Here is a 70,752-nt window from a genome sequence, read left to right on the forward strand (position 1 = left end):
TAACACAGCGGAGCCAAACCGGAAGCCCTGTCCAGTCTCTTCTTAAAAACTTCCAGTGTTGGGGCACCCACAACTTCTAGTGGCAGGTGGTTCCACTGGTTAATTGTTTTCCTCGTTAGGAAATTTCTCCTTATTTCTAGATTGGATCTCTCCTTGATTAGATTCCATTCCGTTGCTTTTTGTCCGGCCTTCAAGGTGCTTTGGAGAATATGGACAATTCCATCCCCAAAGATTCTCAAAAAAAATATTAATCTGATTTGGAAAAAGGGCTTCCACGTTTAATTCAAATTTGGGAAAAACTTTGTTCAAATGTTTGCAAAACTGATCGTTGTTTAATTTGTAAGAAGTGGGATTTTATTGAGGGACTACCAGCCTGGAGTTGTAGCAATGAAACAGTACAGGTTCTTTGACTTTAAACCATTCCTTTAGAATAGAATAGAATAGAATAGAATAGAATAGAATAGAATAGAATAGAATAGAATAGAATAGAATAGAATAGAATAGAATAGAATTTTATTGGCCAAGTGTGATTGGACACACAAGGAATTTGTCTTGGTGCTTATGCTCTCAGTGTACATAAATGTACTTCCATTGAGGACCTGTATACTGCACGAATCAAGAAGAGGGCCGTGAAAATATTTGCAGATCCCTCGCATCCTGGACATAAACTGTTTCAACTCCTACCCTCAAAACGACGCTATAGAGCACTGCACACCAGAACAACTAGACACAAGAACAGTTTTTTCCCGAAGGCCATCACTCTGCTAAACAAATAATTCCATCAACACTGTCAGACTATTTACTGAATCTGCAGTAATTAATTTAATTTAATTAATTTAATTAATCGTTTCATAGTTCCCATCACCAATCTCTTTCCACTTATGACTGTATGACTATAACTTGTTGCTGGCAATCCTTATGATTTATATTGATATATTATCATCAATTGTGTTGTAAATGTTGTACCTTGATGAACGTATCTTTTCTTTTATGTACACTGAGAGCATATGCACCAAGACAAATTCCTTGTGTGTCCAATCACACTTGGCCAATAAAATTCTATTCTAAAAGAAAAAATACGTTCATCAAGGTACAACATTTACAACACAATTGATGGTCAATATATCAATATAAATCATAAGGATTGCCAGCAACAAGTTATAGTCATACAGTCATAAGTGGAAAGAGATGGGTGATGGGAACGATGAGAAGATTAATAGTAGTGCAAGTTACAAGGGCTTGGAAAAAAATGAGCTATGACCACTTTTCACGCTTAACGACCGTCACAGCGTCTCTGTGGTCACGTGATCAAAATTCGGATGCTTGGCAACTGACTCATAGTTACGACGGTTGCAGTGTTCAGGTGCGCGTGTTATGCGACCTTATAAGCAAAGTCAATGGGGAAGGCAGATTGGCTTAATGACCATGTTTACGTGGTGATTCACTTGACAACAGTGGCAAGAATGGTCGTAAAATGGGACAAAGCTCACTGAACAAACTGTCTTGCTTAGCAACGGAGATGCTGGGCTCAATTGAGACCCACCGTGCATACAATGTTTATTACAGTTTGCTTTCAATATATCCACACGCCAAATTGAATTGTAAGGAACCACTCTTGATATAAATTCCGCATCTGTTCAAATTATTTTCTTGCAAAAGGCTGACGTCTCTTTCTTTAAGAATTAGGCAGGTGATATTATTACTTTCCCCATCATTTCAAATATCATTTTCTCCAATTGTTGCCAAAACTTTTTAACCTTATCACATTTATACCACATATGTTCATAAGTCCCCAATTCCATCTCACATCTCCAACTATATTATTGTTGGTAATTAAGGAAATAGAATTAACAAAATATGAAAAAGAACTGATTAGAATTATGATTATAATAGGTAGAATTATAATAGCTAGATATTGGAAATTAGATGTGATTTTTAGAATAGAAGAGTGGAATTCTGAAATGTGGAAATTAGCCTTAAATGATAAACTGACATGTGATATTAAAATTAGAAGTGGTGTGTATAAAGAAGATATTTTCTGGAAGATTTGGAAACCGTTTGTGGACTATGCGCTTGGAAAATTGGACGCTTCAGTACCTGTACCTCGAGAACGTGGATTTTGGCAATCATGAGGATATATCCGAAGACCCAAATCTTCCTTTTATGTATAGCACAAGGGTGTAATAATGTATTTTTTTTGTTTGTTTGTTGAAAAAAAAAAAAAATTAAAAAAAAAAAAAGAATTAGGCAGGTGAAAGTTTAGTAGCCTTGATGTGCCTAGGTCCTAATTCTATTTCTTAAAATGCAGCTTTTTTAAAAAAAAAAAATTTCAGCAAAATCTCTCTTCCATCGTGCGTAGGAGTCAAACCTTCCCATTTCTTCCATCTTAAATATTTATTCCTACGAAATTGCAAGTACCAAAAAAAAATGCGTCCGTTCAATCAGAGAGATAATAAGATGTATAGACAACAATTTTATTTCTGAATAAAACAAAAATGAACTATTCGGTACTTTTTGTTCAGGATGGTCAAAATAATTTTACTGGTATCTCCAAACAGATTGGACAGCTCAAAAAGATTTATATATATATTTACATACATGCAGCAGACTGACACCCACTATGAAGATGTAGCACGACCACAAAGCCAAACAACAGCTATGCAGCTCACCAGCTCAAATCCCCCTGCAACACAGACTAAACTGAGCACAACCAAGCCCCCACCAACACAGGACACACCCCCATCCAATCAGAGCACAAAAAACCCCCCATCCAATCAGAGCACAGCCAAGCTCCCACCCAATCAGTTCAAACCCCCACTAGCAGTTAAAAAGAAGAAACAGCTGCGATCACACATTGCTCCCAGAAGCACGAAGCTGAAGCCTGAAGATGACGAATGAGACTTCGTCGAAACGTCGCCAAGACACTTCCAATTTTACACGGGAGAAAACCCGAACAACCAAAGACCTATATACAAACACCCGTGAAAACCTCAGAAAACAAATATATATATATATATATATATTTAGATAGATATAGATATAGATATATATTTGTTTTCTGAGGTTTTCACGATTTCTCGTCTTTGTTGTTCAGATTCTCCGTGTAAAATTGAAGTGTCTTGGCGACGTTCGACGAAGTCTCATTCGTCATCTTCAGGCTTCAGCTTCGTGCTTCTGGGAGCAATGTGTGATTGCAGCTGTTTGTTCCTTTTTCTTGTTCTCTGTCTTGGATTTTATATATACACATACAGACACATATATACACACATACATAAATATAAATATAGGTATAGGTATATATGTATGTATGTATGTATGTATGTATTATTCAGAACAAAGTTAAAATACAAAATTGAAAAAAAAATCCAAGAAGATAAAAAAGAAGATAAAAAAGAAAAGAGCCAAAGCATTAAAAATACACTACTTATTTTTTGATTAAGAGGAAAAAACATTAGTCTGAACCGAGCCAGCCAGGAGTCGAACCTAGAATCTTCTGATCCGTAGTCAGACGCGTTATCCATTGCGCCACTGGCCCTCAGACATACCAACAGCTTTGTAGTATCTCTTTTATATAGGGGGAGCCCTCGGTTTTAGCAATGGTATATTTTTTGGTGGCACCCTGATGCATCTTGGGAACTCTAGTTCTAATTGAGCGGCGGGGGGGGAGGGAGAAATCTGGCGAGCAATGCACTGTGGTCTATGTAGTCCTCAAAAGCGGAAAGCTAAATTCCCTCAGGGAAAAGGCGGGTCTGTCTGTTCTCTTTCTAAAGGCATGACGGGAAATATCTTCCCCACTCCCCGCCCTTAGGTTCCCTCCTCAAGTGAGGAAGCCACGCCCCTCAGCCGCCTCAGCGTGTTTTCCGATTGGCTTCTCTCGGGGCACGCTGGCTCCACCCCTACAAAGTTCCCGGGAAAGGCGTCTCGCGATTGGCGGTTCGGTCCGAGGAAAGGGGTGGGGGGGGGAGAGGGCGTGGCTAATCGGCTCTCGGCTCCCTTGTGCGCGGCGTGCCATGGCGGCTTCTACAGCGGCGGCGATGGCGGCGGCGGCGGCGGCCTCGTCCGCGGTGGGGCCGGGGACAGCCGGCGTGTCTCGGGTCTCCTGCGGGAGGGACCTGAGCTGCGTCCCAGAAGTGGCGGGCACCTTGGGGGCGGTTGCTAGACAAGGGTGAGGATAACCACGTGGTCCGCCAGAGACCTTTGACCTGCGCCCTTCGGGCCAGGATGACCTCTGACCTCTACCGTTGCTGACCTGGGACGGGGGGGTTGGCGGAAAGGCCTCGGGGCCGGCGTGAAGGGCCGTTAACCCCGCCCCTGGGGTGACCTCTGACCCCAGACAGAGCCCGAGACGTATGGGGACTGCGGCTCCCATCATGGCCAGAAAGCAATGGCATGATGGGAGTTGTAGTCCACCTGGAAGTGAGGCTAATACCTTTTTTAAAAAAAAATATTTTTAAAGGTGGCAAAATGTTCAACTGAGGTATTCTAATAGAATCAAGAGGGTGGTTGTGTGTGTATCTTGTCTCACAAATATTCCCCTCAGAGTGCTCCCTCCCTCTGAAACTGGCGGGAAGCATTGAGTGGGATGGAGACTGGGCACTTTTGGTAATCCCGTGATTAGAAACGTGTGAAGGTGCAGTGGGGAGGTTTTCGTGGAGGTCGCCAGGAAGGCCGAAATGTATTTAGTTTTTGAAAATATATATATATATATTCTATTTATTTACTTAGGTATCAAATTTCTACGCTGCTCGTCTGACCCATGACAGTTGCCCTGGGAAGGCAAAAATGAGATTCAGAAGAAGCTTCCTAAATTCATCCATCCATCCATCCATCCATCCATCTATCATCTGATACACTATCTACCTATCTGCCTTCTGTCTGTCTTCTATCTGTCTGCCTGTCATCCATCCATCTCTCTCTCTCTCTCTCTCTCTCTCTCTCTCTCATCTTCGTTCTGTCTGCCTGCCATCCATCCATCTCTCTCTATCTATCATCTGATACATTATCTATCTGTCTATCTATCTCTACCTACCATATCTATCTGCCTTCTGTCTGTCTTCTATCTGTCTGCCTGTCATCCATCCATCTCTCTCTCTCTCTCTCCTATCTGCCTGCCTGCCATCCATCCATCTATCTCTCTCTATCATCTGATACACTATCTATCTGTCTGTCTATCTCTACCTACCATATCTATCTGCCTTCTATCTGTCTGCCTGTCATCCATCCATCTCTCTCTCTCTCTCATCTTCGTTCTGTCTGCCTGCCATCCATCCATCTCTCTCTCTATCATCTGATACATTATCTATCTGTCTATCTCTACCTACCATATCTATCTGCCTTCTGTCTGTCTTCTATCTGTCTGCCTGTCATCCATCCATCTCTCTCTCTCTCTCTCATCTTCTATCTACCTGCCTGCCATCCATCCATCTATCTCTCTCTATCATCTGATACACTATCTATCTATCTATCTATCTATCTCTACCTACCATATCTATCTGCCTTCTGTCTGCCTTTTTCAACTCCTACCCTCAAAACAACGCTATAGAGCACTACATACCACAACAACTAGACACAAGAACAGTTTTTTCCCCGAAGGCCATCACTCTGCTAAACAAATAATTCCCTCAACACTGTCAAACTATTTACTAAATCTGCACTACTATTAATCTTCTCATCGTTCCCATCACCCATCTCCTTCCAATTATGACTGTATGACTGTAACTTTGTTGCTGGCAATCCTTATGATTTATATTGATATTCTGACCATCATTTGTGTTGTAAATGTTGTACCTTGATGAAGGTATCTTTTCTTTTATGTACACTGAGAGCATATGCACCAAGACAAATTCCTTGTGTGTCCAATCATACTTGGCCAATAAAAAATTCTATTCTATTCTATTCTTTTATCTGTCTGCCTATCATCCATCCATCCAGCTATCTATTTATCTATCTCTATCTCTACCTACCATATGTCTGCCTTCAGCCTGCCTATCATCCATCTCCCCATCCATCTATTTATCTATCTATCATCTGATAGACTATCTATCTATCTATTTCTACCTACCATATCTCTGCCTTCTGTCTGCTTCTTGTCTATCATCCATCCATCCATAATCTAACTCTCATCTTTCTTTTTCTATTTTCCATCATCCTCTATCATTTATCCTCTCTCTGTCTCATCTTTCTTTTTCTGTTTTCCATCATCCTCTTATCATTTACCATCTGTCTGTCTGTCTGTCTACCTACCTACCTATCTCTACCTACCATATCTACCTTCTGTCTACCTTCTATCTGTCTGCCTATCATCCATCCATCCATCTGTCTGTCTATCAATCATCTATATCATCTTTCTTTTTCTATCTTCCATCATCCTCTATCATTTATCATTTGTCTATCTGTCTACCTACCTATCTTTACCTACCATATTTATCTGCCTTCTGTCTACCTTCTATCTGTCTGCCTATCATCCATCCATCCATTCATCCGTCTATCAATCATCTATATCATCTTTTTCTAGTTATCATCCTCTTATCATTTATCATCTCTCTCTCTTTCCCTCTCCCTCTCTCTCTCTCTCTCTCTCCATCCATCTCTTTGTATCTATATCTATATCCATCATCATTTATCAATTATTTTCATCCATCCATCCATCCATCCATTATCCATTTACAGTGGTACCTTGGTACTTGGAAGCGCGATCAGTATAAAAAATGATGAGTATCGAACAGTTCTTTCCCATAAGAAATGGTGTGGTGAGCCTAAAGGTATCTGATACCGACAAGTTCTAGTTTGTTCCTTGAGTACAAAACAAATTATGAGTCCTGGAACTACATTTTTGTATCAGAAGGCATTGGGTGCAAAATTCGATGAGTTTTCAAAGCAGTTGAGTACCAAAGTACCATCCATCCATCCAATCATCTGTGTAATTTAAATAGATTTTCCAGGGAGTCATTTTCTCCTATAATTAACAGAATAACAGTATTGAGGGGGACCTTGGAGATCTAGTCCAACCCGCTGCTCAAGCAGAAGAGTCTATATACCATTCCAGACAATTGGCTGTCTTAAAAACCTCTTTAAAATGATGGTGCACCCATAGTTTCTGGTGGCAAACCATGTCATTGATTAATTGTTCACACTGTTGGGAAATTTCTCTTTAGGTCTACGTTGGACCTATCCTTGATTAATTTCCATCCATTACTTCTTGTTCTGCCCTCAGGTGCTTTGGAGAACAGGTTGACCCCCTCTTCTTTGTGGCAGCCCCTCAAATATTGGAACAATACTGCTATGATGTCTCCCTTCGCTCTTCTGACCCTTAGACTAGTCATTCTGTTCTCAGAGAGTGATTCTGTGTTAGAGAAAAGGAGACCGTGGTTCCTCCTTTGATCTCCCAGTGACTTCCACACACCAATTAATGATGTCTGTTTATTTTGATTATCTTTTATTTAGGGAATTTATTTATTTAGGGAATTTATATTGCCGCCTATGCTTCCATGGCGATTCAAGGCGGCTTACAGTATAAAACCCCTCCTAAAAACAATAAAACTAATCATAGTAATATAGAATGGAATGGAATGGAATGGAATGGAATAGAATTTTATTGGCCAAGTGTGATTGGACACACAAGGAATTTGTCTTGGTGCATATGCTCTCAGTGTACATAAAAGAAAAGATACCTTCATCAAGGTACAACACTTACAGTACAACACTTAATGATAGTCATAGGCTACAAATAAGCAATCAGGAAACAATATCAATATAAATTGTAAGGATTACCAGCAACAAAGTTACAGTCATAAAGTCATAAGTGGGAGGAGATGGGTGATGGGAATGATGAGAAGATTAATAGTGCAGACTTAGTAAATAGTTTGACAGTGTTGAGGGAATTATTTGTTTAGCAGAGTGATGGCGTTCTGGAAAAAACTCTTCTTGTGTTTAGTTGTTCTGGTGTGCAGTGCTCTATAGTGTTGTTTTGAGCGTAGGAGTTGAAACAATTTATGGCCAGGATGTGAGGGGTCTGTAAATATTTTCACTGCCCTCTTTTTGACTCGTGCAGTACCGGTCCTCCGTGGAAGGCAGGTTGGTAGCCATTATTTTTTCTGCAGTTCTAATGATCCTCTGAAGTCTGTGTCTGTCTTGTTGGGTTGCAGAACCAAACCAGACAGTTCTAGAGATGCAGATGACAGACTCAATAATAATATAATAAACTAATATACTAAAACCACCACCACCTGCCCCGGCGACACAAGCCATTTAATGCAGCGGTCACCAACTGGTGATCTGTAGACCACCGGTGATCCGCGAGAAAATTTGCATTTTTTTATATTGCACTAAATCAGGGGTCCTCAAAACTATGGCCCCTGGGCTGGATACGTGCAATGAACGTTTGTGTTGCTGCAGAGAGTCTCCCCCTTCTGGGTCTTTTTGTGTGGGTCGGAGGGGGACAGAAAACCCGACTTGGGGTCTGCTTCAGCCTCCTGGTGTGAGGCTTTGGGCGAAGGCTGGAGGGACGAGCCGCTGGTGGCGAAGAGCCGGAGGGCCCCGTTCCATGCAGTGGGACTGCATCATGAGTTGGAATTGGCTGACCATCTCAGCCCACTGAGCCTTGAACTCAGCCGGTACCTGGCCTTGAACTCCCGCAGGTCTTCCGTCTACTTGGAAAGCCTATGCTCCTAGTCCTCAGTGAGGTGCTTCTGCTGTGCCTCCTTCTCGGCCAGATCCAATTTGAACTGAGCCAGCTGTTTGGCCAATTCTTTCTCAGGGTGGCTGCTTAGCTCCAGCAACTGCTTCCTGTTGGGGCCCTAAGGAGCCCGGGCGGGCAGGCAGGCGGGCGAGGAGTGGCTGGGAGGGGAGGGGCGAGTAGAGCCCATCCACGTGCCCCTCGATGTGAGTGACATCGAATTGGCCACACCCACCCAGTCACATGACTACCTAGTCCGCCCACACAGCTGGTCATTAGGCAGATCATATTAGCGGTCCGCAGGATTTGAAATTATGAATATAGTGGTCCCTGAGGTCTGAAAGGTTGGGGATCCCTGATTTAATGGGCTGCACTCTCGCCTTGGTTGCTTGCTCTTTTCTATCTTTGCTCGCTCTCTCCTTCCTTCCCCCCTCCTTCCCTTCTTTCCTTCCTCTTTCCTATCTTCTCATCTCCTTCTCTCCTTCTTTTCTATCTTCTTTCTTCTTTGATCTTCCTTCCATGCTCCCTCTGTTTCTTTATCTTCTTTCCTTCTCTCCCTCCTTCCTTCTTTCATTCCTACCTTCCCTCCTTCCTTTCTATCTTGTTTTCTTTTTTCTCTTTTTTCCTTCCTTCCTTCCTTCCTTCCCCTTTTCTACCTTCTTTCCTCCTTTGCCTTGCTTGCTTGCTCTTTTCTCTTTCCTCTCTTTCCTCTCTTTCTCCTCCCTCCCTTCTTTCCTTCCTCTTTTCTATCTTCTTATCTCCTGCTCCCTTCTTTCTTTCTTTTCTGTCTTCTTTCTTCTTTGATCTTCCTTCCATCCTCCCTCCCTCTGCCCCTTTCTCTATCTTCTTTCCTTCTCCCCTCCCTCCCTTCTGGAGGTTTGTTTGCTTGTTCTAACCCTGAACCAAATTCCATTTTTTGGGGATTCCTGCTGGGCAGGGAGGCCAGTAGTATTTGTCTCCCACATTTTCTCAAAAGTAATTTATCAGCAGGGGTCTGGGTTCACAAAGTCAGTTGCTGCGGATTCCGCTCCAGAAATGTAGTCAATAGGTCTAGTGTTGTGACATTTCAGTTTCGTAGCTTGGATTCTTTTCTCCTTCTGATCCTCCCCTGGGCGGCACATTTCTTTAATCCGTCTGGCAGCCCCCCCCCCCCAGTTCTTTGAGTACAATCTTCCAAACATGTACAGGAAGCGTTTGCAGGTGGGTGGGGTAGCTATATCCCTCTCGATTCAGCAAAAGCCACATCTGAGGGCCCCTTAAAAGACCGATGTTAAACATTTGTGAACTACAGTCCGTAAATCTTTATCTGAGGCATTTTGGCGGCCTTGGCAGAAAAGTAAATAATTCCAGGCCGATAAACATTTGTCTGGAGGCAGTTTTTAGGGTCTAAACAGCTACCCTAAAAAAAGAAAAATACTGTAATAATCTCAAAAAAAAAACAACCAAAAAACCAATGCTTTGAAGATAAGCCTCATTGCCCCTGTAAAGACATTTTTTTTAAACCCAAAAACCTGTTTTTGTGTGAGCTGTGAAGAATTACCTATATTTCATTCAGAGATACCTTAAAAAAGAATTTACCGGTAAAGGCACATTGGCTGTTGCTTTGATTGGAATTGATGTCAAGCCATCTGTCCCTTAACACAAAACACGCAGAGTGTTCTCTTGCAGTTCTGATCAGCAGAATTAAAACGGCATGGTGCAAATAGTTAAACCATTAAAAAGGAGAAAGGGCAGCCGTGAAATTCTTCACGTAATCCATTGTGGGGGGAAATTAACATTTCATAGCTCAGCAGATCAAATAGCCCGCAGTAGAAGAAATGACCTTAAGCAGCAGGGGGGGGGGGGGGAACGATTGGTAAGGCCGCGCTTGGAATATGGCATCCAGTTTTGGTCACCACGATGTAAAAAAAAAAAGATGTGGAAACTCTAGAAGATTGCAGAGAAGAGCAACAAAGAGGATGAGGGGGCTGGAAGATAAAACATATGAAGACCGGTTGCAGGAACTGGGTATGTCTAGTTTAATGAAAAGAAGGACTAGGGGAGACATGATAGCAATCTTCCAATATCCAATATGAAGAAGGAATCGGGCTATTCTCCAAAGCACCTGAGGGCAGGACAAGAAGCAATGGGTAGAAACTAACCAAGGAGAGAAGCAACCTAGAACTAAGGAGAAATTTCCTGACAGAACAATTAATCAATGACATGGTTTGCCACCAGAAACTATGGGTGCACCATCATTTTTAAGAGGTTTTTAAGACAGCCAATTGTCTGGAATTGTTATATAGACTCTTCTGCTTGAACAGCAGGTTGGACTAGAAGATCTCCAAGGTCCCTCTCAACACTGTTATTCTGTTCATTATAGGAGAAAATGACTCCCTGGCAAAGGGCCGTGGTGGCTCAGGCTGTAAGATAGCCTGTTATTAAAACACAGCAGCCTGCAATTACTGCAGGCTCTAATCCCACCAGGCCCGAGGTTGACTCAGCCTTCCATCCTTTATAAGGTAGGTAAAATGAGGACCCAGATTGTTGGGGGGGCAATAACTTGACTTTGTAAATATACAAATAGAATGAGACTATTGCCTTACACACTGTAAGCCGCCCTCAGTCTTCGGAGAAGGGCGGGATATAAATGTAAATTTAAAAAAAAAATCTATTTAAATTTCACAGGTGATTGGATGGATGGACGGGCGGACACACAGTGGTACTTTGGTACTCAACTGCTTTGAAAACTCATCGAATTTGGCACCCAATGCCTTCTGATACAAAAATGTAGTTCCAGGACTCATAATTTGTTTCGTAACTCAAGGAACAAACTAGAACTTGTCGGTGTCAGATGCCTTTAGCCTCACTACACCATTTCTTATGGGAAAAAAATGTTCGATAACATTTTTTATACTCATCGCGCTTCCAGGAACCAATTAATGATGAATACCAAGGTACCACTGTAAATGGATAATGTGGAACAGCTTGCCACCAGAAATTGTGGGTGCTCCATCAGTGTAGGTTTTTAAAAAATGATTGGTCAACCATTTGTCCGGAATGGGATGGATAGAGAGAGAGAGAGAGAGAGAGAGATAGATACACTGAGCTACTGCATCTCTCTCTCTCCCCCCCACTCTCATCTATCATCTCTCCCTCTCTCTCCCTCCCTTCTCCTCACTCTCTCCCTCTCCCTCCCTCCTCCCCCCTCTCTCCCCCCCCCATATATAATAATTATTGACAAAAGATAAGAATTTGGTGGATTATTCAAAATGTACTGAAGAAGAAGATAAAGTTCCTGCCGCAATTTTTCCTTTTGGGAATTATAATGGATTGTACAGGGATTGAGACTAAATTGATTTTGAATTTAATAACAGCAGCAAGACTGTTGATTGGACAATACTCGAAGAAAGAAGAGGTACCTACAATAGAAAAATGGATATTGAAAGTCATTAATTTGGCTGAGATGGCTAAAATCTCAGCTTTTTTAAAAGACAATACGCAGGAAAGATATTTAATTGAATGGAATAAATGGATTGATTATCTACAAAACAGATATCAGATTAAGAAATATCAGATTGCCTTTGAATAATTAGGAAGTATTATTTTATGTAATGGAGAGGGGGTTGGGAGATGAAAAGCTTTGGATGAGGTTATTTGGATTAGAAGGGAAAATTTTACTCTATGTTTGGTTTATGTATAACAATACCTTGTGATTGACCCGGGAAGCCGGGGAAGGGAGGGGAAGGGGTTTTCTGGGAGGGGGGGGAAAGGGGGGAAAATGTTTTTGTTTTTTAAAACTTTTTCAATAAAAAAATAATAATAATTATTGACAAAGAAATAAAGGGAGACTAATATAGATCTATTTCAAGCTATTTAGCTCTCATCAGCTAGCCATATCCACCTGGGATTCGAACTGAAAGGCGGAAGGGAAGCAGTATGCTCCCACCCATACTTGGGTAGACCAGATTGCTTCAATCGGAAAAAACCCACTTTTTATATATGTACGTACGTATGTATATATAATATTGTATGTCTCATTAATGAGAACTAAAATTAATAAATTAAAAATTAGTATTAATTATTAATGTTATGAGACAATAGATGTCTCGAGACATACAATGTATATATATATATGTATATATATATATATGTATATATATATGTTTTCTGAGGTTTTCACGGGTGTTTGTATATAGGTCTTTGGTTGTTCGGGTTTTCTCCCGTGTAAAATTGGAAGTGTCTTGGCGACGTTTCGACCAAGCCCCCACCAACACAGGACACACCCCCAGCCAATCAGAGCACAGAAAAACCCCCATCCAATCAGAGCACAGCCAAGCTCCCACCCAATCAGTTCAAACCCCCACTAGCAGTTAAAAGGAAGAAACAGCTGCGATCACACATTGCTCCCAGAAGCACGAAGCTGAAGCCTGAAGATGACGAATGAGACTTCGTCGAAACGTCGCCAAGACACTTCCAATTTTACACGGGAGAAAACCCGAACAACCAAAGACCTATATATATATATGTATATATGTGTATATATATGTATATGTATGTATGTATACGTGTATGTATATATATATATGTTTTCTGAGGTTTTCGCAGGTGTTTGTATGTAGGTCTTTGGTTATTCGGGTTTTCTCACGCGTAAAATTGGAAGTGTCTTGGTGACGTTTCGACAAGGTCTCATTCGTCATCTTCATTGCTCCCAGAAGCACGAAGCTGAAGCTGAAACCTGAAGATGACGAATGAGACTTCGTCAAACGTCGCCAAGACACTTCTAATTTTACGGGAGAAAACCCGAACAACCAAAGACATATATATATATATATATATATATATATATATATATATATATATATATGTATGTATATGTAGGTCTTGGTATTTTCGGGTCCTTTCCTGTGTAAGGTTGAGAGTATCTTGGCGACGTTTGACGAGTCTCACTCATCATCTTCAGGCTGGTGTCTTGACGTGCTTCTCGAGCAAAGAGTGGTGAGCTGCCGTCTCTCTATAAATATTGGTGGGGAGGTGAGTATTTATAGAGAGACGGCAGCTCCGACCACTCTTTGCTCGAGAAGCACGAAGCCGAAGACACCAGCCTGAAGATGATGAGAGACCTCGTCGAAACGTCGCCAAGATGACTTGTTTGAAGTTGAGTCTGTGGTGGAAACGCAGCCAGCCATGTTGCGTCTTCCAACATCAGGGTCTTCACAGGTCTGGTTTTTTTTTTCCCCTCCTTCCCTCCCCACCTCTTCCATAGATTCGATTTTCTCTGCATGCCGATTTTCCATCCTCGATACAAGAGAGAATTTTTCCAGGAGCCGGCTAAACACCGACAAGGACCACAGACTCGCTCTGACCTCTTACTCTCAGGGAGAGGTGAGAATTCCAAAAACTTTGATTTCACTTAATGTCCCTGAGCACAGAGGACAAAAAAAAATAAAAATGCCAGGCTATTCCTTCCTTCCTTCCTTCCTTCCTTCCTTCCTTCCTTCCTTCCTTCCATCCATCCATCCATCCATCCATAAAGGAGAATATTTGTAGCTTAGGGTTGAAACGAGGGCTCCTTAGTGCTTTCCAAGCTTAATTCTTTTCTTGCAGATGTTTCATGACCCTAACTAAGTAGCATCATCAGTGGTAGTACTGATGATGTTACCTAGTTAGGGTCATGAAATGTTTGCAAGAAAACAATTAAACTCAGAGAGCACCAAGGAGCCCTCATTCATTCCATTCATATATTCATATATATATATATATATATATATGTAGGTCTTTGGTTATTCGGGTTTTCTCCCGCGTAAAATTGGAAGTGTCTTGGCGACGTTTCGATGAAGTCTCATTCGTCATCTTCAGGCTTCAGCTTCGTGCTAAAGCTGAAGCCTGAAGATGACTTAATGAGACTTTGTCAAACGTCGCCAAGACACTTCTAATTTTACGGGAGAAAACCCAATAACCAAAGACCTATATATATATATATATATATATAAACCTTTTTTTTTTATAAATTTGAATTTATATCGCCCTTCTCTGAAGACTCAAGGGGGCTTACATTGTGTTAAGCAATAGTCTCATCCATTTAAGGCCACAAACATAGGCAACACACCCTTCCTCTTCCTATTTCCCCCACAACAACAACCCTGCGAGGTGGGTTGGGCTGAGAGAGAAAGGGACTGGCCCAAAGTTACCCAGCCGGCTTTCATGACTAAGGTGGGACCTGAACTCACGGCCTCCTGCTTTCTAGCCTGGTGTCTTAACCACTAGACCAAACTGCCCAATGTCAATTGTCCGACTAGTGCAGGGGTCCTCAAAGAGCCACAAAGGTCCTAACCAGAAGCCCACCATTCAATTCTGGAGCCGACCGGAAGTCCAGTTCCCCCACCATAGAATCTCCTCCTAGCGCGGCGTCCTTTTCCCTCTACCTGTCCTAACCAAAAGCCCTATCAATTGTGGAGCTGACCGGCGACAGGGAGCCGCAGCAGAGGGATGAAAGAGCCACACGCGGCTCCAGAGCCGTGGATTGCTGACCCCTGGACTAGTGAATCCCAAAACAAGGAAACGCTTTCGGGAGCTTTGAATTCTCCAAAGTAAAACTTTATTGGAGACATCGTTTTGGTACTGAAGAATCAAAACCAGCTCTGGTTTTCCTGCGCGAAAGCTTGTTTAGTTAAACAATAGCTTTCTTTCCTCCTCATCTATGGGTGATCACAATGTCCAATTACGAAACGTCCTTTTGTTATGGGAACTGTCCATCCCTTTCTCAAGCACCTGCAGCGGTGACCTTGATGGTTTCCAGGCTTTCAACGGTCCACGCACACATGCTCAGTATTCCGTTTTTCCCCTTCCCTCCCCCCCCACAAGTTCATTGGCAGGTTGAAAAGCGTTAGCGTTTGAAAGAAGCAAAGCGGTTCAACCTTGATACTTTATTCATGTAGTCCTCAACTTACAACACTTCGTTTAATGACCATTTGAAGTTCCAATATGCTCCATTGGAATCATAAGACGAGCACTACCTATAATTAACAAAAGCTTAGGCCCTGTTTCATTGTACCTGGAGACCTGGTATTTTAATTTTAATAATTAACAGTTTCTGTCATTTCTAACTTCACTTACGCATAATCCTGGCTTGTTTTCGCCACCTGAAACCCAAGAAAACTAAAAATGAGGAAATGATGGAATTGTTTCACCCCGGGTGAATTCTTAATTCCGTCATCATTCGGCACAGAAATTATTATTCACCGTTAACTATTTTCCTAAACGTGATTCGGGTGGGTTTTAACCCTCATGCGCCATTCTCAGTTTGACTCTCACTGCTAAACCGACTCCCGTGTTTGTGTGAACCCTCACAAAATCTTGCTTCTCCTTAGACTGGAACACACTGATCGTTGGAAAACTGTCTCCGTGGATCCGGGCAGATTCCGAACTGGAGAAAGTTCGCCGGAATTCGGAGGCGGTGAGTGACCTTGGCAAGGGACGCACGATCAATGGTACTTTTGTAATGTAGAGATTTGTTACGGTGGCCACGAGAAGCAAAGAATAAGCTCTGAGAATGGGCTTTACTGGGCTAGCCTTCTTCGTCTATATCGGGGTCCCCAACCTTGGTATCTTTAAACCTGGTGGACTTCAACTCTCAGAATTCCCCAGCCAGCTTTGGAAAGCTGGCTGGGGAATTCTGGGAGTTGAAGTCCACCAGGCTTAAAGTTGCCAAGGTTGGGGACCCTTGGTCTATATGGCTTCAGAATCGGTTTGGTGAACACGCGGGACATATTGTACATCGATTTGGAATTCATTTGGCCTAAGAAACAGTTATTTTGACAGAGATGATGGCTGCCCTAAACCAGGGGTCCCCAATGTTTTGGACCTCAGGGACCACCAAGTGCATAATTTTAAATCCCACGGACCACTAATACGAATCCAGTGCGCCGCTCGCTGAAGTGCCTGGACTCCCAGTGATGGGATGGGGTCCTTCAGGCACTCTCCCTCCTCTCTCTTTCTCTTTGTCTCTCTCTCCCTCTCTCTTTCTCTTTCTCTCTTTCTCTCTCTCCCACTCTTTCTCTCTCATTTTTTCTTTCTCTCTCTCTGCCCCCTCATTCTCTCTCTCTCTCTGATTCCCTCTGTCTCTTTCTTTCTCTCTCTCTTTCATTCTGTCTCTTTCTCTCCTTCTCTGATTCTCTCTTTCTCTCTCTCATATTCTCTTTCAGTCTGTCTCTTTCATTCTCTCTCTCTCACCAGACCGCTTCTTGAACAGAGTATTAAGTGAATCACGGCAGTTGTTAAGTGAATAACAATGGCTGTTAAGTTAATCTGGCTTGACTTTGCTTGTCCGAAGGTCGCCAAAGGGAATCACGTGACTCCGGGACACAGCAGTGGTCATAAGTATGAGTCAGTTGCCAAGCACCTGAAACAAATGGTTGTACAGATAGTAGACAAATACTGTAAGCTGTAATCTTAATATCTATGCTTTTTTTTCTTTGTTGCAGGCCATGTTGGAGGAGCTGAATTTCGGGGCGTATTTAGGGCTCCCGGCGTTCCTGATACCCTTGACCCAGGCCGACAACCCCAACCTGGCACGTGTCCTGTGTAACCACATCAACACCGGCCACCACACTTCCATGGTAGGTGCAGCAGACATATCTCATCTTAAATATATTTCAACACAACTCGAGATCCACACGTCGTCTCCGGTCCCTGAGCCAATAACATCGTTTCCATGACACCTCCCTACTTCACATTATTTTTCTCTTCTCATCAAGTAAGAGAGGAGATGGTTTTTCCAAAGAAATAATTTTAAATGACCTGATAATTACTGTTATTTTTCAGCGTATAAGACGCACTTTCCCACCCCACAAAAGAGGGTGAAAATTTGGGTGCGTCTTATACACCGAATGTAGCCCTCCCCCTCTCCCCCCTGCCAGCCCCCACTCTTTGACCTCTCCCTCCCAGCAATTTGCCTCCTTGCAGCAAACAGCCCATTTCAGTTTCAGCACAGTCTGATTAGCACAAGCAGCTGATTAGGTTGGATCGGCCTCCCGACCCTCAGCTGTTTTAGACTGCAGGGATTGCCATTGCCTATTGCCACCTCCGCGCGCGGCCTCTGGATCCCATTTTCTGCCTCCGCGTGCCCCGTTTTCCGACCATGGTTGCAGGAATTGGGTATTTCTAGTTTAATGAAGAGAAGGGGTGGGGAGGGGGGGTGAAATGCTCCCGGTTTGGACCGGTTCAGCTGATCCGGTAGCGCTAATGGCCGGTGGTTCGCAGAACCGGTAGTGATGGTAGCTCAACGCTCCTCCCACCTGCCCTGTCGTTTTTTACCTTCTGTGCATATGCAGAAGGCTTTGCGCATGCGCAGAGGGTCGGCACATGATGCGCGCATGTGCATGAGCGAAGCAAGCGTGCGCGCCTGGCGTGTGCGCTTCCAAACAGGTAGGGAAGGTAAGTAGATGTCATCCCGACCAGGGGTGACATGATACCAGCCTTCCAATATTTGAGGGGCTGCCCCAAAGAAGAAGGGGTTCACCTATTCTCCAAAGCACAAGAATCAGCATAGAAACTAATCAAGGAGAGAACCAACCTAGGAGAAATTTCCTGACGTTTAAAACAATTAACCAACGGAACGACTTGCCACCAGAAGTTTTAAGTGCTCCAATCCTGGAGGTTTTTAAGAAGAGGTTGGACAGCCATTTGTCTGAAATAGTTATAGAGTTTCCTGCTTGAGCAGGGGGTTGGACTACAAGACCTCCAAGGTCCCTTCCTACTCTGTGATTCTCTGCATTATTGACACGTGCAAACACATCCCCTGTAGACTTAGTGCAGGGGTAGTCAACCTTTTTATACCTACCACCCACTTTTGTATCTCTGTTAGTAGTAAAATTTTCTAACCGCCCACTGGTTCCACAGTAATGCGCCATGTATTGTCATACGCGCAATCCTCACTCATCGTGGATTGGGTTTGGGGGGGGGTGGTGCCAGCAATCCTCATGCATCGTGGATTGGGTTTGGGGGGGGTGCCGGCTACCATCTCTGTTTGTCTGTTACAGCTGGGTGTTGTGGGGGGAGATGCGTGAGCTATCCTGGGACGAGGCTCTTTTGTTTGCGGTCGTACTATAGCGCCATTTAGTTTCACTTACGTAACGCGAACTAAACTTATGCGCAGGCGATACAAATACTATTTACAAATTTTTACAAATTTAAATTGTCACGGGGAATTTTATGAAAACCTAATGAAAATGTTTTTAAATAATGCTATGAATTTTTTTTTTAAAAGTCAATTAAATTAAAAAAAAGGAAAATGCTTCAGTATCGGACAAAACCCCTACCGCCCACCATGAAAGCTGGAATGCCCACTAGTGGGCGGTAGGGACCAGGTTGACTACCACTGACTTAGTGTCTGGGTTAATTTTTGGATACCCACCTTTTTTTTTTTTTCTCCTCCGCCAGTTCTGGATGCGAGTCCCGCTATTGGCTCCAGAAGACTTGAGGGATGATGTAATTGAAAACGAGGCTGTGCCGGGCGGGGAAGACGACTCCGCAGGTGAAGAGAAGACCTGGCAGTGGTGAGTGACAAGCCAGTGAATTTTGGCGGATGTTTGATGAATTGAACGGTAAAAGCCAGATTCTCAAGCGGATTTGAGTAGCTAACTTGAGTTGCAGAGATAGTCCTCGAATTTCTGTTGTTAAGTGAGACATTTCTGAAGGGAGTTTTGCCCATTTTGCGACTTTTCTTCCCACGGTTGTTAAGTGAATCACACTTAACAACCGTTTTGGTTGTTGGTTTGCTTAATGTCCTTTGAAGAACACTTGATGACTGTCTTCAGGAGAGCTTTTTATCAGGTTCGCCTGATCCGCCAGTTGCGTCCCTTCCTGGACCGGGATGCCTTATGCACGGTCACTCATGCTCTCGTTACCTCTCGCTTGGACTATTGCAATGCTCTCTACATGGGGCTCCCCTTGAAGAACACTCGGAGGCTCCAGCTAGTCCAGAATGCGGCTGCGCGGGTTATTGAGGGAGCAGGTCGGAGCTCCCATGTAACACCGATCCTGCGCAGACTGCACTGGCTACCTGTTGTCTTCCGGGTGCGCTTCAAGGTATTGGTTACCACCTTCAAAGCGCTCCATGGCTTAGGACCAGGTTACTTACGGGACCGTCCACTGCCGTCTTCTATCTCCCAGCGACTGGTGCGTTCCCATAGAGAGGGACTCCTTAGGGTGCCGTCAGCCAAACAGTGTCGACTGGCGGCCCCCAGGGGGAGGGCCTTCTCTGTGGGGGCTCCTACCCTGTGGAACAAACTTCCCCCTGGACTTCGACAATTACCTGACCTTAGGACCTTTCACCGTGAACTTAAAACCTATTTATTTCGTATGGCTGGCCTGGCTTGATTTTTAAAATTTTAATTTAATTTAATGGGTTTTAAATTTTTGTAATTTTATGGGTGTAGTTTGTATTTTAAATTTTTTGATAAATTGAATAAGTTTTTTAAGGGTTGTTTTTTAATATTGCATGTGTCTGTGTTTGTATTTTATTTGGTTGTTCACCGCCCTGAGTCCTTCGGGAGAAGGGCGGTATACAAATTAAAATATTATTATTATTATTATTATTATTATTATTATTATTATTATTATTATTAACAACTGATCTGGTTTTCCCCCTTGACTTTGCTTAGTCAGGAGGTCGCAAAATAATAATAATAATAATAATAATAATAATAATAATAATAATAATAATAATAATAATAATAATATTAGTAAGGGGATCACAACTGCCAATAGACAGTCCTTGACTTACGACCACAGTTGGGGACCAGAATTTCTGTTACTAGGCAAGGCCGCGATTTAAGCGAGTCGCGCCCAATTTTTATGACTTCTTTTTGGCACGGTCGTTAAGTGAATCACAGGGTTGTTAAGCGAATCCACCTTCCCCCATTGAGCTAGGGTTAAGGGAGGTCGCAAATGGCAGACCCATCACCCCGGGATTCTGCAACCGTGGTAAATAAAGACAGTCCTCGACTTACAACAGTTCACTTAGTGACCGTTTGAAGTTACAACGGCACGGAAAAAAGAGTCCTAGGACCGTTTTTCACACTTACGACCATCTCAGCATCCCCATGGTTTATATTTGGATGCTTGCCAACTGACTCGTGCCTTATGATGGTTGCAGCGTCCCAGGGTCACGCGATCTCCTTTTGCGACCTTCGGACGAGCAAAAGTCGACGTGGAAGCTAGATTCACTTAACAAACCTTGTGACTCACTTAACCACTGCAGTGATTCGCTTCAGAAACGGCGGCCAGAAAGGGCGCAAAAATGGGGGTGGGGGGGAAACTCGCTTCACAGACGTCGCGCTTAACCGTCAAAATTTCACTGTGGCCGTAAGCCGAGGACTTCTTGTCTTTATCTTGAGCGTTTGCTCCGTCAAGAGAAAAACGGCCCTCCTTTTTTTGGCAGCTTTTAAAGGAAACCAAACAACACCAGCCACAAAATCTGTTACTATTGTGAAGACAGCTAAGTGGGGATTGCTTCCTCCACATTGTGAGTCATCACCTGGCGACTGCACCCCCCACCTGCTACTTTTTCCGACCCACAATTAGCAACGGGAGAGGAAGGAAAAGAGGCGGTGAATAACTTAGAGCAGGGGTGTCAAACTCGACTTCATTGAGGGCCGCGTCAGGGTTGTGTTGGACCTCGGGAGGGGTGGGGAGGGGGGCAGCCCGACATCACTCATGTTGGGGGCGCCTGTGGTGACCTGAGTGCTCTGTCAGGGAAAAAGGGCTCCCGCGCTCCGTTTTCGGCTGCAACAGCCTCCCACAACCCTCTGCCAGCGAAAGCGGCGTTCGGGAGGGTTGCTCGTGGCTTTGACGGCCTCCCGCAACCCTCTGCCAGCGATAATGGAGTTTGGGAGGGCCGCGTGGCTGCGACGGCCTCCTGCAACCCTCTGCCAGGGATGACGGAGTTCGGGAGGCTGGCCTCCTGCAACCCTCTGCCAGCAAAAATGGAGTCCGGGAGTGACTGCCTTCCCCAACCCTCTGCCAGCGATAATGGAGTTTAGGAGGGCCGCGCAACTGCGATGGCCTCTTAAACCCTCTGCCAGTCAAAACGCAACCCGCGGGCCGGTCCTTTGCTGTTTCCAGGGCGGCCCCACGACCAGATCTAAGCACCCTGCGAGCTGGATCCGGCTCGCGGGCCCTGAGTTTGATCACCCCTGACTTAGAGAGAGGAAGAGGTGGACAGATGCCGGTTCTCCAGCCTGGACCCCGAATTAGTTCCTTTCTTTCTTTTCGCAGGTGGCACAACTTCCGAACGTTGTGCGACTACAACAAGCGTGTGGCTGTGGGTAAGTGCCATTGAACTTTGATGTTCCGGGGCTCTGTTTCGATTCCACCCCGTTGATAAATCTTTCCTGTCCTTCCTTGGCAGCGCTGGAGGTGGGCCCGGACCTGCCGTCCAATCACGTCATTGACCGCTGGCTGGGCGAGCCAATCAAAGCAGCCATTCTACCCACCAGCATCTTCTTAACCAATAAGAAAGGCTTCCCAGTGCTTTCAAAAATGCATCAGCGTCTCATATTTCGCTTGCTTAAAGTAAGTCTTTCTCTCTCTCTCTCTCTCTCTCTCTCCCGCTCCCTCTCTCTCTCTCCGTCTCTCTCCGTCTCTCTCTCTCTCCGTCTCTCTCTTGCCCTCTCTGTCTGTCTCCCTCTCTCTCCGTCTCTGTCTCTCTCTCTCTCTCTCCATCTCTCTTGTCTCTCTCTCTCTCTCTCCGTCTCTCTCTCTCTCCGTCTCTCTCTTACCCTCTCTCTCCGTCTCTCTCTTGCCCTCTCTCTCTCTCTCTCTCCGTCTCTGTCTCTCTCCATCTCTGTCTCTCTCTCTCTCCGTCTCTCTCTCTCTCTCTCTCCGCCTCTCTCTCCGCCTCTCTCTTACCTCTCTCTCCGTCTCTCTCTTGCCCTCTCCCTCTCTCTCCATTTCTCTCCCTCTCCATCTCTCTCTCTCTCTCTCTCTCTCCCCGTCTCTTTCTCTCCCTCTCCTGTTTGGTTTCATCCTCTTTCCGTTTTTCGACACCCGAATTCCGGTTCAGGGAGTCCTCGACTTACAACGGTTTGTTCATTGAGCGTTCGAAGTTACAACGACAGTGAAAAAATGTGACTGATGACCCTTTTTCACCTTTACGACCGTTCCGGCGTTCCCGCGGCCACGTGATATTACATTTGGAAGCTTGACAACTGGTTCATATTTACGACGGTCGCAGAGTCCCAGACTCACCTAATCCCCTTTTGCGACCGTCTGACAAGCAAAATCAATCGGGGGCCAGGGAGCCAGATTTGCTTAACCACCGCGTTCCTAACTGAACAATGGCAGGGATTCCCTTAGCGATTGGGGCGAGAAAAGTCATAAAATGGGGCAGAACTCCCTTAACAAATTTCTCCCTTAGCGACGTCAATTCCGGGCTTGATTGTGGTCGTAAGTCGAGGACTTACCTGCATTTTGAAACGCAATGTCAGAAATTGGGGATGTAAAAGAGGGGACCGGCCAGTGGTGAAATCCAAATTTTTTTACTACCAGTTCTGTGGGCATGGCTTGGTGGGCATGGCAGGGGAAAGATACTCCAAAATCCCCATTCCCACCCCACTCCAGGGGAAGGATACTGCAAAATCCCCATTCCCACCCCACTCCAGGGGGAAGGACACTGCAAAATCCCCATTTTCTCCCCACTCCTGGAGGAAGGATATTGCAAAATCTCCATCCCCACCCCATTCTGGGGCCAGCCAGAGGTTTTATTTGCCGGTTCTCCAAACTGCTCAAAATTTCTGCTACCGGTTCTCCGGAACCTGTCAGAACCTGTGGGATTTCACTCCTGGGACCGGCCCTTAACTGGTCTGTGTGACTCAGAAATAATCACCACATCTCTGCTCCCGCCACATCAAGGACGTCAAACTTAATTTCATTGAGGAACGTCTTCATTGAAGACGTCTCTGTGGTCATGTGGCCGGCATGACTCAACGCCAAAGGTGCATGAAACGCTGTTACCTTCCCACCAAAGGTGGTCCCTATTTTTTCTCCTTGCATTTTTTACGTGCTTTCGAACTGCTAGGTTGGCAAAAGCTGGGACAAGTCACGGGAGCTCACCCCATTACACGGCACTCGGAATTCGACCTGCTGAACTGCTGACCTTTCAATCGACAAGCTCAGCATCTTAGCCACTAAGCCACCACGTCCCTGACCTACAAGGTTCCAACTCTGGTCATCGGTCATCTGTTATCTGCTTAAGCCGCGATTATCTGACTTTCTCTGCATCTGTTTTTTTTTATCTATCATCTATCTATCTATCTATCTATCTATCTATCTATCTATCTATCTATCTATCTATCTATCTATCTATCTATCTATCTATCTATCTATCTATCTATCCTGCTTCCCCAAAAATAAGACACCCCATGATAATAAGCCCAATCGGGGTTTTGAGCGCATGCGCTCAAATAAGCTCCCCCCCCCAAAAATATTTAAACGCAGAGCTCGAAATCAGGTAAGATGGCAAGAGGAGCCCCATCTTGCTCCACACGCCCCAAAATAATAAGAACTCCCCGAAAATAAGGCCAAGCGCTTATTTTGGAGTTCAAAAAATATAAGATAGGGTCTTATTTTCAGGGAAACACAATATCTCTCTCTCTCTCTCTCTCTCTCTCTCTCTCTCATCTAGCATGTCTATCTATCATCTATCTATCTCATCTATCATCTATCTATCCTGTCTATATATCTATCCTATCTATATATCTGTCTGTCTGTCTGTCTGTCTGTCTGTCTATCTATCTATCTATCTATCTATCTATCTATCTATCTATCTATCTATCTATCTATCTATCTATCATCTATCTATCATCTATCTATCTATCTATCTATCTATCTATCTATCTATCTATCTATCTATCTATCTATCTATCTATCTATCTATCTTTTTGCCAGAAGCCATATTCAGACATCTCAGGTCAACCCCTGTACTTTTTTCCTCTCTTTCAGCTTGAGGTGCAGTTCATCATCACCGGAGCCCACCACCATCCAGAAAAAGAATTTTGCTCCTATTTGCAATATTTGGAGTACCTCAGCCAAAATCGTCCGCCTCCTTCTGCCTATGAGCTTTTCGCCAAAGGTTATGAAGATTACCTGCAATCTCCGTTGCAGGTGAGTCTTCTCTTTCTTGGGGGTGTTGGACCGAACCTCAAAAAAATTCGGGGATTCTGGAATGTCTGAACTACAGGTAGTCCGGTAAGCCCGACAGCCGTAATTAAATCCAAGTGTTCTGCTGCCAAGCGAGACAATTCAGTGAATTTTTGCCACATTTTATAATCTTCCTTATCACGGTATGTCTAGTTTAATGAAAAAGAAGGACTAGGGGTGACACAATAGCAGTCTTCCAATATTTGAGGGGTTGCCACACAAAGAAGAGGGGGTCAAGCTATTCTCCAAAGCACCTGAGGGCAGGACAAGAAGCAACGGGTGGAAACTAATCAAGGAGAGAAGCAACCTAGAACTGAGGAGAAATTTCCCGACAGTGAGAACTATTAACCAGCGGAACAGCTTGCCACCAGAAGTTGTGGGTGCTCCAACACTGCAGGTTTTTAAGAAGAGATTGGACATCCATTTGTCTGAAACGGTATAGGGTCTCCTCCTTGGGCAGTGGGTTGGACTAGAAGACCTCCAAGGTCCCTTCCAACTCTGTTGCTCTGTTACTTCTGTTCCTGGTTGCTAAACGACTCACTGCTACAGTTGTTAAATTAGCCACCCGGTTGTTCAGTGAATCTCGCCTCCCCATTGATTTTGCTTCTTAAAAAGTCGCAAACGGGGATTGTGTGACCCTGGGGACATTGCAACCATCATAAATGTGAGTCGGTTGCCAACATCTGAATTTCGATCACGCCACTGTGGGGACGCTGCAATGGTTCTAAGAGTAAAAACCGTCATAAGTTACATTTTTCAGTGGCGTCGTAATTTCAAACGGTCGCTAAACGAATGGTTGTAAGTGGAGAACTGCCTGCATTCTCAATGATCTCTAATATTGATGGGGGAATTGCATGAAGTGCTGCGTTGGGCTAGAGGTGGAGCTCTCACCTCACAATCGGGAGGCTGTGAGTTCGATCCTAGGTAGAGGCAGATATTTCTCTCTCTCTGGGCACAATGAGAAATATATCTGCTGAACAAAACTCCGCATTGGTGACAGGAAAGGCATCTGGCCAGTAAAGGCATCCAGCCAGCTAGCTCTATTCAGTTGCCAGACTCTACCCTGTAAGGGATTATGGGGTCGTTTAAACCAGAGGTCACCAACTGGCTGTCCGTGGACCACTGGTGGTCCGTGAGAAAATTTTGGTGGTCCGCAGAAAAATTATTTGCCTTTTTTATATTGCACTAAATCAGAAGTCATCAAACTACGCCCCCTGGGACAGATATGTGCAATGAACGTTTATGTTGCTGCAGAGAGTCTCCCCCTTCAGGGTCATTTTCTATGGGTCAGAGGAGGAGAGAAATACTGATTCGGGGTCTGCTTCAGCCTCCTGGTGTGGGGCTTTGGGCGAAGGCTGGAGGGAAGCGCCGCTGGTGGCGAAGAGCCGGAGGGCCTCGTTCCAGTGGGACTGCGTCATGGCCTGGAACTGGTTGACCATCTCTGCCCACTGAGCTTCCAGGTGCCTTTACCTGGCCTCGCACTCCCACAGGTCTTCCCTCTGCTTGGAAACCCTATGCTCGTAGTCCTCAGTGAGGTGCTTCTGCTGAGCCTCCTTCTCGGTCAGATCCAATATGAACTGAGTCAGCTGTTCTGCCAACTCTTTCTCATGGTGGCTGCTTAGCTCCAACAACTGCTTCCTGTTGGGGTCCTAAGGAGCCCCGGCGGGCAGGCAGGCGAGGAGTGGCTGGGAGGGGCGAGAAGAAGCTGGCGAGGCGCCCCTTGACATGAATAACTTCGAGTTGGCCACGGCCACCCAGTCACATGACCACCTAACCGCGTCCACCCAGCCGGTCATTAGGCAGATCATATTAGTGGTCCACGGGATTTAAAATTATGAATTTAGTGGTCCCTGAGGTCCGAAAGGTTGGTGACCCCTGGTTTAAACGATCTTGATGTTGATGGGGATTGCATGCTTTGTCTCTCAGAGAAGTTGAATTTGCCTGTTGCGCTTTCGCCAATTAGCTTCTTGACTGCTGTGGTTTATTCTGGATTCAAATTCTTCTCCTTGGTTCTTTGATCCCGACAGCCCCTGATGGACAACCTAGAATCCCAGACCTATGAAGTTTTCGAGAAGGATCCCATCAAATACTCCCAGTACCAACAGGTCAGTTGGCAAAGGGGCATTTGCTGAAATAACGAAAGGTCTCTAAGACAGGCATGAGGCATTAAATGGAAGTGTGGCCGATGGCTGAGAGAAGACAGGATCCGGGGGTCTAGATGTAAGAAGGAAGGGTAGTTTGATCTAGTGGTTAAGGTGTCTGGTTAGAAACCGGAGACACTGAGTTCTAGTCCCATGAAACCAAACTGGATGACTTTCAACCAATCAAAAGGAGACGTGCCCTAAGCATGAAAGCCAATTTGGTGTCACCAGGTCACTGTGAATTCTACTCCTGCCTTAGGCATGGAAACTGGCTGGGTGATTTTGGGCCAATCACCAGAACACATGAGTTCTAGTCCCGCCTTAGGCATGAAAGCTGGCTGGGTGATTTTGGGCCAATCACCAGGTGACTGAGTTCTAGTCCCGCCTTAGACATGCAACACAGCTGGGTGACTTTGGGACAATCACCAGGAGACAATGAAATCTAGTCCTGCCTTACACATGAAAGCTGGCTGGGTGATTTTGGGCCAATCACCAGAACACGTGAGTTCTAGTCCCGCCTTAGACATGAAACACGACTGGATGATTTTGGGCCAATCGCCAGGTGACAGTGAATTCTAGTTCTGCCTTACACATGAAAACTAGCTGTGTGACTTTGGGCCAGTCACCAGGAGATGGGGAGTTCTAATCCTGCCTTAGGCATGAAAGCCAACTGGAGGACTTTGAGCCAATCACCAGGTGACTGAGTTCTAGTTCTGCCTCAGGCATGAATGCCAGCTGGGTGCTGTGGATCAGTCACCAGGAGATGGCGAGGTTTTTTTAATAAAATATTTATTTATTTATTTATTTACAAACAAACAATGCATTTTTTCTGAACAGAGTATTGGCCGAGTCACCAATTTTGTACAGCTTTTAGTTCTCTCCCAACACAATTTATATATTTCACTTTTTGCCATAATATTCTCTCTCTCTCATTTTTATTTTATTTTCCTTATTTCTGGTATATAACTAATCTCACCATTCGCCCTACTCTCTATTCTTAATCAATTTTTCTTTTTTTCCCCCTCCTCTCATTGCTTCCTCCGAGTTAAAACTCTTCAATTTGAAATCAATCATGTTTCTAATATTTGACTCTAACTCCAACTCATCCTATTCAAATATTTCCCCATTACTCCCTTTTCACGACATAATATAGTTTCAAGCGTTTTCCCTAAATTCCATTATTCCAATCACAAAAATTAATATTCATACAATTTTACATCTATAACCCAGTTCCTTCCCTCTTTTCCATTTCTTCCTTTATCAACTTATCCAAATACTACAATCAAATATACAAAAATAATACAATTCACTTAAATGTATCATTCATTTCTATTTAATTCCCATTATTTTTTAAAGTAAACCCAATTCTTCCATTGCTTTTTAAGCTAAGTTAATCTTCACAATATAATATAATTTCAAATATTTTAGCTGAGTTCCATATTTGCAATTAAAGACATTCCAACTATTACAATCTCGTATCTTGCATTTACTACAATCCATTTATAGAGATGGTGAGTTTTATTCCTGCTTCGGCTGGGTGATTTTGTGCCAATCACCAGGTGATTGAGTTCTAGTCCTGCCTTAGTAATGAAAGCAGGTTGGGTGACTTTGAGCCAATCACCAGGTGAATTCTAGCCCTGCTTTAGGCATGAAACATGGCTGGTGTTATTCTGTTATTCCAAGCCATATGCAGATCTGTACATTGGGGAAACAAAACAGCCACTTCTGAAACTCATGGCACAACATAGGAGAACCATCATATTAGGACAAGATTCAGACGTCCATCTGCATTTAAAAGACAAAGGTCATGCTTTTGAAGACAGCAAAGTCCACATTTTGGACAGAGAGGACCGCTGGTTGGAAAGAGCAGTCAAAGACGCCATCTAGGCCCAAATTGAACACCCTTCTAGGTGGCCTCAACAACTCTCTAAAAAGGATGCAAATGACCAGCGGTCCGCAAGGAGGATAAATCCTTCCATTCCCCAGAGCTGAAGAAGCTTCTTGGATGAGCAGCGAAACTGCTTCAAAGAAAAACCAGAAAGTCCAGTTGCGCCTTGGGAAAAGCATCTTTGGGTTTCCTTCGCTTGTTGTAGACAGGGAAAACTTAAGTTGTCGTGTTGCTTCCCTCCGTTCAGGCGATCTACAAGTGCCTCTTGGACCGAGTTCCCGACGAGGAGAAAGATACTAATGTCCAGTGAGTAGGAACCCCAATGTGGAGAGGGTGTGTGTGTGTGTTGGGGTGTGTGTGTGTGTTGGGGTGTGTGTGTATCACAATCCTTGGATGCAGATTGACAAGAGTTGCAAGATACATCTGCCTTCTTCTTTGGTGCCTTGCAATCTCCCTAGAACAATCTACCAGGCAATCCTTGGCTTACGACCGTCGTACAACCTGTCATCCCGGTCGTAAAGATGTAAAACCGTCAAATTTTGCAACTTTTGCAGCGGTCATTAAGCAAATTCATGGTCATTAAGCCAATACCGCTGGAGTTCATTGAACCAGTGGTTTGCTGTGGGCTGGTTTTGCTGAAAACCATGGTTTCAGCAAACCATGTTAATATGTGGTTATGTGACAACCGCCCCCCCCCCCCTGCAAATGGCTGTCAAGGTGGGGCTGGTTGCGAAGCAACCGGGTTGTAGTCACATGACTGCGGGAGACAACCTTCAGATCTTCAAATATAAGCAGCCCCTCTCTGGTAGGGCCGTCGTAACTTCGAGCAGTTGCTAAGCAGCAAGTCGCAAGTCAAGGAGTTGACTTGCGACTGGTTGCTTAGAAACTGCGCGAAGTTATGACGGACCCACTGTCCTTGATTTGTGGCTAGTTGCTTAGAAACTGTTCAAAGTTACGACGGACTTAACATCCTTGACTTGCAACTGGTTGCTTAGAAACTGTTTGTTGTGACCCAGGCCCAAGTAGGTAGTAGGAAATTCAGTCAGTGTAAAAAACAATTTGAACTTTATTCGAACAACTCATTCTCAGCGTAGTTCAACTGAATTAAAACAAATTCCTTCCAACACCATTCTTCAGTCCTATCGCCAACCTTGGTCCAATTAGGCAAACTGCCAAAGGCCTTTCTTGGCAAAAGTTCAGAAGACACCGATACAAAATGAATGTAACAAGATGAAGCTATCAAGGTTGTTTTCCGGCAATGAGCCCAAACGCCATTGCTGGTCTTTTAAGCCTTATGGGAGGGGCCAATCATCTCTTGGCCTTACTCCTGAGTCGTCCTCTTTGCTTGAGCTGCTCTTGCCTTCTGGCAGCTCTTCTGATGCATGCATTAGGAACAGGCTCCTCCTGTTCCTCTGCCTCGCCACTGTCAGCCTCTGGAGGCTGTAGAGTCCGCACCTCACTCCCCGATGGCCCTGGCCCCACCTCTGCCTCCGACGCAGAGCCCTCATTCGGGCCTTCCCCAGACTCCAGGACTGGCCCACGCTCTTCCTCAGCCTCATTGCTGCCCGACTCCGTTGCCAGCTCCGCAGGCTGCTGGCAGACCACACCACTGTTCAAAGTTAAAACGGACCCACTGGGGAGGGCCATCCTGTATCAGGGATGCAAAGATACCTGTCAATCATCCTAGGTTCCTTTCATTAAACGATATCAGGGAACGCAGGTAGTTCTTGACTTACCAACCACATTGGGAAGTCCAAAATTTCACATGACTGGTGTGTGTGTGTGCTACAATGGTCATAAGTGTGAGGACTGATCATATGTCACTTTTTTCAGCACCTTTTAACAGCCATGAAACGAATGGTTGTAAGTCTGTAATGAGCTGCAAAGTGCTTCTCCCTCCGTTTTTACCCTTATTTTTTTTTTTCTGTAACAAAACAAGAATATTACCGGTAGTCCTCAACTTACAACAGTTCATTTAGGGACCGTCCCAAGTTACAACGGCCCTGAAAAAAGCGATTTGCACCCATGTTTCGCCCTTAAGTTAAGTTGCAGCAGCAGCATTCCCCACGGTCGCATGCTCAAAATTCAGATTCTTGGCAACCGACTCATAGTTACCACGGTTGTCAGTTGCCCGCACCAGGGTCCCGTGATCCCCTTTTTGCGACCTTCTAACTAACCAAGTCAATGGGGAAGCCAGATTCCCTTAACGACTGTGGGGCTCGCTTAATGACACCAATGATTCGCTTTACACCTTTGACAAGAGAGGTCGTAAAAAAGGGGGGGGGCGTCATTCGCTAAACCTCCGTCTTGCTGAGCAATGGAAATTTTGGGTTCCATCGCGGTCTTCCGTTGAGGATTATTACCCATATTCCCTCCGCGCTTATTAGCGGTCTTTGGAAGCGGGCATCAAACTGCACAAATCCCCTACAGTAGGGGTTCTCAACCTTTATAGTGCTGCGACCCCTTTAATACAATTTCCCACAATGTGGCGACCCCAACCGTAAAATTATTTTCGTTTTGAATTTATCGCGCCTGAAGCCGTATCGGCTAGCGATCTGAACTGCTTGCGATTGCCTTGAGGACGGAGGCATTAAAGCGGAGACTCCTCCCCTATTAAGTTTATCGCGCCTGAAGCCAGATTAGGCTAGCGATTGGGAGTGATTGCAGCTGGCTTGAGAGGGAGACATCGGAGCAAAGATTTCTCTTTTTTTTTAATTCATCGCGCCTGAAACCGAATTCGGCTAGCGATTTGAAAAGCCTGCAGCTGGCTTGTGGAGTCAACCATTGGAGCGCGATTCTTCGACTTGCAAGTATACTTCCCATATTTCCAATGGTCTTAGGCGACCCCTGGCAAATCGTCATTCGATCCCCAACGGGGTCCCGACCCACAGGTTGAGAACCGCTGCCCTACAGGATTATGCGGTGGGTGTCTGATCCTGAGACAAACCCATTTAAAAGGCAGCTTGGCAGAAACCAGGGATGAAATGCTACCGGTTTGGGCCAGTTCGCCTGAACCGGTAGTAAAAAATGCTTGGAAAAAGTAAAAAAAAAAGTTCTGACGATCGTGCGGCACAGCTAATGGTCACAGTTGATCATAGGAACCTTTTAAAAACTTTTTTAAAGCATTTTTTTTTTACTACAGGTTCAGGCGAATAGGTAGTAAAAAATTCTTTTAAAAAGTAAAGGTTCCAACGAAGAGCTGTGCTGCGCGATCGTCAGGACCTTTTTTTTTTTTAACTTTTTTAAAGCATTTTTTTTTACTACCTATTCGCCAGATCCGGTAATAAAAAAATCCTTTAAAAAACTAAAAAAAAAAAAAAAGGTTCCGACGATCGTGGGCACAGCTGATTGGCACAGCTGATCATCGGAACTTTTTAAAACTTATAGTTAAAAAAATGCTTTAAAAAGTTAAAAAAAAAAGTTGGCTACATTCACCCAGTCACATGACACCCCCCTACCAAGCCACGCCCACAGAACCAGTAGGGAAAAGTTTTGAATTTCACCGCTGGCAGAAATCACAATGCGGAGGCCACCTTTTTTAACGACGATTCGCTTTCAAGCGTGTAACGAAAGGCTCCTTTCCACGGAGCGAGACCAGCCCCTCGTCAGCTGGCGGTGCTTGTTTGCACGGCGGGTGGGCGGGCTTTTTTTGTGAGCGGAAACACGCTTTCTGGCAGCGCGACAATAGCGCACTCTTCAGCTGGGCTCCATGCAGTTGTTGTTTTTTAAAATCCAGATTGCTCCCAGCTTAGCCTAGCATTAATTATAGACAACGGCCTGTTTGTTTTTGTTGTCTCCGGGTTGCACTCCTCATTTCTCCCCTTTTTTTTGTTTTTGTTTACATTTATACCCCGCCCTTCTCCGAAGACTCAGGGCGGCTTACAGTGTGTAAGGCAATAGTCTCATTCTATTTGTATATTTTTACAAAGTCAACTTATTGCCCCCCCAACAATCTGGGTCCTCATTTTACCTACCTTATAAAGGATGGAAGGCTGAGTCAACCTTGGGCCGGGCTTGAACCTGCAGTAATTGCAGGCTTTGTGTTCTTAATAACAGGCTTTACCAGCCTGCGCTATTCACCGGCCCTTTGCTTTTGCTCCCTCCCCCACCCCCCAATCCGCAGGGTGGTGATGGTGTTGGGAGCCGGGAGAGGTCCTCTCGTCAACGCCTCCCTCCGAGCGGCCTGCCAGGCCAAACGGCGGGTCAAGATTTACGCCGTGGAAAAGAACCCCAACGCTGTGGTGACGTAAGTTGGTTCTCGCCTGCTGTGATGCCCTACGGATGTCATTGTGCATTGAAGAATCGTTTTGGGGAGAGCCAGTTTGGTCTAGTGGTGAAGGCACCAGGCTAGAAGCCAGGAGACTGGGAGTTCTAGTCCCACTTTAAGCAGAAAAACCGTTAGATGACTTTGGGCCAATTACAAGGAGACTGGGAGTTCTAGTCCTGCCTTAGTCACAAATGCTGGCTAGATGACTTTGGGCCAATTACCAGGAGACTGGGAGTTCTAGTCCTGCCTTAGTCACAAATGCTGGCTAGATGACTTTGGGCCAATTACCAGGAGACTGGAAGTTCTAGTCCCACTTTAGGCAGGAAAGCCATTAGATGACTTTGAGCCAATTACCAGGAGACTGGGAGTTCTAGTCCCAATTTAGGCAGGAAAGCCGTTAAATGTCTTTGGGCCAATTACCAGGAGACTGGGAGTCTTAGTCCCACTTTAGGCAGGAAAGCCACTGGGTGAGTTTGGGCCAATCACCTGGAGACTGGGAGTTCTAGTCCCACCTTAGTCACAAATGCTGGCTAGATGACTTTGGGCCCATCACCAGGAGACTGGGAGTTCTACTCACCCTAGGCAGGAAAGATACTGGGTGACTTTGGGCCAATCACCAGAAGACTGGGAGTTCTAGTCCCACCTTAGGCAGGAAAGCCGCTGGGTGATTTGGGGCCAAACGCCAAGATATTGGGAGTTCTAGTCCCACCTTAGGTAGGAAAGCCAGCTAGGTGACTTTTGACGAATCACTCTTTCTCAGCCCAACCCACCCACCTTAAGGGGTTGTTGTTATGGGGAAAACAGGAGCGAAGCTAGCTGGGGGATTCTGGGAGTTGAAGTCCATATATCTTAAGATCCCCAAGGTTGAGAAACACCGTCTCTCATTCTTTCCTTACCGCGTCTTGCTTCTGAGGAATGCAAGATATTTAATATTTAATCATTATTTAATATTAGTTTGCTCTGCGGGACAGTTTTGGCCCTGGAGAAGAGTCTTCCACGTGATCAAGGAAATGAGCCCATCTCGCGTGCCTTGACGTCTTCCCGCCTTCTGTTCCTTCAGGCTGGAGAGTTGGCAGTACGAGGAATGGGGGTCCCAGGTGACGGTGGTCTCCTGCGACATGCGCGAGTGGGAGGCGCCCGAGAAAGCGGATCTGATGGTGTCGGAACTGCTGGGCTCCTTCGCCGACAACGAGCTGTCGCCAGAGTGTCTGGACGGGGCGGAACATTGCCTCAAAGGTGAGTCGTAAGAGACAAAAGCTTTGAAGAACGACGGTTGTGGTCCAAAATATTTATTTATATACAGGTAGTCCTCAGCCCACAGTTGGCAGCAGAATTTCCGCTGCTGAGCAAGGGCGGTTGTTAAGTGAATCGTGCCCAATATTATTTTTATTTTATTTTATTTGTTATTTTCTTTATTATTCCTTTTACGATGTTATTTTCTATTGATTTTCTTTTAATTGTTTTCTATTTTATTCATTTATTCATTTTCTTTTAATTGTATTATTGTATTTTATTTTATTTTCTCTTACTCTATCATTTTTTCTTTTGTTTTATTGTATTTTATTGTATTATTGTATTTTTTACTTATTTTATTTTTATTTCATTTAATTTTTATTTTTCATTTCATTTTTTAAAATTTTATTTATTTTTCATTTTATGTTCCTTTCTTTTTTTCTTTTCTTTTAATTGTTTTATTGTATTTTATTGTATTATTTATTGTATTGTATTTTATTTTAATTTAATTTAATTTTTATTTTTCATTTCATTTTTTTAAAAATTTTATTTATTTTTCATTTTATGTTATTTTTTTATTTTAATTGTTTTATTGTATTTTATTGTATTACTTTTTGTATTTTATTTTAATTTAATTTAATTTTTATTTTTCATTTCATTTTTTTAAATTTTTATTTATTTTTCATTTTATTTTATTTTTTTCTTTTAATTGTTTTATTGTATAGTATTGTATTATTTTATTTATTTTATTTTAATTTAATTTAATTTTTATTTTCATTTCATTTTTTTTTAAAATTTTATTTATTTTCATTTATTTTATTTTTTCTTTTAATTGTTTTATTGTATTGTATTGTATTATTTTATTTATTTTATTTTTACTTATTTTATTTTATTTCATTTATTTTTCTTTTAATTGTTTTATTGTATTTTATTGTATTACTTTTTGTATTTTATTTTAATTTAATTTAATTTTTATTTTTCATTTCATTTTATTTTTTAAAATTTTATTTATTTTTCATTTTATGTTATTTTTTTCTTTTAATTGTTTAATTGTATTTTATTGTATTATTTATTTTATTTTTTACTTATTTTATTTTTATTTCATTTATTTTTTATTTAATTATTTAAAATTTTATTTATTTTCTTTTATTTCTTTTTTTAAATTGTTTTATTCTATTTTATTATTTTTATTATTTATTTCATTTTTTACTTATTCATTTTTTTATATTTCATTTTTTAAAAATTTTATTTTGCTTTTATTCTCTTTTATTAAATTTATTGGCTGCCCATTTTGCCGCTGGGTAACTCTGGGCGGCTTACAATCCTGACCTTTTCTGCCACGGTTCTTAAGTGAATCACCATAGTCACTCTGAACCACGGGATTATCACGTGAACCTACCTTCCCCCATTGAATTTGATTGTCAGAAGTCGGCTGGCTAGGTTGCAAATGATAAGCGCACAACCCCGGCATGCTGCAGCTGTCACAAATAAATGCCAGTTGCCAAGCACCCCAAATGTGGATCACATAACTCTGGGGATGCTACAATGATTGTAAGTCCCTTTCCCCCCCCCGGTCACTAAATGAATGGTTGTAAGTTGGAGGACTGCCTGAACTAAAAAGATGCAGCAAGCAAGTTAGAAGATTTGTTGTGTGATGATGTGGGACAAGGCACGAAGGCCACACAGCAAAGCACACACAAAACCCACACACAAACACAGCAGCCTCTGGTTGCGAGTAGTCCAGCAAAACGCTGTTTGCACAACGGCTTCAAAGCAAGAAGTCCAGTGAGGCAAAAGAACAAGGAAATGAATCCATGAAGCAAGGAAGAAGCAAGGAATCCACGAAGCAGGGAGGAAGCAAGCGGTCCTGCCAAATGCCAGATGTCGGCAACGGCACACAAAACTCCACAAATTCAGCATTTGTTCCCGACAAACGCACCTCCCCACAGCGTCCCTTAAGTCTCAGTCCCCAGGTGTGCCTTGTGAAAAGGGGCAGGGTGCTCTCCTCCCGAGTCGTCTGGGTGGCCTGCGCTGTTCCCACCTTCTCTCCACTCTCCGTGCTCGGGGATCAGGAGGAGGCGGTCCTTGTTCATCGCCTGGGCTCTGTCGCTCCTCATTTCCACTCCCTGCCCTTTCTCGGTCGTCCTGCCCCCGTTCAAGCTGTCCCAAGCCAGAGGAGCCCGGGGCTGCCTCGCCCTGCTCTTCCCCAACCAGGCTGCCCCCTCGACCTCCATCGGCCCCTGCTACGGGGGCATGACATGTTGGTTAGCTGAACCAGTGCAGGTTCCAAGTCCTGTTAATAATTGTGATTGATTGATAATTTCTTTGATTTGTCCCCCTGCACAGAGGGAGGGGTGAGCATCCCCCATCATTACACCTCTTTCTTGGGTCCCATCTCGTCCTCAAAACTCTACAATGAAGTCCGGGCCTGTCGTGAGAAGGATCGCGATCCAGAGGTGAGGCTTCCTATATATCCTAAAAGCGCTCTTGGCTAAAAAGAAATTAGCAGACGAAAAAGTAGAACTCTTAATCTCTTGGAAAAAAAGAAATAGAGCTTTTCCTAGCAACCACAAAAAAAAACACAAAAAAACTCCCACAACCAAATACGCAATGTAGGTCAGGTTTAAATTCCTAAAATTATTTAATGTCAAATGCTGTGTATGTACAAATAATCAAGTTCAAATAATGTTCGGTTAAAACGACGAAGGCTCTCGTGTGTTATACGATTACATGTAATCAAATTTGCTAACCTGTCATCAAATGTCCTGATTTAAAGTCATCCTTTAGATTTGCAGGACACCCTGAAAAGTTTTTAAATTTTAAATTTAAATTTAATCTTATTCAAGGGACAAAAAAAGGAATCACCTTGCAGTACCCAGATTGTTGGGGGCAATAAAAGTTGACTTTTTATATAATATATACTTTGTATATAATATACAAATGGATGAAGACTATTGCTTAACACAATGTAAGCCGCCCTGAGTCTTTGGAGAAGGGCGGGATATAAATTCAAAATAAATAAATAAATAAATAAAAAGTATATAAAAATCAAACATATATTCCACTCTAGACTGTGGAAGAGAAACGATTGCAAACTTTAAATTTGATTCTCAGAGAGAAAGAGACATCGGAACCTTTCTATTAAAAAAACAAAAACGGGAGCGGCACCTTCTAGTAGCACTGATGATGTTCCCTAGATGGGTCGTGAAATGTCTGCAAGAAAACAACCACGCTCAGAGAGCACCAAGGACCCCGCGTGGCATTTTTAAATCTGATTTTCTTGTCTTCTTTCGTTTTTTTCCTCCTCCCAGGCTCAATTTGAAATGCCCTACGTTGTTCGCCTTCACAACTTCCACCAGCTAGCACCCCCGAAAGCTTGTTTCTCTTTCAGACACCCCAATCCAGGTAGGAACATTTTGGAGAGCAAAGTAGCCATTCGATGATTGGAAAGGAAGCTAAACTACCATTATTTTTCGGAGTATAAGACGCACTTTAGCTTTTGGGGAGGAAAATAAGAAAAAAAAAAATCTGCCTCTGCCTACCAGCATCCATCGGTATTCATCTGGCTAGCGTCCTGTCAGTGTGTGAGAGAGTTGAGGGCTGTTTGGAAACTGAAACAGTATTTGCTGTGTGAGCAACAAGGAGACAGCAAGGAGCCTGGGCGTGGCTTAGCTCACTAAAGCTGCATGCTGTGCTGATCTCTGAAACTAAAACTGAAACTCCTCTCCTCTGCTTGTGTTTTGCTTACTACCACACCTTGGAAAACCTGCTTTTGGTATTGTATATTTACTACACGTGTTATATTATATATAAAGAGAAGTTACTGAATGCGATTGCGGCTGCAAACTCTACACGTCCTTGCAGCAAATAACAAATAGCCAGGTCAGCTTCAGCACATTATTACAGCCTGATTCAGCATGAGCAGCCGATTGGTGGGTGGATCGGCCTCCCGGAATACCCCCCCAATCAGCTGTTCCAGACTGCCGGGATTGCCACAGACCATCGCCGCCTCCGTGCCTCGCGTTTTTGGCTATATTCAGTGTATAAGACGCACCCAAATTTTCACCCTCTTTTGGGGGGGGGGAGAAGTGTGTCTTATACTCTGAAAAATACGGTAGATTGTTGGTTGTCTAGATAAGAAGAACGGCTGGCTGTTTAAAAACAGCCAGATTTGGGGCTTAGATATATTTAGCCTTGTTTTCTTTTGAGCTTCTGGCCGCCCCTCTCTTATCTTTGGTTTTTGTCTTTTCTCTCGCGCAGACCCACTCAAGGACAACAACCGTTACCAAACGCTGGAATTCCAGGTGGACGTGAATACGGTGCTTCACGGCTTCGCCGGCTACTTTGAGACCACGCTGTACGGAGACATCGCACTCAGTACGTGAATGGGAGCCTCAGATGGGAGAGGAAGAGTGTGCCTTTCTCCTTCGTTGTTTAGTAAATTTAGACGCCGCCCCTCTGGCTATCCAAAGCGACTCTGGGTGGATTACGATGTAATAAAAGCAGAAACATAACAACGATTAAAATTCGAGGGTTTAAATACAGACTAAAAATCGCGTGGTGCGGTGGCCTAGAGTGGAGCTTTTGCCTCACAATCAGGAAGCTGTGAGTTCGATCTCAGGTAGAGGCTTCTTGTAACCCAGGCCCAAGTAAGTAGTAATAAACTTAGTCTGTGGAAAAACAAACTTTATTCGAACAGCAGGGAATTACTTCATTCCCAGCGTCATTCAACTCAAAGTAAAACAAATGAGTCCCAACACAAATTCCTTAGTTATCTCTCACAAAGCTTGCTCCAATTACGCAAACTGCCAAAGGCCCTTCCTGGCAAATGTCCAGAAGCCACAAAAACAAAGATGTAGATGAAGCAGAAGATGTAGCTACAACGTTGTTTTCCGGCTCTGGAGTCCGCACCTCGCTTCCCGATGGCCCTGGACTCACCTCAGCCTCCTTGCTGTCCGACTCTGTTGCCAGCTCCGTAGGCTGCTGATGGACCACAACAAGGCTGATATTTCTCTCTCTGGGCACATTGAGAATATATCTGCTGAACAAAGCTCTGTACTGGTGACAGGAAAGGCATCTGGCCACTAAACACTCAGCTCCATTCAGTTGCCCCGACTATCTCGCAAGGGATTACAGGGTCATTAATAATAATAATAATAATAATAATAATAATAATAATAATAATGATGATGATGATGATGATGATGATAATAATAATGATAATAATATTTTAATTTGTATACCGCCCTTCTCCCGAAGGACTCAGGGCGGTGCACAGCCAAAATAAAATACAAAAGGAACAACACATACAATATTAAGAACAACCCCTTAAAAAACTTATTCAATTGGCAAAAATTTAAAATACAATAACACCCTATAAAATTTACAAAAATTTAAAACCCATAAAAGCAAATTAAAAATTTTAAAATCAAGCCAGTCCAGCTAGACGGAATAAATAGGTTTTAAGTTCGCGGCGAAAGGTCCGAAGGTCGGATAGTTGACGAAGTCCAGGGGGAAGTTCGTTCCATAGGGTAGGAGCCCCCACAGAGAAGGCCCTCCCCCTGGGGGCCGCCAGTCGACATTGCTTGGCTGACGGCACCCTAAGGAGTCCCTCTCTGTGAGAACGCACCGGTCGCTGGGAGATAGAAGATGGCAGTAGACGGTCCCGTAAATATCCTGGTCCTAAGCCATGGAGCGCTTTGAAGGTAGTCACCAATACCTTGAAGCGCACCCGGAAGACAACAGGTAGCCAGTGCAGTCTGCGCAGGATGGGTGTTACATGGGAGCTCCGAACCGCTCCCTCTATCACCCGCGCAGCTGCATTCTGGACTAGAATAGAATAGAATAGAATAGAATAGAATAGAATAGAATAGAATTTTTATTGGCCAAGTGTGATTGGACACACAAGGAATTTGTCTTGGTGCATATGCTCTCAGTGTACATAAAAGAAAAGATATGTTCATCAAGGTACAACATTTACAACACAATTGATGGTCAATATATCAATATAAATCATAAGGATTGCCAGCAACAAGTTATAGTCATACAGTCATAAGTGGAAAGAGATTGGTGATGGGAACTATGAGAAGATTAATACTAGTGCAGATTCAGTAAATAGTTTGACAGTGTTGATGGAATTATTTGTTTAGCAGAGTGATGGCCTTCGGGAAAAAATGTTCTTGTGTCTAGTTGTTCTGGTGTGCAGTGCTCTATAGCGTCGTTTTGAGGGTAGGAGTTGAAACAGTTTATGTCCAGGATGCGAGGGGTCTGTAAATATTTTCACTAACTGGAGTCTCCAGGTGCTCTTCAAGGGGAGCCCCATGTAGCGAGCATTGCAATAGTCCAAGCGAGAGGTCACGAGAGCATGAGTGACCGTGCATAGGGCATCCCGGTCCAGGAAGGGGCGGAAACGAAAAAAAGAATACAGACTAAAAACCACAGGCTCGAATGGAGTGTGTGTGTGTGTGTTTGTGTCTTCTCTGACACTGCACCAACCACCACCTGTCTCTGATGCATCTCAGTTAGGGCCATGCCAATCGGCAAAGCAAGATTTTAAGGTCTATTTGGAAGGCCAGAAATGTGGGAGCGGCTGGAAAATATTCCAAAGGGAAGATATTCCAAAGGGGCCGATGGCTGAAAGTTTGCCTTCATGCTGCTAAATACAACAATAATAATAATTCTCTTTTTTTTTTCCCCTCTCCCCATTCCTCTTTATAGGTATTCGGCCTGAGACGCATTCACCTGGCATGTTTTCATGGTTCCCTATTTTTTTCCCCATTAAGGTAAGTCTTTGTTTAAAAACAAACACTTCCCTGCATGAGAACAAACGTATCTTGTCGGAAATATTTGAGGATTTTTTTTTCACCAAGGGAAAACTACAACAAAGCAAAATATATACAGGTAGTCCTCAATGGCCACAAGGGAGCCTGATATTTCCATGGTTAATCGAGACATTGGTTAAGTGACTTTTGCCCTGTTTTATGACTTTTCATGCCACAGTTCTTAAGTGAAGAAGATGCTGGCAGCAACCGGTATCGACCATCGGCACCAGTCAATTATACTGGGTGATAAATTTTTAAATGTTCAGTTGACTTGAGTTTCATGTTTAATGAATAAGAGATAATAACAATAACAATAACAATAACAACAACAACAACAACAACAACAACAACAACAATAATAATAATAATAATAATAATAATAAATAGATAATAATAACTAATAATAACTTGCGGCTCAAGAACAAGCACTACAAACTAATGCCATGAAAGCAAAGATACAAAAATCCACCGACAATCCAAACTGCCGACTTTGCAACAACAAAGTCGAAACTGTTTCACATTTAATATGTGAATGCAGCAAAATCGCACAAACGGATTACAAAGCTAGACACAACCAAGTTGCTAAGTTAATCCACCGGTCATTATTTAAAATATACGACTTGCTTGTATCCAAAAAGTCATGGGAACATAAAGTGGAAAAAGTTATCGAAAATAAGACGGTGAAGATCTTGTGGGACTTTCGAATAGAGACGGATCGTCACTTCGAACACAACACACCAGATATCATAGTTGCGGAAAACCGAAACGTACAATTTTTTTTAAAAAATTTTTTTTGCATTTATATCCCGGCCTTCTCCGAAGACTCAGGGCGGCTTACACTATGTCAAGCAATTGTCTTCATCCATTTGTATATTATATACAAAGTCAACTTATTGCCCCCAACAATCTGGGTCCTCATTTTACCTACCTTATAAAGGATGGAAGGCTGAGTCAACCTTGGGCCTGGTGGGGCTTGAACCTGCAGTAATTGCAAGCAGCTGCTGTTAATAACAGACTGTCTTACCAGTCTGAGCCACCAGAGGCCCATATTGACATCATAGTACCAGGAGATGACAGAGTCGAAGAAAAAGAACTGGAAAAAATCATGATATATTGCGATCTGGCCATCGAAAATATACGGCTATGGATGAAGCATGTAACAGTGATACCCATTGTCATCGAGGCACTTGGTACCATGTCCAAGAATTTTATAAGATACATCAACAAATTGCAGCTTCCTGCAAAAACACCAGCAGAACTGCAAAAAACTGTGCTACTTGGAACATTGTACATCTTAAGAAGGTACTTTGATGATACCTAGGATGCTGGCAGTAACCTGTATCAACCATCAGCACCAGTCAATGGTATTTGTGATGCCTTTTTGAATGTTCAGTTGACTGAGTTTCATGTTTAATGAATAAAGGAAATATAAAAATAATAACACCACCAATAATGGTCTAGTAAAGAAGATGAGAACGATAAATAATAATAACATGTGGATAAATATACATAGACATTAGACAGCACTGTGAGAATTACCGTATTTTTCGGTGTATAAGACACACCGGAGTGTAAGATGCACCTTAATTTTGGGAGAGGAAAACAAGAAAAAAAGAATTCTGCCTAGCAGACCCATACCGGTTTACTTGCCTTTTTTTGGAGCGCATCGGTCTACCTTCTTTAAAAATAGAGGCACCGGTCTACTAATTGCCTTTTTTTTTTGGGAGCGCACCAACCGGTCTACCTTCTTTAAAAAAAGAGGCACCGGTCTACTAATTGCCTTTTTTGGGGGAGCATACTGGTCTACCTTCTTTAAAAATAGAGGCACTGGTCTACTAGCCGCCTACAGCGCTGATCAGGTGTAGTGCAGCCCTTTGAAGCGCCGCGGCAGATGCAAGACCGTTTTCATGAGGACGTGCGGCTGTGCAACGCACAGAGGCCGAAAACCTCCGAAGGGTGGGGGACGGCAGGTGGGTGGGGCTACATTTGGTGTATAAGACGAACCCAGATTTTCACCCTCTTTTTTGGGGGTAAAAAGGTACACCAAAAAATACAGTAGGTGTTCAGCAGATAATTTAAAAATATCTGTTCCTACAACATGCTGGCGGGACTGACTTTTGGGGTGGGGGAGTTAATATTTATTTGGCTGCTATTAATGGTGTGTTTCCCCCCTCTCAGCAACCCATGAGCGTGCAGGCGGGCGAGAAGATCCGCGTGGCCTTTTGGCGTTGCAGCAACTCTAAGAAAGTGTGGTACGAGTGGGCGGTGGTCTCCCCGATGTGTTCGGTCATCCACAACCCCACGGGACGTTCCTACACCATTGGACTGTGAGCAGGAGTTCAGGCTTTCTCCCGTCGCTCTAGCACCGAGCCGCGAGGAAACATCTTCCGCTTGGCGCTCGGACAAGAAGAGAGAGAGATAGACTGATTTTTCTCTATGCGGAATCAACAAGGTCTTCAACATTTGCCGAGTGCAGGTTGGGGCAAAGTCTTTGGCTTGGCGGCTTCCACCTGCCTCGATCATGTTTTTCGGTCGGTGAAAAATTTCAATAAAATTGCTGAAATGTGTCTCGGCCGCTGCTACCCCAGAGAAACAAGGATTCGGAGAAGCAGAAATCTAAATTTCTTTCCTACCGGCTCTGTGGTCATGGCTTGGTGGTGGTCATGTGACTGGGTGGGCGTGGCTATGTAACCATGTGACTAGGGGATCAAAAGACAGAAACTCACTAACAATGTCCTGCTGGAGCAGGGTTGGACTAGATGACCTCCAGGTCCCTTCCAGCCCTGGATTATCCTCTGAGGCTGCGTCTAGTGCCAGGTTTGTAATCCTTCCTTCCTCTCCTTTTTCTTTCTTTCTTTCTTTCTTTCTTTCTTTCTTTCTTTCTTTCTTTCTTTCCTTTCTTCCTTCCTTCCTTCCTTCCTTCCTTCCTTCTTTCCTTCCTTTTCTTTCTCTCTCTCTCTCTCTCTAACGAAGCTCCCACCACCTCATTTTTTGCCTAGCAGGCTTCAGCTTTTTTACCTTTTAAAAAATGCTTTTAAAAGTAAAAAAAAAAGGCTGTGATGATCAGGCAGCTGGAATCGTCAGAGCCTTGTTTTAACCCTTTAAAAACATTTTTTTACAACCTCTTCGGCCCAAGAGGTTGTTAAAAAAATGCTTTTAAAAGTTAAAAAAAAAAGGCTCTGACAATTGCATGGCTCAGCTGGGCATGGGCGGGGGGCAGGGATTTTTGCTACCGGTTCTCTGAACCACCCACTGACATTGCTACCGGATCAGGCGATCCGGTCCCAACCGGGAGCATTTCACCCCTGCAGAAAAGCATTTTCTTTTCAAAAGAAAATTGTACAAGTTCTCTGATGCATGCTGCGTTTCCCAGAAGTTCATTTGGGCGTCTTTATTAAACTCGTCCATATAGGTAAGTCCTTGACTTAGGACCATGCGTTTACCAACCTTTCTAAGTTACGATGGGGATGAAAAAATGTGACGAAGGGTCCTCGCACATAACGACTGTCACCGGGTCCTCGTGGTCACGGGATCAAAATTTGGCACTTGTATGTATTTGACAACTGCAGCATCCTGGGCCACATGATTGCTGTTTGCAACCAACCAACCAACAAGCAAAGTCAATGCGGGAAGCTGGACTCGCTTAATGACGTGCCACAAAAGGTCACAAAAGGGATGCAACTCAGTGACTGCATTACTTAGCAACCTAAGTCCCAGTCCCAACTGTGGTTGTAACTCAAGGACTATCCATACAGGAGAGGCCTATTAGGTAGAAATCCCACATTCAGAGAAATGCGTTACAGGTACTCCTCGATTTACAACCAAAATTGAGCTCAAAATTTCTGTGGTTAAGTGAAGTTTTGCCCCATTTTATGACTTTTCTTGCCACTGTTCTTAAGTGAATCACTGCAGTTGATAAGTTATTAATCCGGTTGTTAAATGAATCTGGTTACCCCATTGACTTCGCTTGTCAAAAGGTGAGTCCATGAGCCCAAGACCCTGCAGCCGTCATAAATACGAGCCAATTGCCAAGCATCTGAATTATGATCACGTGAGGATGCTGCAACGGTCGTAACTCTGAAAAGCAATCGTAAGTCACCTTTTTTTCAGTGACGTCGTAACTTTGAATGGTCACTAAACAAACTGCTGTTAAGTTGAGGACTACCTGTCTATCCTGCCAGAATGTTGTATCCAAAATGGGTCCTAGCCTGGCACCAAAGCCAATACAATACATGAAGAACGACTTTTCCAGCTTCTTTTATTGGAGGACTCCAGCAAACGGTTCTCATCAGCTAAAGACTTCAAAAAATGCACAAGCACAAATTTTATACAGTTACGATTAAGGAAGTTAATGCCCTAACAATCACATATCAGTTCCTTCCAACACGTTTTTTTTTATTGGAGTCTTCTACTTTACTCTCCTTCATGCATCACATGTTTATGCTAACAAGCTTTATCAAAAACGGTGCGTCTTTTGCTATTACAATAAGCTAGCGGTTATCAAAGTTTATATATCTATAGCATCTTCTAGCATGTCCTTCTGACTTGTCACTTTCCTGTTGCTAGCCAGTTGTGTCCCATCATTTTGTCACACTCATCGCAACTGAAGCTTTCTGTCGTCAGCAATTCCTTTAACAAACTTTCTGAATTCCAATCTAAGTCTTTCATAAGTTAGGGGATGAAAAAGAGAGAGGAGGATTTGGCCTAAGTACCAGATTTTAGAATAGAATAAAATAATGGAATGGAATTGGAATTGGAATTGGAATTGGAATAGAATAGAATAGAATAGAATTTTTTATTAGCCAGCTGTGATTGGACACAAGGAATTTGTCTTTGGTGCATATGCTCTCAGTGTACATAAAAGGAAACCAAAAAAAATACATTCGTCAAGAATAATAAGATACATCACTTAGTGATAGTCATAGGTTACTAATAAGCAAGCAAAGCAAACCAGATTTAAAACTATACTTTTGATGGCTTTTTGTGTGGTTTGGATGAAGGACCAGATGAACCTTGAAGAATAAGAATCTATTCTATTTGGAGGGCCATGAATTGAGGATATATATATATTTTTGTATGATCAAGCTGAGGTGAATGCACACACCGAGAATTTTTTTTTTTTTTTTGTTAAGCACGTCATTCTAAGAGTTTGGACTAAATATAAAAAAAAGGCTCTCTCCCAAGTACTTTTGTCTGTTATCCCAAGATTGCTTTTTTTTTTTTTTAGAAAAGTAGTGAAAACCTGGTGAACCTAGAGTGAAAGTTTAACAAACTTTTCTAATTCCAATCTTGAGGCCTTTCAGTAAAAATCTGTAGAGATTCTCAGTCACAGTTGTCCCAAAGCTGCTTTTTCAGAAGGCAACTGGACTTTGTTTTTTGTTTTTTTTCTTTGAAGATGTTTCGCTTCTCATCCAAGAAGTTTCTTCAGCTTTGACAGGGCAGTGGGGAATGGAATGTTTTATATTCCTTGCAAGACAGCTGGTTATTTGCAAACTTTTTACAGGGCCATTGAGGCCATTTGGAGATTTATCTGTATCCTCAGAGTCGCCCGAGTGGTGCTCCTGGTTCCTGTAATCTGCAATTTTCCCCCCCCTCTGGAAATCCATTCCTACTCCCACACCAAAGAGCGTTCATCCCAAATTGTACAGCTAAAAGTCTGTAGAGATTCTCAGTCATCCAGGTCATGTGTCAACTCGCATGGCCTGATGTCAGGTTGCCATAGTCAAGGAGGATGGGAAACCGACAAAATGGCACAAAGACAGAAGCACATTCCAGAGATCTCTCTCTCAAGGCTGTCTCCCAAGGTTACCCACAGCAGCCAAAGGGGAGTGATTTCAACCCGGGAAATTGCTCTGTTGGTGAATGTGATTGATGACACACTCTGGGGGGAGGGGGAAAAAACAGGGTCATGATTGGGGCGTAAATTACGTGGGGTCAGAGTTGGCTTCACTTGGGAACGTGCGGACATGAAGCTCCCAATAACGATTTCTTTTGAAGGACATGAAGCTCCTAATAAATAACGATTTCTTTTGAAGCTTTGATTTAAATAAGGCATCTGTCGGAAACCTGACAGCAAGCCAACTCTGGTCCCAAAGGTACTTTTTTTTCAAGAGGCAATTGGACTTTTCTTGGGGTGGTTGTTTTTTTTTTTCTTTAAGACGTTTCGCTTCTCCCCCAAGAAGCTTCTTCGACTCTGACTGGATGGTGGGGAGAGCTGAAGAAGCTTTTCGGAGGAGAAGCGAAACGTCTTCGAAGGAAAAAAAAAACACCCAAGAAAAGTCCAGTTGCCTCCTGGGGGAAAAAAAAAAGCACCTTTGGGACAACCTGGAATTTAAGGAACTTTCCTAATGCCAATCTTGAGTCCTTTCAGTCGTGGCCTCAGAGCTTGACTACTATGGGGGGGGGGGGCTTCACTTGGAGACTATCCAGAAGGTGCAAAATGGAGGCAGCCGAAGCTGTTAACCAGCCTGAAATGAAGCAGGCTTGCTTGCCTGCCATTGTTGGAACATGTCCTTGAACTGTATTCTGGCCACATGGAAGGAGGTGCTTTTACTTCCATCAAAACCCCCCCCTCAAAAAGCCTGAGGGGACGGGTGACTACGTGAGGGGTCCTGGCTCCCAATTAGAACCAGGATTAGTTGAGGCGGCCCTGTTGAGGGCCGTCTTCCTTTGGCCAAATAACGGGCTCAGGTCCCGTAGGCCACGAAAACCGTCCAGTGGCGGGACAAAGGCCGCCTGTCTTGGCTCTTTGCTGGGAAACTGGGCGAGGCGAGCAACTCGTCAGGCCTCAGCAAGGAGACCAGGCCGCTGTTGCCGTGGTAACTGCGTGACTCCACCCCCTTTTTTCCTTTGGTTCCAGGAGCCTCGCGGCCTTTGACCTGCCCAGAAAGCGTCTTCCCCTACGGACTCGGCGACTAAAGCACCAATCAGGGCTTTGTTTGTAACGTGTACGGCTTTAATCCAATCAGGGCAAGCTTCGGAGGGGAGGACGCTTTCGCTTCATTCCGTCCCGTTCCCCCCCTCTCACTCGCTATAGACCAATGATATTTGCCGCACTTTGGCGTTTATCCGCTCATCCAGCCAATCAGCCGCCCCGACAGTTTATTATTATTATTTTTTTCCCAGTCGGCTTGCTCAATTGGCTACTAGGAAACCCCGCCCCTGGTTTCACAACCATTGGTTTTCTTGCGTGCGAGGGAAGGAAAGGGGTAAAAAATTCGACCTCAATCCGCCTTTCTGAGCCCCTTAGCGAATCAGCGGGAACGTCACCGACAAAAGGCCGCCTCTCCGACGAAGACCAGCCAATCGCCGCGCGGCTTTTTCCCCCATCGGGACCCACCCCCTTTTTTGACACGCTTCATCTTTCCACCTCACCCTTTCAGCCAATCCGCGGCGGGCGGCGCTCCTGCGCACGCGTGCTCCGCCCCCCCCGCCCCTCCGCGAGCCGAAGGAGAAGGGAGGGGTACCGTCCTGGAGGGAAGCAGCGTCCGACCGCCATCTTAGAATCGCTGCTGCTCCTGCTCCCTGCGGCCGCGTCGGAGGAAAAGGAGCGAAGCGCTTTCGGAGGCCGACCGGACGGGGGGAAAAAAAAACCGCCGGGCTCTAGCGGCCCAAGGGGAGGGGGAGGTGGGTGAGTGACTTCGAAGGCGAAAAACAAACCCTCAAGCAACCAGGCCTGAGGCGGTCAAAGCATCGAGCGGGCAGCGGCGGTGACGTCACGCCGCGGGCGGTGACGTCACACGGGAGGGGGGGAGATTAGAATTCTCACGAGGGCTCCGAAAAGGGAGGGGGGAGAAAGAGGCGCAGCGGGCGCGAAAGGGGCGTGGCTTCTAGGCCAAAGGGGGCGTGGCCTGGCCCTTGGGTATCTTTTCGGCCTTGCCTTTATTCCCGGAAGTGGGTTTTTTGGGGGGGAGGGGCGCAGCTGGAGGTCTCTGTGTGTGTGTGTGTGTGTGTAGAGGTAGGTGACGAGATATGGAGCCCTGGACGGGGAACAATGGCGCGGAGGGTTCCCTGACCCATGTGGCACTGCTTTTCTCTCCCCCCCCCCACAGGTGTGCTCGTTGCCTTTCGTTGGGGCGAGGCCGGCCTCCAAGGGAGAGGAAGCCAGGACACTGCGGGAGTGAGGAAGGCCAGGTAGGTGCCATCTTTGGTTCCCCCCCATCTGAGCCTGACTACATGGCTCAAGTGGCTAAGACACTGGATCAGAAAGGTCGCCGGTTCGAATCCCTAGGACGGGTCTCCTGCGTGGGCGGGGGGGTAGACTGGATGACCTCCAAGATCCCTTCCGACTCTTGCTACTGGCGAAGGCGGCGTTTCTCAAACCTTTGAAAGACGGGTGGACTTTCAACTCCCAGAATTCCCCCCACCTGTAATAGCTGGCTGGGGAATTCTTGGGAGTTGGAAATCCACCCGACTTCCAAGGGGCCAAAGGTTGAGAAACGCTGGGATGAAGCCACAAACCCTTGTGAGGCTGAAGGGTTGGGGAAAACGGGATAGAAATCAGCTGGAGGGAGGAAAATTCAGAAGGACTGAATTGACAGTGTTGGAAGGGGCCTTGGAGGTCTTCTAGTCCAGCCCCCTGCTCAAAACAGGAGACCCTAGGCTAGTATTTCTCAACCTTTGCATCTTTATGATGGGTGGACTAATATGCTGGATGCATACCGATGCGTGAACTGCCGTGTTTCCCCGAAAATAAGACCCTGTCTTATATTTTTTTGAACCCTGAAATAAGCGCTTGGCCTTATTGCCATGCACTCAAAAGCCCGATTGGGCTTATTATCAGGAGATGTCTTATTTTGGGGGAAACAGGGTAATATGCTGGATATATCCGTGTGTATATAACACACACACACATATACACACAGTGCTCTATATATACACATAAATACACTTACATATACATATATATATATATAGAGAGAGAGAGAGCGCCATGCTGGCTGAGAAATTCTGGGAATTGAAGTCCACCCATCTTAAAGTCACTGAGATTGAGAAGTACTGCCCAAGACCAGTGGTTCTCAAACTTTACCATGGACCCCCTTGAAATACCTTTTGTGACCACAGACCCCAAAGACTTATAATACAGTTGTTCAAACTTTCACACACACTTGTGATGACATCATGGTCCTCGCAGGAGTCCGCGAACCACAAGTTAAGAACCGTTTCAGACAAATGGTTGTTCAGCATGGCCTTGCCTTCCTGAACAGTTGTTCCTTGGCCTGGTCTTTGCTTGGGGTGCATACGTTTTGCTTAATACGTTTTGCTTATTTCCCGACAAATTATTTCCTGATAAAGCTTCCTCAGTGGGGGGGGGGACCCATATCTACCTCAAGGGAAAAAACCCCACTCCATAGTCCAGTTGCCTTTTGAAAAAAAGCACCTTTGAGACAACGATTTGGGGTGACTGAGAAATCTCCATAGACATTTATTTCCAGAGAATTGGAGATTTTAACAAGGGTAAAAAATGCCCTGATTCTGCTGTGTTTGTGCCCAAAACAGTGCTCAGCTGTCATCTTTGTAGGGGCTGTGAAGTTGTATTTATGTCATTCTTGTTTTTCTATTGGATAATGAGTGAAGTGGACTTTTCAGTAATCTTAACATGGAAAAAGTGTCTAAAGCAGGAGTGTCAAACTCGCCGGCCGGATGCGTCTCGTGCTGGTCCTGCCCCTCCCCGGTTTAGCGAAGGGGGGAGTCCCAGTACATCACGTGATGACGCCACAAGTTTGACACCCCTGGTCTAAAGGCATGGAAATGGCCTAGGGAGGAAAATGAAATGGGTTTCGACCCTGTTTGCTTGCTTTCAGAACTCTAGAATCCCGTGTCTTGTTAGAAAAGGCTTGTGGTGTGAGATTGTCTGGGCTTGAATGCACGTGTGACTTCCTCAAACAAAGCCTAGTAAACAAGGAAGTTGTATGGATATGCAGTAGTAAAGTAACTTCCATGAACTGAGGGGCAGTAATTTGGATGCTTCAGAATAATAAATAATAATAAACGCAGTGGTCTCGGATGGATGTGTTATAATACTGGATTATAAAATCTGTTGTTTTTGTTTTCGGATTTCAAAAAGGATTCTTAAGCTGGCCATTGGAGCAAAAAGATCTTGGGGTGGGGGAAGAAGTGGCAAGATGAAAATTTAATAATGATTGGAGGTTTACAGAGTTTCCAGCTTTTTTTCCAGAAGTGTTGGGAATAATTCAGATCTATTGGATATATGTGTTTTTGGAGCGTACCTGCTTTTTATTATTATTTTCCCAGACCCTAAAATTTGGCAGTTTGGAAGTTTGCAAAGTGTAGAATAACCATGAGTGTTTTGCAGCATGAAAATAGGAATAGAAGCTTCCTTTACATTTTGGAGGTTTAAGTCAATAAATCTACAGCTTTGATGGATGCCTTTGGATTTCAAAAGGTTTCTTGTGTCTGTAGAGAGCCTTACTATGTGCAAAGAACTACAGTGAGCTGATTTCAACAATCCCCATCGCGTTTTTGTCAGTTTCCCACCATTTACATGATTTAAACCAGGGGTCTCCAACCTTGGCAACTTTAAGACTTGTGAACTTCAACCCAGAGTTCCTTAGGCAGCAAAGCTAGCTGAGGAACTCTGGGAGTTGAAGTCCACAAGTCTTAAAGTTGCCAAGGTTGGAGACCCCTAATTTAAACCAATGGTGAACCTCCATGTTTATCAGCCTGTTAAAACTTTTGCGTTCCCTGTGCCTGCCCATCGGAAAATTTTAAAACCCATCTGTAGTCTTTGCTTTTTCAGTAGAATGTACTGTATGTACTTTCAGAGGTCTCATTGTAAAAAAAAAAAAAAAAAGATTAGGGCATTTTGAAGAAAAAAGCAAGTATCTTTTGCTATACTTTCCAATAGGTGTTGTCTTTATTGATAGATATTGTAGTTGGGCTTTGTTTTGTTTTTTGCTTGATTAAATTGTTAGAAGATGAAAAGGGGTTATTTGATTGAATTTCCCACTTACATTCCAGTAAATGTCCCTTTATTTTGGAAATAAGTAGTAACTTGAATCTTTTCATGGGTAACACAGAGTGGGAAAAAAACCATCAGAGTAAATATGCCGTTGCTGATAACCTCTAGGGCAGAGTTCCATGACAGTTATATCCTGTTATATTCTTACCTTCGAAAGAAGGATGAGCAATCTGGAGACTTAGTGGAAGGAAGAATGTAAAGGGTTATGCCCTTGGAAATTCAAATAAGCTTTTTAAGAAACTCCCACAGGCCTGTTCAGCAACTTGCAAATGTAACATTTGTGTAGCTTTGCTGTGGTAGGTGGCTTGGCTCTCTTTTGGGAGGCCTTTAAGGCCCTGTTTTCCCAGGGGGAAAAGAGAAAAAAGTTCAAGGAAAGGAAGGTGGATTGACAGGAGAGAAAACAGACATGCATTGGCAGCTGAAAATTTAACGGTGCATCTGTTGGAAAAGGTTCTGTGAAAGATGCAGAAATGAACAGATTGATTCCTTCTGCTTACAGCATTTTGGAGTGGCGGTTCTCAATCTTAAGATCTCACTCTTAAAATCTTAAGTCTTGGGGGTCGGTGGCCCCAAAGAGGGTCCATGGTGAAGAAAAGATTGAGAATCAGTATTCTGGCTTCTCTTGAATTTGTTTTAGGAAAGCATTTGAAATGCATTGTTCTGGTTCTTCTAATATCGGCATCAATTAGTGCTCTGATCCGCAGGCACTTGTGCTACAAATTAGATTTCTCTTGTTTATAACAATTGTATTAATTTATGATATAACATAAGGGACCCCAGTCTGTGAGTCGTGGCCCCACTACCGGTCTGTGACGTATTCATAACCGGGCCTCGTGAGTGGTTGGCTGGTATGCGCATGGGTGTGCAAACACAGCCCCACTTGCGCATTGTGGAGGCTTGCGGCCCTACTCGTTGAGCATCGCAAGAACTCGCGGCCTCGCACACGTGCCTGCCCCTCCCACAAAGCCATCCTCTTCTTTCCCCCCTCCCACCCTCAAATCCGGCCCATCAACCCGGAAAGATTGGGGAACTCTGATATAACCTACAAAAAAAAAATACAGAAGCAAAAAGACGGAGAAATAGGGAAGAGACAGGTGTGGTAAAGAAGGGGAAACAAGAAAAAAAAGGTACAAATTAGATTTCTAGTGCTGAGCTGCTAAAAAAAAGCTAGCTGTTTCTGAGCTGGTGAGCGAGAGGGCAGAATAAGTTTAGGGAAAGGCCAGAATAGTTGTGAAATTTTCCTGCAGGTGACCAGAGGGTAGTTTTGCTCCTGTTTTGAGCTGGTGAAATCGGTAGGTTATTGTTTCAGTTACGATCCTGCAGGTTATATATACATGGTTACAGCTAGGATTGGGCCAAACCGGAGAACTATTAGAAATGTTCTCTTTTTTTTGCCAAAAAGTCCAGAAGGGCAGTGTTGCCTTCCTAGTTTTTCTCAATCTTAACAGCTTTTAAGGATAGGTGGACTTCAGCTCCCAGAATTGCTGGGATTTAAAGGCTGGGGAATTCTGAGAATTGAAATCCACACATGCTAAAGTTGCCAAGATTGAGAAATACTGCGTTCCCAAATGATCAAGCTTGGCAGTCTCTACTTGGATTCCAAAGTTCTGTGAAAGTAACTGCAGGTTTGAATAAACCTATTGGAGTCTGAAGTGTTATTGCAGAATATTGGGGGTTTTTCACCCATAAAGCTTTCTCTCTCTCTCTCTCTCTCTCTCTCTCTCTCTCTCTCTCTCTCTCTCTCTTTCCTTCCTTCCTTCCCTCCCTTTCCTTCCCTTCTTCCTTCCTTTCTCTTTTTTCCTTTTCTCCTTCCTTCCTTCCTTCCTTCCTTCCTTCCTTCCTTCCTTCCTTCCTTCCTTCCTTCCTTCCTTCCTTCCTTCCTTCCTTCCTTCCTTCCTTTTCTCTCTCTCTCTCTCTCCTTCCTTCCTTCCTTCCTTTAAAAAAAGGAAGATTCCCATAACTTTCATGTAACTTTAGCAGGTAGGAATTCAACGGGAGTTGTTTCCTTATTCGCATTTATATGAGGATGGGAAAAAACAGCCTGATGGGTGGAACTTTTTGAAGTTCCTTAGACAGACAGGGGCTGCCAGATAGGAAAAAAAATACCTAAGCCACCTTAGATGCAGGTAGTCCTCAACTTACAAACACAATTGAGTCAAACAAATTTCCATTGCTAAGCAAGACACTTGTTAAGTGAATTTTGCTCTTATTTTTACAACCTTTCTTGCTGCGTTTGTTAAGTGAGTCACTGCGGCTATTAAGTTGGTAGCTCGGTTGTTAAGTGAATCTGGCTTCCCCTCGATGACTTTGCTTTGTCAGAAGGTCACAAAAGGGGATCATATTGACCCCGGGACAATGACCATGGGAGGGGGTGATCACCAGAACTTTGGATCTGGATCATAAGTCTGGGCCAATCTTTCATAACCTTGAACATTCGCTAAACCACCGGTCATAAATCGATTACCTGTAGCATCTTCTGCATTTAAAAGATGTTACAGACAAGGAATACATTTTCCCTCCCTCCTCTTTTTTTGTTTCTCTTTCTTGTTCTCTTTGTCAGGGTTCCGAGGAACACCCCCAACAAAATAAAGCTCTGAGGCTTAAGATTCCTCAAAGTTCCAATTTATTAGAGATGTCATGTTGGTACAGCTGGGAAAACCCGAAACTGAAAGCTTCCAGGTTTTCCACACCCAGTTGACAGTTCACAGCCCTGTCCCACACCCACAAGTTCATCACATTGTCCAATCAACTCTTCACACTCAATTGGATACAATCTTCAGGCAGTCTCCATCAGATGTAGGATGTCCTTGAATACGGAATGTTGTTATGACTAACTTTCTACCGCTCCAACAACAACCCCCCTCCCAACTTCCCCAGCTAAAATATGTGGCAGTTAAAAAGCAAAAAAGAAAATTGCTTTCCAAAACTGACACTCACTTTCTTTTCTTTCTCTTTCCTTTCCTCTCACTTTTAAGCCTGTTTATAAAATGCTTCTATTTTAAGTAAACATTTCATACTTAAAAATACATATAAATATTTTGATTGTAATATTGTGGCACGCAAGGTGACCCAGAATTGCAAAACTCATTTACAAACCAGCTTTAAAAAAAGGTACGAAAATGTAATTCATAGGATTTTTGTTTTTTTTCTACTCTTGTTTTTTTTCCCCCTACTCTTTCCCTCACCCTTCCATCCAAAGCATTTTCTAAGACTTACTTTCTTCTCCTGTTTATTGATTCAAAAAAACCTGGATTTGAATACCCGTCTGGCCATAATGTCCTTCAGAAGCAAGTTACACTTGCAAAAATACTTACAAATTATAGTTCTACCTTAACCCAGCGGAGAAATGCTCATTCTGGACTGTCCGAGGGATTTTTTTTTTTATAAAAAGTTTTTTCTTTTTTCTTTTCTTATACACATATTGTAAATGTACATTTTTTCATTCACAGATAATCATACATAATCTCTCTAAAGAAAGCACAAAAATGAAACATTTTAATTGCATTTGGAGTTGCTCTTCTACCCTTTCTTTCCTTCCTTTTTACAGCAAACCTTCTCCTTCTCTTTTCCCTCCCTCCTTCTCCTTTCCTACCTTCTTCCTCCTCTTCTTCTTCATATATACTTCCCTTTCCTCTCCCCCACTCCTCTTCTCTTTCCCTCCTTTCTCACCTTCTCTCCTACTCTTATCCCCTAACTCAGGGGTCTGCAAACTTGGCTCTTTTAAGACTTGTGGACTTCAACTCCCAGAGTTCCTCAGCTGGCTGGCAGACCCCTGCCCTAACTTATTAGACCCCTGCTAATAACCCTGCTTATTAGACCCCTGCAGACCCCTGCCCTAACTTATCTTCCTCTCCTTCTCCTTTTCCTTCCTTCCCTCCATCCCTCTCTCCACCTCCTCTATCTTAACCTCTGTTCCTCTCTTCTTTCTTTCTTCTTTGTTGTATGATATTTCCCTTGTTTGGTATCTGAGCCACTCTAATCTTCTGATAATATATACTTTATTTACAGTTTCTTTTCTATTTTACCCAATCGTATCATTTCATAATCGTACATTTATATTTATATTCTTCTTCTTCCCCCCATCCCCCTTTCCCATTTACTCTGGCGATATCTGGGTTTCTATTTCTTCATTATCGTTTCTCTCATTTAATTTCCATTTATTAACATTGTTTATCTATCGTCTTTTATTTGTGTCTCTTTTCTAACCATACGTAGAATCTTTCCCATGTCTTGAAGTATACCGATTCCTCTTTATCTTTTATTCTTAAAATTAATCTATTCATTTCCGCACAGTCTAAAATCTTTTTTATTACTTCACCTTCTGACGGGATTCTCTCTAACTTCCAGTTTTGCACAAATGCAATTCTTGGTGCTGTTATTACGTGAATAATTAAATACATTTCTCCTTTGCTATATCTTTCTGGCAAAATACCCAATAGGAAACTGGCTGTAATTTTATAGATCTTTGTAGCATTTCCTTTAACCATGTCTGTATTCTAAACCAGGGGTCTCCAGCCTTGGTCCCTTTAAGCCTTGTGGACTTCAACTCCCAGAGTCCCTCAGCCAGCAAAGCTGGCTGAGGAACTCTGGGAGTTGAAGTCCACAAGGCTTAAAGGGACCAAGGTTGGAGACCCCTGTTCTAAACCAATAATTTTTTGCTTCTGTGCATATCCACCCCATATGATAATTTGATCCCGGCAAATGAGAGCATTTCCAACATGTTGCTGATTTATCTTTAAACATTTTTGCTAGCTTTTCTGGGATTTTGAAATAGGTCTTCTTTTAGGATGGGCTGGAGACCGATAGCTCTGTGAGCAAAGTTTGCTCTAAAACAGTCGAGAGGAAAGAAGCAAAAGGCCAATTGGTTATCAATGATTGTTTCCTTTGTGTAAAAAGCTGATGGGTAATTAATTTGAAGGGTTAGGGGTTTTGTTCTTCGCTGGATACACATTCCAGAGGGTTCCAAACAGGTGATTTTAGAGCAGGGGTCACCAACCTTTCCGACCTCAGGGACCACTAAGTTCATAATTTTAAATCCTGCGGACCACTAATATGATCTGCCTAATGACCGGTTGGATGGGGGTGGTGGTGGCTAGGTGGTCATGTGACTGGGTGGGAGTGGCCAACTCGATGTCACTCACATGGAGGGGCACCTCACCAGCCTCTACTCGCCACTCCCAGCCACTCCTTGCCTCCCCAGACTCCTTAGGGCCTCAACAGGAAGCAGTTGTTGGAGCTAAGCAGCCACCACCGGAAAGAGTTGGCCAAACAGCTGGCTCAGTTCAAATTGGGATATGACCAAGAAGGAGGCTCAGCAGAAGCACCTCACTGAGGACCACGAGCATAGGCTTTCCAAGCAGAGGAAAGACCTCCGGGAGTACAAAGCCAGGTACCGGCACCTGGAGGCTCAGCGGACTGAGATGGTCACCAGTTCCAGGCCATGAGGCAGTCCCAGTGGAACACGGCCCGCTGGCTCTTTGACACAAGCAGCGCTTCCTTCTAACCTTTGCCCAAAGCCCCGTACCAGAAGGCCGAAGCAGACCCCAAGTCAGAATTTCTGCCCCCCTCCAACCCACACAAAAAGACCCCAAAGGGGTAGACTCTCTCACAACCATTCATTGCACATATTCATCTCAGGGGGCCCCTGATTTAGTGCAATATTAAAAAATGCAAATAATTTTTCTGAGGACCACCAAAAAATTTTCTCGCGGACCACCAGTGGTCCACGGACCGCCAGTTGGTGACCGCTGGTTTAGAGCACAGTTCCATTCCGGAGTGTAGAACGTCTTTGGTCTCCAGGCAACATATATGGCCCAGCTCCTGTTCCATATTCCACTCCTCAAAATCCATTCTGGCCTCCTTCTCTTCCAGGCTGTGACCAACTCATTTGCCTTCTAGACCCGCTTCTCCACCAGCTGCTCCTGTGCCTCAGGGTGGTGGGGAGCCCACCCATTTGGGCCAGCCATGGATCCGGCGTTCCCCCATCCATCCCGGGATCCTGTGAGTATCCAGCCGCCTTTCCCTTTCATTTGGCAAAGATGGCGTAGCAGAGTTCCCGCCGGGACGCTCTTTTATCTTTTTTTTTTACTCTTTTCTCTCTCTCTGTCCGTATTCGTAGACCCAAGAAGATGGCATGGCCTCCGACGACTTCGACATTGTGATAGAAGCGATGCTGGAGGCCCCGTACAAGAAAGAGGAGGTGAGGGTATTCAAAAACCAGAAACATGTTAAGCCTGTGGGGAAAGAATGACTATGTTGTAGTTTGCCAGGAGTCCTGAGATAACGATAAAAACTGGGTGTCATCTGCCATCTTATGCTTGCCATGCAGAGACAGACTGCCGTGAACTGTGGAGAGGGGAATGAATATAAGGGAATAAAAGGGAATTGTGTTTCCATGCCCGTTTTCTCATGGTGCTTCTTTCCTCCTGAATCCACTCTTAACATTTCTTCCAGGCCCAGCCAGGACCCTCAAAGCCGCCAACTGACCCCCCCACAGCCCAGGTAATGTCCAAAAACTGAAGGGAAGGAAATAAGGAGGGAGCTGGAAGACTACAGTCTAACCTCCTTTCTCCTTGTCTTGTTAGCCGTCTCCGGAGGAACAAGGAAAAGAAGCAAAGAAGGACAGCGCCCCCAGCAGCAGCAATGGGGAAAGCAGCAGGTAAGCCGCGAGGGCTGTGTGGTTTCTCCCCTACCCCACCCCTTCGTTTCTCCCGTCCCCTCCCTCAACGTGGCTCTCATTTCTGGCTTGCTTCCTCCCTCAAAGCAAAAAGAAGAGGAGTCGTAGCAGGAGCCGTGACCACAGACACAGGTAAGGATAGTCCCGAAGAGAGCGCAGAAAAAGTGGGCAGGCCCTGGCTGGGGTTGGCATAGAAGCAGAGGGGATCCCCACATAAGGAAGCGTAACACCGGACCTTGCTTGTGACAGTCTGCCGGGAATTCTGGGGAGAGTGGATGGGAAGGGGGGAAAGCGAAAGTAACATCCATATCTCCCCCGAGAAGCTGCCTCAAGGTCATCCGGCTGGAAGACAAAGGCAGCTACATACCAGCCTGCCCTTGAACTGACTTTTCTGAAAACATTTTGCTTGAATCTGATTGGTCATGGGGAGGGGAGGTCAGCGATGGAAGGGGGTTGTTGTGTCTTGCCCGCTCTCACCGCAGCCGGGGTCTGCTTATCTGCTCCCGAACACGGAGGAATGTATGCCTCCCGGCCCCAGTCCTGGCTCCATGCCCAGACAAGCTGAAGAGGAGGGGGCACCTCCCGGTCCCAGCCCTGGCTCCATGCCCAAGCAGGCTGCAGAGGAGGGAGCATCCCCCGGCCCCAGCCCTGGCTCCATGCCCAGGCAAACGGAGCAGCTAGACCCCCCCCCCTCCTCCACAGCATGTGAGCCTGAGGAAAGTTTATTTCCAACAGCTGCTGATTGGAGTGACCCTCGCATCAGAAGACTGGATAGGCGGAGGCAACAGAAGGAAGGGAGGGGCAGGCCTGGATAAGTGCTGAGTCATGGAGCCACACCCCATGGCCTATATAAAGGATCTGCTTTCTGGCAGTCTCTGAGTCAGGCAAAGTCGAACTTATCTTGCTGAAGTCACTTTCTGGTCTCCTGCCTGCTCTGAGGACTTTGCTAGGACTTTGGGCAGAGCTGCAGAGGCAAGCCTGATTCGGATTTCCCTGACCCGGCCGTCAGCGGAGGAGTGGGAGACGACAGGGGTTAAAGGAAGGAAAAGTTGAACTTGGGGATTTGGGCGGGCGATTCTCAGTTCTGGCTATGCATTACAGGTAGCCGTCGGCTTAGGACTGCAGTTGAATCCAAAATTTCACGTTGCTAAGAGAGAAATTTGTTTTGCCCCATTGTATGTCTTTTCCGGCCACAGTTGTTAAGTGAATCACTGCCCTTGTTGAGTCAGTAACACGGTTGTTAAGTGAATCTGGCTTCCCCGTCGATTTTGCTTGTCAGACGGTCACAAAACTGGATCCCGTGACCTTGGGACACTGCGAACCCGTCATAAATACGAACCAGTTGCCAAGCAACTTAAATTTGATCACACGATCGGGGGAATGCTACAAAGGTCGCAACTGTGGAAAAACCGTCATAAGTCTCTTTTTTTTTCAGTGCCGTTATAAACTTTGTACATTCACTAAATGAACTGTTATAAGTCGAGAACTACCTGTAATGCTATTCCGCTTTTTTGGCAAAATCAACTGCTGCTGTTGCCAAAAAATAAATAAATCATAAAATCAGGTTTGCTGACATGATTACATTACAACCTTGCCAAGGACTACCTACATTTAACTTGGTTTTTTTTTTTTTTTACTATGGTTGCTGTGGCTGTTGGTTTTAAAATTCCTGATAAATTCCATATTCAATAAATGTAAAAAAAATGCCACACATTATTCCAAAGTTGGTCGTTGCTCAAAAGAGTTGTTTTAGCTTTCCAAGGTTTCCGATTTGTAGCGTTGGGTTAAACTGAGACTTGGTTCCCTCAATAATCCAGATCAGGGGTCTCCAACCTTGACAACATTTAAGACTTGTGGACTTCAACTCCCAGAGTTCCTCAGCCAGCAAAGCAAAGCTGGCTGAGGAATTCTGGGAGTTGAAGTCCACAAGTCTTAAAGTTGCCAAGGTTGGAGACCCCTGATCCAGATGCAGGGAAAATACCAAAAGCAACATTTCACCCACCCGCCAACCCACCCCTGATGCAAAATCTGATAACGGTTGATCTTCCTAGCCGTAGTCGGGACCGAGACCGGCATCGTCGACGCAGCCGGAGCCGGGATCGACGCAGCCGTCATCGGAGCAGAAGCCGCCATCGGAGCCGCAGTCGGGATCGTAATAGGCGAGCCAGCCGATCTCGGAGCCGAGAGCGCCGGCGGGAGGAAAGAATCCGTTATCGCAGCCCACCTCCCCCAGGGTGAGCAGTCCCGCAGCATGTGGGCCGAATTGTAGTATGATTTTCCTAGATTAGATGGAAACTAATCAAGGAGAAAGGGACACGGTGACTTAGTGGCTAAGACGTTGAGCTTGTCGATCGGAAGGTTGGCAGTTCGGCGGTTTGAGTGCCGCGTAACGGGGTGAACTCCTGTTACTTGTCCCAGCTTCTGGCAACCTAGCAGTTCGAAAGCATGTAACAAAATGCAAGTAGAAAAATAGGGACCACCTTTGGTGGGAAGGTAACAGCGTTCCGTGAGCCTTTGGCATTGAGTCACGCCGGCCACATGACCACGGAGACATCTTCGGACAGCGCCGGCTCTTTGGCTTTGAAACGGAGATGAGCACCGCCTCCTAGAGTCAGGAACGACTAGCACAGATATGTGAGGGGAACCTTTACCTTTACCTCATCAAGGAGAGAAGCAACCTAGAACTAAGGAGAAATTTCCTGACAGTTAGAACAATTAATCAGTTGAACAACTTGCCTGCAGAAGTTGTGAATGCTCCAACACTGGAAATTTTTAAGAAAATGTTGGATAACTATTTGTCTGAGATGGTGTAGGGTTTCCTGCCTGGGCAGGGAGTTGGACTAGAAGGCCTCCAAGGTCCCTTCCAACTCTGTTGTTGTTGTTTTTATTATTAAACATTTACAGTCATTTCCAGCAATCTCTGGTCAGGTAACCATGTTTTACAATGGTTTGTCCGAAAACTGCCATTTCTGCAGGATTTATTTTTTTTTTTTTTTTGCAAAACCTCCAGAGCAAAGCGTTGATTTGCTTAACGACCGCCGCAAAAACCCATAAAATGTCAAGTCATTTACCCGGCTTGTATTAACAACCATTATGCCATATGACCATAATGGACAGGCTCAGTTACGGTGATAGGTTGAGGGCTATACCTGCAGGGATAACCTGCTCATGCAATGATAGCAGGCAAGGTGCTGTGTAAGCAACCTTTGTGATTGTCTCGCCACTGCTGAAGTTAACGATCTGGGTTTGTTTTTCTCTCTGCAGACGACGGTTTGGACACAGCAAGAGTCCCCTATTCAGAGAGAAGAGCCCCCTTCGGTGAGTATTGCAATGTGGATGGAGGGTGATGTTTTAACGTGCCTCGTCTATTCTTCTCCCCGGCGTCCAATTCTGCGTCTGAATTACAGGGAGCCTCTGGGCAGCTTGAGCCCCGAAGAACGTGACGCCCGCACCGTCTTCTGCATGCAGCTAGCTGCCCGTATCCGCCCGCGAGACCTTGAGGATTTTTTCTCGGCTGTTGGCAAGGTCATCTTCCCTTCCCTTCTCTTCTCTCTGGCTTTGGCAAATTCTTAACTTTTCCCCAAGCAAGGGTGACCAGCTTCTGATTTCTGGCTCATTCTGATGCTTGGTTCCCACCAACCTAACTAGCACAGTCCGTGATTGCAATTAGCTGGAGTAGCGGGTTCCTCAGTCTGGTTTTATCCTTAGTTTGGCTTAGTGATTACGGCGCTGGCTTAGAGGCCTGGAGACCATGACTTCGACTTCCATCTTAAGATACAAAAAGCTGTTTGGCCAAATCACCAGGAGACGGTGAGTTCTAGTCCCACCTTAGGCATGAAAACCAGCCGAATGATTTCGGACTAATCACCAGGAGACGGGGGATATCTAGTGCCCCCTAAGGCATGTAAGCCAACTGGGTGACTTTGGGCCAAACACCAGGAGCCTGGGAGTTCTAGTCCTATCCTAGATAGAAAAACCGCCTGGGTGACTTTGGAGTAATCAGGAGAGCCATCTTCTGCCTAATCACCAGGAGATTGGGAGTTCTAGTCCTACCTTAGGCATGAAAGCCAACTGGGTGACTTTGAGCCAAAACATCAGGAAACTGAAAGTTCTAGTCTTACCTTAGGCATGAAAGCTGGCTAGGTGACTTTGGACTAATCACCAGGAGATTGGGAATTCTAGTGCCATCTTAGGCATGAAAAACAACTGGGTGACTTTGGGACAATCACCAGGAGATGGGGAGTTCTAGTCCTACTTTAGGCATGAAAGCTGGCTGGGTAACTGGCCCAATCACCAGGAGACTGGGAGTTCTAGTTCCACCTTAGGCACGAAAGCCATCTGGGTGACTTTGGGCCAATCACACTCACCCAGCCCAGCCCAGTGGGTTGTTGTTAGGGGGCACATAGGGGGCTGGAATGAAAAAAAACTATGAAATAAAAAATAAAGAAACCCAGGCACAAAACATTTGGCACCTCGTTACTCTTCGGCTAACGTTTTCCTCAATTGTCCCTTTGGCCAGGTGCGTGACGTACGGATCATCTCCGACCGAAATTCCCGGCGCTCGAAGGGCATCGCTTACGTCGAGTTTTGTGAGATACAGTCGGTGCCGCTGGCCATCGGGCTAACGGGGCAACGTCTCCTGGGCGTCCCGATTATCGTTCAGGCTTCCCAGGTTTGTAAACTTTTCATTTTAAAAACCAACCCTAAAATCTACAAGTCGAGGGCTACTTACGCTCCTTTTAAAGATAATCTGTGGGTTATTTCTGGCTGTTTGTTTGGTTTTTTTTTTATAAAAAGTTTTTTATTTTTTAATAGAATAGAATAGAATAGAATAGAATAGAATTTTTATTGGCCAAGTGTGATTGGACACACAAGGAATTTGTCTTGGTGTATATGCTCTCAGTGTACATAAAAGAAAAGATATGTTCATCAAGGTACAACATTTACAACACAATTGATGATCAATATATCAATATAAATCATAAGGATTGCCAGCAACAAGTTATAGTCATACAGTCATAAGTGGAAAGAGATTGGTGATGGGAACTATGAAACGATTAATAGTAGTGCAGATTCAGTAAATAGTCTGACAGTGTTGAGGGAATTATTTGTTTAGCAGAGTGATGGCCTTCGGGAAAAAACTGTTCTTGTGTCTAGTTGTTCTGGTGTGCAGTGCTCTATAGCGTCGTTTTGAGGGTAGGAGTTGAAACAGTTTATGTCCAGGATGCGAGGGATCTGCAAATATTTTCACAGCCCTCTTCTTGATTCGTGCAGTATACAGGTCCTCAATGGAAGGCAAGTTGGTAGCAATTATTTTTTCTGCAGTTCTAATTATCCTCTGAAGTCTGTGTAATTATAAATAGAATAGAATAGAATAGAATAGATTTTTTTATTGGCCAAGTGTGATTGGACACACAAGGAATTTGTCTTGGTGCATATGCTCTCAGTGTACATAAAAGAAAAGATACCTTCATCAAGGTACAACATTTACAACACAAATGATGGTCAATATATAATCTGATATATATATATTAATATGATAATATATAATCATAAGGATAAAGATAAACATTCCATCTTTCCTTATGCAGTGTGTGGTCTGGGTGCACATATCTCTGTGCGGCATTCCTCATTTGCCAGCTCTTTCACATTCACATTTCTCTAAACTCAATATTATAATAAACTTTTAAATATCGTAAAATTCTCCACTTTCTTCTTAGTATCTTCTAGTGATCATACCACATTAACATTAAAAAGGTAAAGGTAAAGGTTCCCCTCGCACATACGTGCTAGTCGTTCCTGACTCTAGGGGGCAGTGCTCATTTCTGTTTCAAAGCCAGAGTCAGGCACTGTCCGAAGACATCTCCGTGGTCATGTGGCCAGCATGACTCAACGCCAAAGGCGCACGGAACGCTGTTCCCTTCTCACCAAAGGTGATCCCTATTTTTCTACTTGCATTTTTTTACGTGCTTTGGAACTGCTAGGTTGGCAGAAGCTGGGACAAGGAACGGGAGCTCGCCCCCGTTACACGGCGGCACTAGGGATTCGAACCGCTGACCTTTCGACAAGCTCAGCTTCCTAGCCACTGAGCCGCCGTGTCCCGTTACATTAACATTAAAACCACATTATTCCCATGATACATATACGAACAATTTTCATCTTATTTATATCTCCGTTTTAATATATTTTCTAGTTATTCTTTAGCCTCCTTCATTTCCAAACTCCTTTTTTTATTCCCCAACCATTGATAAAATACTCCCCAGATTGTATTAAGATTAACATTAGAATAGAATAGAATAGAATAGAATAGAATAGAATAGAATAGAATAGAATAGAATAGAATAGAATAGAATAGAATAGAATTTTTTATTGGCCAAGTGTGATTGGACACACAAGGAATTTGTCTTGGTGCATATGTTTGCAGTGTACATAAAAGAAAAGATACCTTCATCAAGGTACAACATTTACAACACAAATGATGGTCAATATATCAATATAAATCATAAGGATTGCCAGCAACAAAGTTACAGTCATTAGCAATTCAGGAGAAAGAGCAGACTGAATATTTCTGGCTTTTTGACGCCTCTCCCTTCTCCAATCTGTGGCCTTAGGCGGAAAAGAACAGGCTGGCCGCCATGGCCAACAACCTTCAGAAAGGCAGTGGGGGCCCCATGAGGCTCTACGTCGGTTCTCTTCATTGCAACATCACCAAAGAGATGCTGCGCGGGATCTTCGAGCCGTTTGGCAAGGTAAGGTGGGAGGGACAGAGAAGGGAGTTGTCGTGTCCCACTCCTCCGCTGATGACCGGGTCAGGGAAATCTGAATCAGGCGTGCCTCTGCAGCTTTGCCAAAGTCCTAGCAAAGTTCTCAAGGCAGGCAGGAGACCAGAAAGTGACTTCAGCAAAATATGTTAGACTTTGCCTGACTCAGAGAATGCCAGAAAGCAGATCCTTTATATAGGCCATGGGGTGTGGCTCCATGACTCAGCACTTATCCAGGCCTGCCCCTCCCTTCCTTCTGTCGCCGCCGCCTATCAATTCTTCTGAAGCGAGGGTCACTCCAGTCTGCAGCTGTTGGCAATTGACCTCCCTCAGGCTCACATGCTGTGGAGGAGGGGGAGGGGTCTAGTTGCTCCGTTTGCCTGGGCATGGAGCCAGAGCTGGGGGCTGGAGGCGCTTCTTCCTCCTCAGCCTGTCTGGGCATGGAGCCAGGGCTGGGGCCGGGAGGCATACTAGGACATTCCTCAGCGTTTCGGAAGCAGATAAGAAGGCCCCGGCTGCGGTGAAAGCGGGCGAGACACAACAGGAGTGGCGAGTGGTGTGGATCCTCAGAAAGGGTGGGGGGGATGTCCTTGGCTTTCTAACGGGGGTGTGTGTGTGCACTTTCTCTCTCTCCTCCATAGATTGACAGCATCGTCCTCATGCGGGACCAGGATACCGGACAGTCCAAAGGCTACGGCTTCATCACCGTAAGTTGGGTGGATTTTTCTCCCCAGCGAGGCAGCGCATAGACTGCTAACCTTATTTAGTTATTATTGTTTCGAAAATTTATCAGCCGCCCACCTTGCCATAGGACTGTGACGGTGAACCTATGGCACGTGTGCCACAAGTGGCGCACACAGCCGTAGCTGTGGGCACGCGAGCTCAGCTCTAGCTAATTTTCGGGCCTTCTTGGCCCACCAGAAGTAGGGGAAACAGGCGGTTTCCTGCCCCCAGAGAACCTTGGAGGGGTGGGATGGGTAAGGTCCCTTTTTCTCTCTCCCCAGTCTAGAGCCTTTCTAGGAGTTTGGGGAGGGTGAAAACGGCCTTCCCCTACCCGTCTGGAGCTCCTCCGAGTGGGACCAGAAGATGGCAAACGGGACGTTTTTGGCCTCCGGACAGCCTCCGAGGGAGTGGGGAAGGCTGTTTTCACTCTCCCCAGACTCCTAGAAAGGCTCTGGAGGCTGGGGAGACCAAAAAACAGGCCTACCGTGCCATCGTGTGCCGGGAGCGAGGGAGTGTGGGGAGCGCGGGGGAGCGTATGCAACCCACCTACCCCGCTCCTGGCACACAATGGCAAAAAGGTTAGCCATCACTGCCATAGGATAATCCTGGGCGGCTTACTTTGTTGTTGTTGTTAGTTGTGAAGTCGTGTCCGACCCATGGACCATGTTCCTCCAGGCCTTCCTGTCCTCTACCATCCTCTGGAGTCCGTTTCCGCTCATGCCGACTGCTTCGGTAACTCCATCCAGCCGCCTCATTCTCTTGCCGTCTCCTTCTTCTTTTGCCCTCAACCTTTCCCAGCGTCAGGCTCTTCTCCAGGGAGTCTTTCCTTCTCCTTAGGTGGCCAAAGTATTTCAGTTTCATCTTCAGGATCTGGCCTTCTAAAGAGCAATCAGGGTTGATCTCCTCTAGGACTGACCGGTTGGATCGCCGTGCAGTCCAAGGGACTCGCAGGAGTCTTCTCCAGCACCAGAGTTCAAAGGCCTCAATTCTTTGGTTCTCAACCTTATTGGGCAGCTTACATACACAGTTAAAACCATCAAAAGTTAAAATCAAACATCCAAACCTAAGGGCGCATGGGGAGGAGGAGGACAGAGTGGTGGTGGGGATCTGTTATTACTCCATCAACCACCTTCATTGCGCCTCCACTGGGGCCCCAAAGGTCTTTAAAGGTAAAGGTTCCCCTCACATATATGTACTAGTCGTTCCTGACTCTAGGGGGCAGTGCTCATCTCCGTTTCAAAGCCAGAGTCAGGCACTGTCTGAAGACGTCTCCATGGTCATGTGGCCGGCATGACTCAAGGCCAAAGGTGCACGGAACGCTGTTCCCTTCCCACCAAAGGTGGTCCCTATTTTTTCTACTTGCATTTTTTTACAGGCTTTTGAACTGCTAGGTTGGCAGGAGCTGAGACAAGGAACGGGAGCTCACCCCGTTACGCGGCAGCACTAGGGATTCGAACCGCTGAACTGCTGACCTTTTGATCGTCTTTAGGTCCTTACAAAAAGATAGGATTTGGGGCCAACCTCACATGGGTGGAGAGAGACAAGATGTTCTAGAGGGCGGAAGCAACAGCAGAGAAGGCCTTTCTCCTGGACCCCAGCAGCCAGAATAATAATATTCTTTGCTAAGATACATGCATCCACAACTTAACAGAATAACAGAGTTGGAAGGGACCTTAGAGGTCTTCTAGTCCAACCCCCTGCTCAGGCAGGAGACCCTATACCAGTGGTTCCCAACCAGTGTGCCGCGGCACTAAGGGGTGCCGTGAGATCTTTTGAGGGTGCCGGGAACTTTTGAGCTACGGAGATTTTAAATATCTATTTCCTTATAAGGGTGCCGGGAACTTTTGAAAGGCTTTCCAAGGGTGCCTCAAACAAGAAAAGGTTGTGCCTCAAACAAGAAAAGGTTGGGAACCACTGCCCTATACCATCTACCCTTTTTGCCATCGCGTGCCAGGAAGGGTGGGGGGGTCGTACGAATGTGTGCCCACACCCATAATTCTATGTGTCCCGCATACACGAGCACGGATTCCTCCCCCCCCCCCCGCTCTCCCCATTCCTGGCATGCAATGTTCCGGTAGGCCCGTTTTTCTCTCTCACCTGGCTCCAGAGCCTTTCTAGGAATCTAGGGAGGCGAAAAATGGCTTCCCCAGAAACTGTCCATTTACCAACTTCCTGTCGTGTCCCACTCCTCCGCTGATGGCCGGGTCAGGGAAATCCGAATCAGGCGTGCCTCTGCAGCTCTGCCAAAGTCCTAGCAAAGTTCTCAAGGCAGGCAGGAGACCAGAAAGTGACTTCAGCAAGATATGTTCGACTTTGCCTGACTCAGAGGATGCCAGAAAGCAGGTCCTTTATATAGGCCATGGGGTGTGGCTCCATGACTCAGCACTTATCCAGGCCTGCCCCTCCCTTCCTTCTGACGCCGCCGCCGCCTATCAATTCTTCTGAAGCGAATGTCACTCCAGTCGGCAGCTGTTGGTAATTGACCTCCCTCAGGCTCACATGCTGTGGAGGAGGGGGAGGAGGTCTAGTTGCTCCGTTTGCCTGGGCATGGAGCCAGGGCTGGGGCCGGGAGGTGCTTCCTCCTCCTCAGCCTGTCTGGGCATGGAGCCAGGGCTGGGGCTGGGAGGCATACTAGGACATTCCTCAGCGTTCGGAAGCAGATAAGAAGGCCCCGGCTGCGGTGAGAGCGGGCAAGACACAACACTTCCGGTGGGACCCAGAAGTTGGCAAACGGGCCGTTTTTGACCTCCGCAGGGGGGCGGGGGGGCGGTTGGAGGCTGTTTTCACACACCCCCCCGACTCCTAGAGAAGCTCTGGAGCCAGGTGAGAGAGAAAAACGGGCCTTCCCCACCACCCACCGAGTCCCTCCGGAGGCAGGAAACAGCCTGTTTGCCTATTTCTGGTGGGCCCAGAAGGCCCGAAAATCAGCTGGCCGGAGCTGAGCTCACACGTGGCACGCATACCATAGGTTCGCCATCTCAGCCATATACCATTCCAAACAAATGGCTGTCCAACCTCTTCTTAAAAACCTCCAGTGTTGGGAGCACCCGCAGCTTCTGAAAGCAAGCAAGTCATCCCACTGATTGTCAGGAAATTTCTCCTTCCTTCTAAGTAGCTTCTCTCCTTGATTAGTTTCCATCCGTTGCTTCTTGTCCTGCCCTCAGATGCTTTGGAGAATAGCTTGACTCCCTCTTCTTTGTGGCAGCCCCGGAGATATTGGAAGACTGCTATCATGTCCCCCCTGGTCTTTCTCTTTAGTGTCTAGTGTCTAGTTCCTGTATTCTTGAAAAAGAGTAACAGAATGACAAGAGTTGGAAGGGACCTTGGAGGTCTTCTAGTCCAACTTCCTGCTGAAGCAGGAGACCCTATGTTGTGACCCAGACCCAAGTAGGTAGTAGTAACTCAGGTCAGTTCAAAAACCAATAAACTTCATTAGAACAGCTGAGAATTTAACTAAATCCAAGTTAAATCAAAGCAAATTCTTCCTAACACAATTCTTCAGTCTTATCGCCAGCCTTGGTCTAATTAGGCAAACTGCCAAAGGCTTTTCTTGGCAAAAGTTCAAAGCAGAAAAAGCCGACAAGAAATAAATGCAGCAAGACAAGGCTATCAATGTTGTTTTCTGGCAAAGAGCCCAAGAGCTGTTTAAGCCTTATGGGAGGGGCCAATCATCTCCTGGCCTTACTCCCGAGTCGTTCTCTTTGCTTCAGGTGCTCATACCTTCTGGCAGCTCTTCTCATGCATGCATTAGGAACAGGCTCCTTCTGTTCCTCTGCCTCACTACTGTCAGCTTCTGGAGGCTCCGGAGTCCGCACCTCACTCCCAGATGGCCCTGGCCCCACCTCAGCCTCCGACGCAGAGCCTTCATCTGTGCCTTCCCCAGCCTCCAGGACTCGCCTGTGTTCTTCCTCAGCCTCGTTGCTGTCCGTTGCCAACTCAGCAGGCTGCTGGCGGACCACAACACCCTAGACCAGGGTGTCAAACATAAGGCCCGCGGGCTGGATCCAGCCTGTGATGTGTTCAGATCCAGCCCATGGAGCCGTCCTTGAAAATAGTTGTGACCCAGGCCCCAGCAGGTAGTAGGAAACTCAGTCTGTGAAAAAACAAGCAAACTTTATTTGAACAGCTGAGAATTACTTCATTCCCAGCGTCGTTCAACTCAAATTAAAACAAATTCCTCCCAACACAAATTCCTCAGTCCTATCGCAAACCTTGGTCCAATTAGGCAAACTGCCAAAGGCCTTTCTTGGCAAACGTTCAGAAGTCACAAAAATAAAGGCAAGATGTAGACGAAGCAGAAGACGCAGCTACCAATGTTGTTTTCCGGCAAAACCCAAATGCCGTTGCTGGTCTGTTTTAAGCCTTATGGGAGGGGCCAATCATCTCTTGGCCTTACTCCTCAGTCGTC

The 70,752-nt window shown here is 44.9% G+C and overlaps 2 protein-coding genes and 1 non-coding gene across 12 annotated transcripts in view; 2 read left to right on the forward strand and 1 right to left on the reverse strand.

The window, feature by feature from the left end:
* Nucleotides 1-3,462: 3,462 nt before the first annotated feature.
* TRNAR-ACG (transfer RNA arginine (anticodon ACG)) lies at nt 3,463-3,535 on the reverse strand. The gene has a single exon. It is a non-coding gene; the product is annotated as a tRNA-Arg (tRNA).
* A 438-nt stretch (nt 3,536-3,973) lies between these two features.
* PRMT5 (protein arginine methyltransferase 5) lies at nt 3,974-43,770 on the forward strand. Of its 3 annotated transcripts, none has more exons than XM_058180003.1 (17): nt 3,974-4,165; nt 13,920-14,038; nt 16,024-16,109; nt 17,137-17,271; nt 19,094-19,209; nt 21,932-21,981; nt 22,065-22,228; nt 24,656-24,817; nt 26,881-26,958; nt 29,130-29,188; nt 33,006-33,128; nt 34,210-34,385; nt 36,729-36,838; nt 37,694-37,787; nt 38,643-38,759; nt 41,100-41,164; nt 43,382-43,770. In XM_058180003.1, exons 1-17 carry the CDS (start codon nt 4,011-4,013, stop codon nt 43,532-43,534), a joined length of 1,962 nt encoding a protein of 653 aa, XP_058035986.1. In that variant the 5' UTR covers nt 3,974-4,010; the 3' UTR covers nt 43,535-43,770. The 3 variants fall into 3 exon arrangements, with proteins under 3 accessions (XP_058035986.1, XP_058035988.1, XP_058035987.1); XM_058180005.1 differs by lacking the exon at nt 3,974-4,165 and adding an exon at nt 10,541-10,681; XM_058180004.1 differs by lacking the exon at nt 3,974-4,165 and adding an exon at nt 11,916-12,071.
* Nucleotides 43,771-48,663: 4,893 nt separating this feature from the next.
* RBM23 (RNA binding motif protein 23) overlaps nt 48,664-70,752 on the forward strand; it is a 32,515-nt gene continuing 10,426 nt past the window's right edge. Inside the window, exons 1-13 of one of the 8 annotated variants that reach the window (XM_058180011.1) lie at nt 48,664-48,833; nt 49,255-49,336; nt 58,056-58,184; nt 58,303-58,383; nt 58,638-58,685; nt 58,769-58,842; nt 58,948-58,992; nt 60,912-61,094; nt 62,125-62,178; nt 62,268-62,385; nt 63,380-63,532; nt 65,472-65,609; nt 66,263-66,328. In XM_058180011.1, coding sequence (XP_058035994.1) covers nt 58,149-58,184; nt 58,303-58,383; nt 58,638-58,685; nt 58,769-58,842; nt 58,948-58,992; nt 60,912-61,094; nt 62,125-62,178; nt 62,268-62,385; nt 63,380-63,532; nt 65,472-65,609; nt 66,263-66,328 — 996 coding nt within the window. In that variant the 5' untranslated portion in view covers nt 48,664-48,833; nt 49,255-49,336; nt 58,056-58,148. Of the gene's footprint in view, nt 48,834-48,980; nt 49,337-58,055; nt 58,185-58,302; nt 58,384-58,637; nt 58,686-58,768; nt 58,843-58,947; nt 58,993-60,911; nt 61,095-62,124; nt 62,179-62,267; nt 62,386-63,379; nt 63,533-65,471; nt 65,610-66,262; nt 66,329-70,752 lie in introns of those variants that run through there. The other 7 variants (XM_058180010.1, XM_058180012.1, XM_058180013.1 and 4 more) reach the window with 7 other exon arrangements.

Source organism: Ahaetulla prasina, chromosome 4 (genome assembly GCF_028640845.1).
Source record: "Ahaetulla prasina isolate Xishuangbanna chromosome 4, ASM2864084v1, whole genome shotgun sequence".
Classification (NCBI taxonomy): Eukaryota; Metazoa; Chordata; class Lepidosauria; order Squamata; family Colubridae; genus Ahaetulla; species Ahaetulla prasina.

Coding starts and splice junctions, on each gene's coding strand:
- PRMT5 (XM_058180003.1), top strand. CDS start 4,011: ATGGCGGCTTCTACAGCGGCGGCGATGGCGGCGGCGGCGGCGGCCTCG. Junction 16,110..17,136: donor TTCGCCGGAATTCGGAGGCG/GTGAGTGACCTT, acceptor TCTTTGTTGCAG/GCCATGTTGGAGGAGCTGAA. Junction 21,982..22,064: donor CAACAAGCGTGTGGCTGTGG/GTAAGTGCCATT, acceptor CTTCCTTGGCAG/CGCTGGAGGTGGGCCCGGAC.